The sequence below is a fragment of the Paramormyrops kingsleyae genome, chromosome 1 (genome assembly GCF_048594095.1).
Source record: "Paramormyrops kingsleyae isolate MSU_618 chromosome 1, PKINGS_0.4, whole genome shotgun sequence".
Taxonomy (NCBI): Eukaryota; Metazoa; Chordata; class Actinopteri; order Osteoglossiformes; family Mormyridae; genus Paramormyrops; species Paramormyrops kingsleyae.
This window is the reverse complement of record NC_132797.1, coordinates 61,230,383-61,291,330: the sequence shown is the minus strand read 5'-3', so window position 1 is coordinate 61,291,330 and position 60,948 is coordinate 61,230,383. Positions and strand designations below refer to the sequence as shown.

Sequence of the window (60,948 nt, the reverse complement as noted above, 5' to 3'; positions counted from 1 at the left end):
ATAGCGATCTTCACACCCCCCATGCAGGTAAAACAAAGAAAAGTGACACGGTTTACTTTTTGCCGATTTAATCTAGTTTTAAAAACTTTAAATACCTCCGACAACGGACGTTTTGGAAGGAAGACAGATTACAGATTTAGCCACCGTTTTTTCCATGATTCTACACGAACATTTCAGCAAGATATAAACTGAAATAGACGAGAAAGATAGACGCCGACGATGCCGTAGAACACAGGGGGGTAAAGCAAACAAAAAAAATTACTTATCTAGACTACATCATGCTAAGCTACTCTCACCTAAAGGATTATTAGGAACACCATACTAATACGGTGTTTGACCCCCTTTCGCCTTCAGAACTGCCTTAATTCTACGTGGCATTGATTCAACATGGTGCTGAAAGCATTCTTTAGAAATGTTGGCCCATATTGATAGGATAGCATCTTGCAGTTGATGGAGATTTGTGGGATACACATCCAGGGCACGAAGCTCCCGTTCCACCACATCCCAAAGATGCTCTATTGGGTTGAGATCTGGTGACTGTGGGGGCCATTTTAGTACAGTGAACTCATTGTCATGTTCAAGAAACCAATTTGAAATGATTCAAGCTTTGTGACATGGTGCATTATCCTGCTGGAAGTAGCCATCAGAGGATGGGTACATGGTGGTCATAAAGGGATGGACATGGTCAGAAACAATGCTCAGGTAGGCCGTGGCATTTAAACGATGCCCAATTGGCACTAAGGGGCCTAAAGTGTGCCAAGAAAACATCCCCCACACCATTACACCACCACCACCAGCCTGCACAGTGGTAACAAGGCATGATGGATCCATGTTCTCATTCTGTTTACGCCAAATTCTGACTCTACCATTTGAATGTCTCAACAGAAATCGAGACTCATCAGACCAGGCAACATTTTTCCAGTCTTCAACTGTCCAATTTTGGTGAGCTCGTGCAAATTGTAGCCTCTTTTTCCTATTTGTAGTGGAGATGAGTGGTACCCGGTGGGGTCTTCTGCTGTTGTAGCCCATCCGCCTCAAGGTTGTGCGTGTTGTGGCTTCACAAATGCTTTGCTGCATACCTCGGTTGTAATGAGTGGTTATTTCAGTCAAAGTTGCTCTTCTATCAGCTTGAATCAGTCGGCCCATTCTCCTCTGACCTCTAGCATCAACAAGGCATTTTTGCCCACAGGACTGCCGCATACTGGATGTTTTTCCCTTTGCACACCATTCTTTGTAAACCCTAGAAATGGTTGTGCGTGAAAATCCCAGTAAATGAGCAGATTGTGAAATAACCAGACCGGCCCGTCTGGCACCAACAACCATGCCACGCTCAAAATTGCTTAAATCACCTTTCTTTCCCATTCTGACATTCAGTTTGGAGTTCAGGAGATTGCCTTGACCAGGACCACACCCCTAAATGCATTGAAGCAACTGCCATGTGACTGGTTGATTAGATAATTGCATTAATGAGAAATTCAACAGGTGTTCCTAATAATCCTTTAGGTGAGTGTATGTGTAATTTCGCGGTGATATTGAAGTGTTTAATAATCACAGTTCATTTAATGCAGACTATTTGCTTTCACATTTGGGCTCACCTTTCTTGGGGGAAAAGTTTGTAAGCAGTTGCTTTCCCTAATTTGTTGGTTTTCCCCCGCCTCTTTTCTTTTTTGAAACCCGGATTTAGCTTTCTTTGGCATCCTCTTCCACCACGGATTTAGCTGTTTCATCAGAATGACTGCTAAATTAAATGTGCCTAGTTAAAAAGCCTGGTGAAGACTAAACCATTGCAAGGGGTGAGGGTGCTTGTCCTCAGGCACTGTAAGCTAGGACACAATTCAATCCGTCAACCGATTTATTTTCCCACAGAAATTACATTTACATTAGTTAGCAACATTTATTATGATCTTTGAATAATATTAATATATTTAAAGGAAAATAAAATTCCAGATTCCTTAGGGGCCCTCCCCCCACATGGAGCCCTGGTAACTCAGTCCCCTTTCCCCCCCCACTACAACGCCACTTACTCTCCTAATAACACTAGAACCGCCTTTTCCCACGCCAACGAACAAGCAAGAGCTACTTCGGTGTATGCAGCCCTTTTGTTGTTAGCTGCTGTTATTAACACTAATAACACTCAAAAAACCGTAATGTTCGTAACAGAGTGGCAGTTCTGTCCTGAAACCGTAAAACTGGAAATTTTTAAACGTCGTCTGCATTTTATAAAATGTTGAATACATAGAAGTCGTTTATTGATGATTTCATGTTGGTCAAAGTTTCCGCTTTTTAACAACTGTATACGGTTATTTTTTGTTTCAATTGTATGTGAAACAAAAAATGTACGTGTTCATGGTTGCAAACTCAGCCTCTCACGCAAGAAATCTTACGGCAAATCTATATTCTATTCTGAACTTAAAATTAGCTGCATCAAAAACGTTACGGCAGTTTGCAAACCCTACAGACTATTTACAAGGTAATAAAACTTGCATGTTAATGTGTGTGCAGAACAGAACAGAAAATCCCACTAAATGCAGCTGACCAAAATTGCCAACCCTGCATTTTATTTTAAATGAGAAGTAAAATGCAGTTTTCGACTGAAGTGCTAGCTTATCATTCCTTTGCTTTGTTACTCCGACAAATACAAAACGAACTAGAAACTGCAGGCAGTTACGAACGGGTCCAAAGCGTAGGATATGATCGGACTGGTAGGACAGTAGGGGAATAACGGCAGAGAACCGGCGGTCAGGGTAGTAGAAAGTCAGACAGAATTAGACTACCATAACAGGATGGAGGTTGAGCGTAGGTCTAATGGGATAGGAGATGCAGGACAGAGCAGGACTGGTTTCAGTGAGATGGTCTGAGCAGTAGGCAGAAATTCGGATGGAGATGCTTTTAGTGCAGGCGTAACAGGTCAGTCGATGTCGGAGAGCACGCTGTGCACATCAGGATACCTGAAATACCCACCTAAGCTGGCGACCCTCTGATTACAGGCACACAGGCTTAGCCCACTGAGTCACTCGCTGCTGTTGGTAAGATGGGTGAGATCGGTGGACACCTTCCTACCTGATCTGGTAACTCAGTTTAGCTCAATTAGCCTAGGTGGGTCTTAGACATATATGGATAGTGGATATAGCGCTCCCGTTTGACCGATCGACACGAAATTTGGAGGGTCTCTCTGTGGTACAGCTTTTCATCAGAGATAGATATTTGGAAATGATTGGCTGAAGCATGCCTGAGGTATTACTGTCTGATTGAAATGGACGTGGCACCAGTACAGTCAGGGTGTGGCTGGTGGCCATACCTTACCAAAAGTTTCATTTTGTTCTCTAAATCTTTAAAAGGACTGTCTCCTGATTTGAAGGACAACAGATTTATGTAGGTTTGAGGAAAATCCTAGGAGGTTAATGAAAAAAGCTGTTTTCAGACAAGTATAAATCATGCAAAGATGCAGAACCAAGTGCTATATGTTACTGGATTTGGCACGACATAGTGAATTTGACTGGCAATAAAATTTAAGTGTAGGACAAGTGGGACAGGAGATATCGACCAAAACGTTTTGTAGGGCGCAACGGCGCCCCCCTCTGACTGACTGGGATGGGTCGGAGGGGCTGAGTAGTGGGTAGCAATAGGCATCTTACTGCCAAATTTGGTCAGCCTAGGACTTACGGTTTAGGCTGGGCATTCAGTTTTAGGGAAGAAAAATAATTATAATTGAACCCTCTGGAGGAGTGCCTGAGCCTGTCTGAATGGCTGGTTTAATAATAATAGAAGCTTCATTGACCTTCATGGGGAAAGCGCCTTTACGTTTCTCCAGCTTGCTTTACAGAGAGTATGCCGTGCACATTGGGCTGCTTAGCTCAAATACCCACTGAAGCTGGGTTCGAACCAGCGACCCTCTGATTACAAGCACACAAGTTTAGCCCACTGAGCCACCCGTTGCTGTTGGTAAGAGGGGTAAGAACGGTGGACACCTTCCTACCTGATCTGGTAACTCATTTTAGCTGAATTGGCCTAGGTGGGTCTTAGACATATATTAACAGTGGCCGTAGCGCTCCCGTTTGACCGATCGACGCAAAATTTGGAGAGTCTCTCTGTGGTACAGCCGTACATTATTGAGAGAAATTTGGTAATGATTGGCTGAAGCATGCCTGAGATATAGCTGTCTGATTGAAATGGACGTGTCACCAGTACAGCCAGGGTGTGGCTGGTGGCCATAACTTACCAAAAGTTAAAAAAAAATTTTTTTAATTCTTTAAAAGGACTGTCTCCTTATTTCAATGACAGCAGATATATGTAGGTTATATGTAAATCCTAGGAGGTGAAAGAAATGACCTGTTTTCAGAGAAATATAAATCATGCAAAAACGCAAAAATGTAGAACCAAGTTTTATATGCAGTTGGATTCTTCAGGACATACTGAATTGGACTGGCAATAAATTTCAACTGTAGGCTTGGCTGTTCTGGAGAAATAGGCAAAAATGCTGATGGGGGCGCTACCGCATCCCCATTAGGCCTACTGAGGTATCCTTTACAAGGAGGGCTGAGGGTCAGAGGACAAATATGCCATCAAAATTTGGTTTGGATTGGTCATCGATAAGCCTGTCAAATGGCTGCTTGAATTTGATTGGCTGATTGCGGCCACTCTTTTAGGACTTATGATTGCCATTGTAGGTGACCGACCTCAGGCTTGGACCTAGAACATATGTGCCAAATTTTAGTTGGATTCGCCAAGGTAGTCAGGAGATATTGGCAGTTTTTAGTTGTAGCGCCCCCTATTGACGAAATGCGGCCCGCCTTGGACCATGTCCCCAGAATGGTGTTGGGAGTTAGGATTTCAAATTTGGTCGAGGTAGGCCAAGGCACGGCCAAGTTATAACAGTCAGACCAAAACGGGCCAAATTTGGGCATTGTTTGTGCGTTGCTAATGGATGTAGGATACACAAATGTCTGAATTTTTTTAATAATTCTTGATCAGCTTAGAGTTCTAATTCGATTGATACCTCATTTGTCTGATTTGGTAGGACAAGCTTGGCCTTTAAGGCTTAATTAGTATTTGCAAATTATGCAAAATTACCGAAAAATCTACCCAGGTGTAGTTTCATAGTCCAAATGGCAAGTTGGTAGGACATGCCTGTCTGTATCTGGGGAAAAAAGAATTTTGACTGTAGGACCAACGGGTCAGGAGATATCGACCAAAACACTTAGCTACAGCGCCCCCATCTGACTGACAGGGACGGGTCGGAGGGCCTGAGTAGTGGGTAGGAATTGACGTCTTGCTGCCTAATTTGGTAAGCCTAGGTCTTACGGTTTAGGCTGGTCATTCAGTTTTAGGGAAGAAAAAAAAAAAGGAGAAAATCCTAACAAAAACAATAAGGTTCCATAGCACTATGTGCTTTGGACCCTTAATGAATAAACATTATATTGTTCTGTCATAAAATACTACCTATCGAGACGTGCTATCGAGCCTTTCTGCGCATGTGCAGTTCCACCGTCTTGGGATTAGGGTTAGGTTTTAGGGGTTAGGCTTAAGGTAAGGGTTTTAGGGGTTTTGGGGGGTTAGGGCTATTGATTAGCACTACGGTAGCATTTTTCGACAAGGCAGCATATATCGACAGAACAATATGCGTCTCTTTCTGTATGTTTTCTAAATAACACCGCGTGCCCATACCCAACTGTAATAGCGATTAAAGCGATCTATTCTTTTAGTATTTATGTTAAAGCAAGACTTTTATTTTATTACTGTTGTGGGATTAATCTTTGGAAACACTTAAATTTAATAAGCATAGAAACATATGACATAAACACGACTGTATTGTGGGTTTTACGGCTTTTTTGGAGGTCACCGACTCCGCTGCTGTGAGAATTACTAACTGTCTCGTTGTTTTGATGGGTTAGCGGTATACTAATGCTATTGCCTATTAACAAAAACCAAAGGTATGATACGCTGAAGTATATTGCAGCTGGTGTTTAAAAGGAGCTCGCCGGTTCTATTGATGATAGGACCTTTCTGAAACAGTCTCGGACCATGAAATAGGAAGACAATTCACAAATAGCTCAGTAGCGAAATCAGTATTTTTCCGCACCGCGAATGTAACATTTTCCTTGGGTTTCACGTCTTTGCTGTTTGTGGGCCTATACGACTTCTTGGGCCACTTCTGATTGGTGAGCATGACTGGCATGCGAAAAGCACGGCGCTTGTGATTAGTGAGAATGACTGTCACACAGGGAGCACGGCATGAATTTGTAAAACTATTCTCACAGCAGTTCTTAACACTGGGTCCGACGTATAATGTATATCCTAAATCGCGATTTTTGCGACTTGCTAATCGCGTTGTTTCAAATTTGGATTTGAAATCAATAAATCGTCCAGCCCTAGTTCAAACCCCTTTTCCGAGCTGGCCCTGATTTCACAGTGTGATATTGGACAGGCTTCAGATAGCCACGATGAATGGTGCAATATGAAGCCCTGTGCAGTTACAGCAGTGTCCCATGACAATCCTTTTGGGACGCCAGGCTGATCCTTCTGCTTACAATTTGCACCCGGGGAGGCACCCTGACCTGCTGGTTAAACCTGGTTTGGTGATTGGTGTGGGGCTCTGGTGAAATCCCTCAGGAATCTGAAGTGGACACAGGCCAGGCAATGCCCTGTTATTTCTGCTTCTGCTGTGTGTAAACCCCCCCTGGATTGTATAAGTGTGGGATATTAGTGGGGGGAGTGGGGTGGTAGGACCAAGGATGGCTTCATTAAAACACCTGTCAGGGGAAAGTACCATCACATGGGTTTCTATTTACTTTGGGTGTGGCATGCAGCCATTTATATGGAGTTATGAAGGAACAACAGGCAGCACTGGGCCCTTGACACATTACGAGCTAATCTATTATTGATAACTCCTGCCACAGCAGCGTGAAACAAACTGTCAAACTTTTTTGGAAGCTGCAGGTGAGTTCCCATCAGGAGGAGCGTTACTATGGTGATGGGGTGGAAGTACCCTCTTGGAGACGCATGGGCTCTCTGTAGGATGCTGCCTCTCTAGATGATGGCTTCAGATCCCCATGTCAAACAGCCTGTATTATTCATGCCTATAAATCATTTAAGTTGCAAGTCCAGGGAGCTGCTTTTAAAAGCAAGGCTCCAGGCAACTAGACAGTAGAAATACAAAGATTGTGCCATAGCCAGAATGAGTTAACGCATTCGAATAATGAATAGGACAATCTGAGTTTGAATTTCAGCAATGGAAGCCTTGCAGCTGAAACATTTCCAGTCCAAATTCTGTACTGTTATACCCTTGTGGTACCTAAGCTTACTGTGCTTAGTTAATGATCTCTGCAGAGGGCCTGCTTTATGTTACACCTCATGGACTTTAAAAAATGTTTGCCCTTGGCAAGACCCGGCCATCATGAACAAGAATAAAGTGGAGAGTGTGCTCATCTTGCCACCTAGTGGACAAGAAAGTCTCATTCGATGTAGAAGAGAAATTGACAAAAAAACCTATTTTTATATAATGCGTCATTCCAAGCAGAAAAAATCGAAAATGCCTCTATTGTGCATCATAAAAAAATCATAAAAATCTGCATAATCCACATAGAATAGTGAGCTGTGGACGCTGGATGAGAGACGGGTAAATGGAAGGGATGCAGTCAGAGATGGGGGTAAATGGAGAAGACAAGGTCAGAGATGGGGGTAAATGGAGGGGATGCAGTCAGAGATTGGGGTAAATGGAGAGGACAAGGTCAGACAGATCATTGTCATCATTATTTTTCTGCTTTTTTTTTTTACGATCTCAGAACAAATCAAAGTGTATGATTTTTGTCCTCAGGCAGTGCCTCAATTTACAACATTTCCGCCAGTCATTATAAAAACTGCCAAATCATGAGCGTTGCTCTAGTGTAAAACTCTCCAAATTGCCATTCCGGGCTTTTCTTGTCATCTTCCGGTAGTGATATGCCACCAATGCCAGTGCCACGACGCCAGCGATGGAAAGGCCAAAGAGGATGTAAAGTGCCACCTCGGCATCAGGGGGTGACACCACCCTGCCCAGGAAGTTCACAGCTTGGTCCCCAGGCACCGAGGTGGCGGTGGTGGGCACAGGGGCGGTGGTAGTTTCTGCAGGGGAAGATCAGACAATCTGTGATGCGATGGCTCAACACTCAGAACTGATCAGGGACCGGCCCCTTCAGAAAAGAGATCTCTTTCTACATAAGTTATATGTATAGCAGGAAGGCTGTGAGCTGCCATTCATGGAGGAACACTGAAAATAAAAAGCCCTAAATGAGAAGGCAGAGACAGTCTACTGACCTAGTGTTTGGTCAGTAAATTTTGCTGGCACCATGCTAACATGCTAAGTTACACCGGGGTGCTGTTGTTCAAGATGACCACGCGGTTCCTGTACCTTCAGGCTCAGGAGACAGACACTCATGGGGCCCCTGTGCTGGATCAGGGAAGCCGTTACAGGAGATGATACTGGTGTAGTAGGCAGCAGATGCCTTGGGCACACGGGGCAGTGTGGGGTCTGAACGGTTCACGTAAAAGAGTCCGAACCGCTCTGCAAAACCTGTGGCCCACTCCAAGTTGTCCATCAGAGTCCAGGCTGTGAAGCCCTTGATATCAACGCCATCCAGAAGCTTTGCTGGATCAGAATCACAGTCACTGTTAGTGAGAGTAATTAAACTCCTTTTGTGTTTTCTGTTGTAACTGTCACTTGGAAGAGTTGGAAAACTAGAAACGGTACCCAAAGAAGGATCAGGACCGTAAGTGAACAGGTCTGAGCTACCAGACTAGAAATTGTTTTGGTACTGTAAAGTGACTGAGAAAATTCTGTAGTATCATACAGTACAGGTTATCAGATGCCATACCTTTCAGGGCCTGGTTGATATAATGCTTGTAGTAATTTATCCTGTGGGTATCGTTGAGATCTACTGGTCCTCGCTCAGAGATCCCATTCTCAGTGATATAAATTGGAGGATTTCCATACTCCTCCTTGATGAAGTTGAGAATCTTCCGGAAACCCGGTGGGGTCACCTTCAGCCAGGTAGAGCCTGAGTCAAGCCAGCTTCTATCTGCAATTGTCCCAGCTCCCCTAACATCAGAGGAATTTTTATTATTTATTGACTTCCAAGGACTTCTAAGCTGAAGTCCAAGGAAGGAAATTTGTGTACCTCAAGATGTATCAGGAAGTGCTTCAGTATAATGAAAAATGAGATAAGGAGAATAAAGTAGAAACCTACCTGTCTGCATCATAGTGCTGCAGATTGTGGTAGTCCACTTTGAAGGCCAGAACGGTGGTGTAGTGATTGAATCCAAAGTAATCATAGGTGCCTTTGATTCTCTCAATTTCATAGGGAGTAAATTCTGGAAGCCTAACCCCAAACATAATGACCTGTCCTTTATCCATGATTTAAATATTTGCCACAGTAAACTCACAGAAATACTGAACGCCTCCATTTTGTGCTACTTTCTCCCCGAGGAGTACCACTTTACAATAAGGCTGCTTTTTGAAACTTATAAATGGCAATAACTCCTTAAATAAAATTAAACAGTTATAACTTGTTTATAATTGTCTATGAATAATTTACAAAGTGTAACTTAATTAATAATGTGATTATTAACCATTCATAAACCCTTTATAAGAGTAGTCCTATTGTAAAGATGGTACCCCATTGTTATATAGTTTCAGATCTGACAGTGAAGGTCAATATGTACAGAACATGTTAATGCCACCATGATGTTTCTTTAGCAACCTCAGGTAATGGACTGGGAAATTCCTACCGAGATGTGGGAAGACCAGCAGCCAAACTCCTCTCTCTGATGATGGTCTTCATTACATCATTATAGTCTCCTCTGAACACAGGGTGAGCAAACCAGCCGATATAAAACTATAGCCAGGAAAAAGCAAGGAGACACCTTTCTAAATAAAACATCTGAATAAATAAATTGACTGTAAAACTGATGATGGCCACCATTTCTAATTTTTAACTAGAATGTGCCTAAGACCAATCCTATTTTGAATATATCGATGTCACATGGAGAGTAACAGCTACGAATATGAGTGTCCTGATGCTAAAATGAACAGAACCTAATCTAGGGGTGGGGAACCTAATCCATGGAGAGCCGGTGATTGCGGGTTTTGGGGATTTTATCATTTATCTGTTACTAAATGCTGTTAAACAAGGCTTGATAGGCTGAGCAGGAGATCACCGGCCCTTACCTGTAGAACTCGCCAGGCTGCATCGACGTCCTCCTGCTTGGCTGGGTTGCGGGGCTCAGCCCAGTCCGAGTTGATGGTGATGGAGATAATGCCACCCTGTGTTGCTCGATACTTGTTGTTGTACAGGTGCCAGGCCTCAGCGTGGGCTTTGAGCAGGTGGTGACCAACGATGTAGGGCAGAGTGCCTGGTTTGAAGCTGATCCCTGCCAAACAAGTTGAGTTTTCTTTATTATTACAGAACACTTGACCAATGCCTTGATGGTTCGATGATAAGCTAAGCTGAAGGAGAGCCCCATACCGGGGGCAGCTGTGCCGTAACCATGGCCAATATTTGCCACATTATACGGCTCATTGATGGTGATCCAGAACTTGACTTTGTCTCCCAAGCCGCTGAATATGACATCAGCATACTCCTTGAATCGTTGAACTATGGTAACATTCTCCCAGCCACCCTGGTCTTGCAGAGCCAGAGGTAGATCCCAGTGGTACAGTGTGACCTGGAGGGATGGAAAATTTGTTAATCAAGAAGAGAAACCCCTGCTATATGAGAACTAGATGTGACATATCCTGAGAAGATTCTGTGTGAGCAGGGTACCTAAACTGAATTGATCCAATGATAAAAGCTAAGTTGTTACGTCTGAAGGAGATCTGAGGTGCTTGGTATCATCTGAGGTTCTCCTCACCTGCGGCTGAATGTTGGCAGCTAACAGTGCATCTATTAAGCGGTGGTAATAATTCAAGCCATCTTCATTTATTTGCTTTGTGGTTCCATCAGGAAGAACTCTGGGCCAGGATATGGAGAAGCGGTAATGGGTCACTCGGAGCTTCTGGAGGGCAGCCACATCTTCTTTGATCTTGTTGTAGCTGTCGCAGGCAATATCCCCGTTTTCATCATTTCCCACTCTGAGTGGCGTGTGTGAAAACTTGTCCCAGATGCTCAAGCCCTTGCCATCGGCTCTCCACCCCCCTTCGATCTGTAGTTGGGTTGAGAATTTGCATAGGTTGGATAAGTGGCTTTTTAGGCATAACATAACCTATGATTAGGTCACATGATTACAGAATGTAGTTAAATGCAAAAGTATGGTCACCCCTGCCCAAAAATCAATTATATAAATGAAAAGTAGCAAACAACTGTTTTTCCACTTGTCCAATGATAAAGATTTTTTTTGCTAGGTACTTCACTAAATACTTCACTAGGCCTTAGTAGCCATTAAGATTGTTCATTAAGATCACCTGTTCACAACTGCAGAGCTTAATAAATTCCTTGCCACTTCAAACAATGGGGTTTAACTAGACAACCAAGGGCTCATCTAAGCAACTGAGTGAGGATCTGAAAATGAAGCCTACAAAGCAGGGGAAGGCTATAAAACATTGCAAAATGCTTCCAGCTCACAATTTCTACAATTCGTAATGTGGTGAAGAAATGGCAGTTATGGAGAACTGTGGAAGTCAAGGTATGATCTGGAAGACCAAGAAAACTTTCAGAGAGCACTGCACGTAGGCTGGCCAGAAAGGCAAAGGCAAACTCTCATACAACTGCAAAGGAGCTGCAGGAAAGTTTGGCTGACACACTTATTTGGCTGTCATAGTCCAATGTTCCACAGTAAAGTGCAGGGATGGTTCTGGGGGGGGCAGTGCCCCTGTGACAACATGCATGTAATTCCCTGTGACCCCTCTAAATATGTATGCTGTCTGAGATAAATGTATTACTACTGTTACTCTTATTATTTACATGTATATATGTGGGCTAAAATTTTGTGTGTTGTGAACAGGCGAAACACAAACATAAGCATATTTTCTGGAAATACTCTTAACGGGAATGCACCGAGTGGCCAAGTTGCTTCAACTGAAGAAAAGTGAAGTTAATGACAGAAAAAAAATTCAAGCTTGTGGAAGCAAGACATTCTAAACAAGAATTCAGAGTGAGTTACATATTTATAGAAACAGTCAAATGTAACTGCAAAGCATTGCATAAGTAACTTACATAATTTCAGAATTGTCTTTTGCTTCTTAATGCTGGCAATCTGGGAAGATATTAAGGTGAAATGCATCCGCCCCCCCCTAAAAGAACAATTGGCCCCAGTCTGCATCCCACCCCCCATTGAAATAGTCTACAATTGCCACTGGTGCAGTGGCAATATCTCAACATCTGAGGTACACCAAACTGCATTTAGGCAAGCCAGAAGCCTTTTGGAAACAAATGCTGTGGGCTTCTGAAGCAGAGATTGAACTATCTGACCACAATCACCAAAGAAGATGAAAATCCATCCATCATCATCTATTTGAAGGAAAGCAAGCTGAAGGTTTAGGAATGGCCTTCACAGTCCCCTAAATTCACCAATGAACAGAACATAAACATGCTGTGAATATCTCTGAAGAATATCTGAAAATTAGAAGTCATCTGGAAAGATGAGTGGGCAAAAATCCCCACAACAAGAGCTGAAAGTCTTTTAGCCTGATTCATAAGGCATTTAAAAGCTGGGATATCTGTCAATGGAGTGTCACTAAATAATGACTGTGTCCAAACTTTTGCACATGCCACAGTTACTATTTTATTTGTTCCTATGTTTTGCTGTTCATGGAATATAAAATAACTATGCACAACTTACAAGTACACACACCTAAAGGATTATTAGGAACACCATACTAATATGGTGTTTGACCCCCTTTCGCCTTCAGAACTGCCTTAATTCTACGTGGCATTGATTCAACAAGGTGCTGAAAGCATTCTTTAGAAATGTTGGCCCATATTGATAGGATAGCATCTTGCAGTTGATGGAGATTTGTGGGATGCACATCCAGGGCACGAAGCTCCCGTTCCACCACATCCCAAAGATGCTCTATTGGGTTGAGATCTGGTGACTGTGGGGGCCATTTTAGTACAGGGAACTCATTATCATGTTCAAGAAACCAATTTGAAATGATTCGAGCTTTGTGACATGGTGCATTATCCTGCTGGAAGTAGCCATCAGAGGATGGGTACATGGTGGTCATAAAGGGATGGACATGGTCAGAAACAATGCTCAGGTAGGCCATGGCATTTAAACGATACCCAATTGGCACTAAGGGGCCTAAAGAAAACATCCCCACACCATTACACCACCACCACCAGCCTGCACAGTGGTAACAAGGCATGATGGATCCATGTTCTCATTCTGTTTACGCCAAATTCTGACTCTACCATTTGAATGTCTCAACAGAAATCGAGACTCATCAGACCAGGCAACATTTTTCCAGTCTTCAACTGTCCAATTTTGGTGAGCTTGTGCAAATTGTAGCCTCTTTTTCCTATTTGTAGTGGAGATGAGTGGTACCCGGTGGGGTCTTCTGCTGTTGAAGCCCATCCGCCTCAAGGTTGTGCGTGTTGTGGCTTCACAAATGCTTTGCTGCATACCTCGGTTGTAACGAGTGGTTATTTCAGTCAAAGTTGCTCTTCTATCAGCTTGAATCAGTCGGCCCATTCTCCTCTGACCTCTAGCATCAACAAGGCATTTTTGCCCACAGGACTGCCGCATACTATACATTCACTGTATAAACTGAAAAATGTTTAAGATTTTGCTTTCCTTTGAATCATTGAACTAATATTTAGTTGTATAACCACTGTTTCTGAGGACTGCTGCACAGTGTTGCATGGAGTCGATCAACTTCTGGCACCTGTGAACAGGTATTCCAGCCCAGGATGATTGGGCTAGATTCCACAATTCTTTTGCATTTCTTGGTTTTGCCTCAGAAACAGCATTTTTGATGACATCCCACAAGAGTTCTATTTGATTAAAGTCCGGGGATTGGGCTGGCCACTTCAATCTTGTTGGTCTGGAACCAAGATGTTGCTCATTTACTGGTGTGTTTGGGGTCGTTATCTTGTTGAAACACCCATTTCAAGGGCATTTCCTCTTTGGCATAAGGCAATATGACCTCTTCAAGTATTCTGAGGTATTCAAACTGATCCATGATCCCTGGTATGCGATAAATAGGCCCGACGCTGTAGTATGAGAAACATCCCTATAACATGATGCTTGCGCCACCATGCTTCACTGTCTTCACAGTGTACTGTGGCTTGAATTCAGTGTTTGAGAGTCATTTGACGAACTGTCTGCGGCCACTAGACCCAAAAAGAACAATCTTGTTTTCATCAGTTCACAAAATGTTGCGCCATTTCTCTTTAGGCCAGTCAGTGTGTTCTTTGGCAGATTGTAACTTCTTCAGCGCATCTTTTTTTGGGGATTTTGCCGGGGCTTCTTGCCAATAGCTTGACTTTACACAGGCATCTTCTAATTGTACCAGTACTCACAGGTAACTTTAGAACTTCTTTGATCTTCCTGGAGCTGATCATTGGCTGAGTCTTTGCCATTTGATCCATTCGAATGGTAGTTTTTCGTTTTCTTCCACGTCTTTCAGGTTTTGGTTGCCATTTTAAAGCATTTGCGATCATTTTAGCTGAGCAGCCTATCATTTTCTGCATTTCTTTATGTTTTCCCCTCTCTAATCAACTTTTTAATCAAGGTACATTGTTCTTCTGAACAACGACTGAAGCGACCCATGTTACTCAGAATTTCAGAGATAAATTCATTATAACCAGCATGTAGAACATTTGCTGCCTTCCTTCCTTGTAATTGACACCTGTTTTTTCACAGAACGAATCACCTCACTAATTGACCTTTACACTGCTACTATTTTGAACACGCCCCTTTCAATTAATTATTCAATTACATAGAATGAGCAGCATGCATGTCATGACTGTTGCATCTGTTGGTTTCTATTACTTTACTACACCTACTAGTAAATTATTTGCCATGTAGAAATATAATTTCTACCAAAAACAGTGATTGATCAGGTTAGTGATGTCGGACTGCTATTATTTTGAACACAACTGTATGTATGCAACTGTAGCAAAATGAATCAAATGTGCCTTATAGTAGAAGTAAATTATTGCACTCCTCAAAGAATAAAGGACTTGCTGTCATTTCAACTATCCACCCACCCACCCACCCATATTCTATACCCACTTGTCATATGCAGGGTTGTGGGGGTCTGAAGCCTATCCCAGAAGCTTCAGGCTCAAGGCTGGAAATTATATAGGACAGAGTGCCAGCAAAGAAAGCCAAACTGTGAAGACATAGGCGGTCACCTGATATGATGCTGTGGATGTGCTCCAGGCAAAGCCTTTATCAAAATACCCGTACAGCAGCTCTTCTTCCTCAGTTTCAGGGAAGCCATTGTTCCTCACGATATCGTAGTAGTAGTGGGCTGAGCGCTTTGGAGTTCTGGGCCGCTGTGGGTGAGTAAAGTCCACATGGTGGAGACCAAAACCTACGCTGTAACCATTGAGCCATTCAAAAGAGTCCAGGAGAGACCATGCAGTGTATCCTTTCAGATTCACCCCATCCAGGTTGTGAGCTAAAGGACAAGAACATAAGATTAATTTCTCTCTCCTCCAAAGTTTAGCCCACCAATTTTTGTGATACTACCTAAAATCTTAGCAGGAAGGGCAACTCTGATCTAAAGTACTGCAGGTGCTTCTGGTGTGAACTGATTGTGCTATTCCTAGTGTGTTATGGAAGATATTATAGAAGTAGGTCTGTGTCTCCTGGAGCTGAGTGCTGAGCCATTTAGATACAAAATGACTGCAGGATTTCCTTCTGTTCCAAGTTATGAGTTTATTGCTTACCTTTCAAGGCCTCGTCGATGTATGTTTTATAGAAGAAGAACCTCTCTGTGTCATCAACAGTAGTCTTGGAATTTGTGGCCACACCATTTTCTGTTATAAAAATCTCTGGGTTTCCGTACTCCTCCTTAATCCAGTTCAGGAGCCGCCTAAGACCCCAAGCAACAGCTCTCAACTCTTTCATGCCTGTGCTAGGAGAGTTACTCATATCGGCTTTGCCTAAGTCTTGATCATACTCATAAGATTGTGGAGAGAGCCTGGTAGTTACATGGTGGACTACTACTGTAGTGTAGGAATTGATGCAGAACACATCAGCAGTACCCCGAATATAAGCCTTCTCTTCTTCTGTGAAAGCAGGCAGCCGGGACTTTGGCAAACCCTGCAGCTCACTCTTGTTGCCCACTATCCATTTCATGGCATCCGGATAGTCGCCATTCTTAAAAAGAGGATGCGCAAACCAGCCTAGTTGAAACTGTAGGGCACGGTCAGCAGCCTCCACTTCCCGAGCTATGTTGATGTCTTTTGGCTCCACCCACTCAGCATTGAGGCTGATGGATACCACGCCACCCTGGATTTTCCTGTACTTCTCATCGTATGTGTGGTAGGCTTTAGCATGTGCTTTTATCAGGTTGTGAGTGATCCTGTATGGGGCATAACCTGGGTCCTTGATGTTAGGGGGAAACATCCCAAGTCCATACCCAATCCATGCAATGACATAAGGTTCATTGAAGGTCATCCAGAATTTCACTCTGTCTCCAAAGGTGGCAAAGCAGAAATCACAGTACTCATTGAAGATGTCAATCATTGTGACATTATCCCAGCCCTTGATGTCCTGTAATGCTTGAGGAAGGTCCCAGTGGTGAAGTGTCACCATTGGAGTTATATTATACAGAAGCAGACTATTAATGAGTCTGTTGTAATAGTCTATACCTTTTTGGTTTAGAGAATTCTTTGTACCATCAGGAAAGATCCTGGGCCATGACAAGGAGAATCTGTAGGTCTTAACCCTCAGAGCTCTCAGCATATAGAGGTCTTCCTCCACCTTGTGGTAGCTGTCACATGCCACATCCCCATTGCCATTGTTCACGATGCTGCCAGGCTTGTGGGTAAATGTGTCCCACACACTTGGTCCTTTCCAATCTGCATCCCAGCCACCTTCCACTTGGTAGGCTGAGGATGACACACCCCACTGAAATCCTTCAGGAAAAGACCCATAGTGGTAGAGACTCCTCTGAAACTTGCTTTGGCGAGAAAAATTCTCCCAGACAGTCTTGGATTTCGAAGGAACCTCAGATGGTGGCAAGATACTTAGCCCCGCATCTTGGAGTTGGGGAGTATGATTTATTATGGGACTCTTCTCTGTCAAGCCTGAAAATCTATGGTTTTCAATGATCTGGGAGTAGAAGTAGGCTGATGCCTTCGGAGTTCTTGGCCTGTTGGGATCGGCAAAGTTAACGTAGTGCAAGCCAAACCTTTGACTGTAGCCATGTGGGCCCTCGAAGCCGTCCATTAGTGACTGCACCGTAAAGCCTTGTACATCCACTCCATCTAGTCGAATAGCTGTTTAAATTGACAAAAAGATATGGTGTTTAAATGGCCACTTTGTTTGTAATAAATCAGTATTCACATTCTATTTCCAGATTCTATATCCATTTAGAATTACAGTGAAGTTGTTTGGCTAATTTTAGCAGCAGACTGTGAAAACTGACCTTTCAAAGCTTCATTAATGTAACCCTTTAGAAAGGCCACTCGCTCAGTATCATTGTATAGCTCTCCACTCGCTGGGGTGGGCATCCCACTCCCAGTGATGTAGATGGGTATATTGCTAGAGGATGTGTACTCTACAGCTATGAAATTAAGCACCCGACGCAACCCCCAGGGGACGGAATAGATCCAGCTGGATGTGGTGGTAGGCCAGGCAGGGTCCACGTATTCCTGGAAGTCCCCCACACCTTGTGGACCAGGGATGCAGCCATGCTGTGTCACATTGACTAGCCGGGAGGTATAATGATTTAGCCCAAAGAAGTCAGCTGTCCCTCGGATCCTCTCCTTCTCGGTCTCAGTAAACATGGGGAGTATGGCTGGGGCAGTCAAGGGGCACTCCTGTTGCTTCTGCTCGACCTGACTCTTAAGTTTCGGTGGGTAATCACCATCCACAAAGATGGGGTGGGCAAACCAGCCGAGCATGAACTGCAAGTAAAGTTCCGATGCAGCTATGTCCTCAGGCTTGGTAGGGTCCTGGGGTTCTGCCCAGTCAGAGTTTAAGGCAATGCCGACCTTTCCTCCTTGGTCCTGACGATAGTTATCATTGTAAATGTGCCAGGCCTCAGCATGAGATTTCAGCATGTAGTGGGTGACCTTTCAGATGGAACATCAGACAGAGAACATCAGAGTCCAAAGACCCCCTTATATGATCACTGTTCTTCTACTCAACTTTAATTCTTAATTTGGCAATTAGTGATTTTTTCAATAAAGCAAATGCTGAAAGGTAACTCTGAATCCCCCTCCCCCCAGCCTCCAGCCTTTAATGAATAATGTTCAATGTATCATTGAATTTTCAATTGTAATAATATTGAGACAGACCTTGTAGGAGCCGGAGACTGGGTCTTTCAGCATGGGGGGATGTTCTCCTGTGCCGTATGCAGCATAGCTCACCACCCATGGACTACTGAAAGTGTTCCAGGTCTTCACACGATCTCCATATCTGGAGAAGCAGAAGTCAGCAAAATCTCTGAAGGCTTCGATAATGGATGCATTCAACCATCCTCCATAACCTTGCAACTCCTGGGGCAGGTCCCAGTGGTGCAGGGTAACTACTGGCTGAACCCCAGACTGGATTAGCGTGTCAATCAGCCTGTCATAATACTGGGCCCCTTTCTCGCTCAGGCTCCCCCGGAGGCCGGAGGGAAATATGCGAGCCCATGAGATGGAGAATTGGTAGGTGTTGACGAGGAGTCCCCTTAGGAGAAAGGCGTCATAATCTGCCTTGTGGTAGCTGTCACAGGCCACGTCTCCAGTCTGATTGCCAAAGGCATGTCCATCATGTGTGAAACGGTCCCAGATGGTCTCCCCTTTCCCGTGCTCGGTCCAGCCACCCTCCACCTTAAAGGCTTCACTTGAGGTGCCCCACTGAAACCCCTGTGGAAAGGACTCCAACAGATACTCGTCTCTCTCAGATGGGGTCTGGTTGGCAAACTTTTCCCAGACTTTTTGGTAGGAGGAAGAAAGGCCGGTGCTTCTTGTTTCAGCCAATTCACCTGTTTGGCTAGAGAGATCGATAGAGTAATTTGATGACTACAGAAACAAAGTGGTATTCAGTCACTAATAAAGAGAGAGTGAACCAACTGCACAGCCTTCATTTTGAGTTGCTGGCAATTGTACAATGAGCATCGCAACACAACTTCTAACAGGTTAGCATTAACAGCATTATTAACATGCATATTCTAGGGCAATGAACTTTACCCATCAAGTACCTTTTGGGCTTTTCATCAACACTTAGCTGGTCAAAGAGCTCAACGACATCACAGCCTAGTATCTGAAAGTCCAAGTTCTTCAGAGCTGCAGAATCACACACACACACAAACACACACACAATGTGATCAACACAGCAAATAGTTATCCTGAGGGGTTTTAGATTATCTTAATGGCTTTTATATTAGCTGCTAGTCCTAGCACTCATTTCTTATCCTAGTGTTTTTATAACATCTCTACATATCTGCGACATGGCCTTGACCATATTGCCCTTGCTATAGTTATATAGTTGTTATACTGTCACTTACATAAGGATAGATATGAAGGTGTAACCCAGACTAAAGCACTTCTGATTATTAAACTTTCCAATCCTTACTTTCTACTACAAAAAAATAATTGATCTGCATGACAATTTCCTATTGGTTGATGTTCATTTTTGACCTTCCTGAGCCAATGATACACTGGGATTAGGGAAGATGCTACCTTGGAGAATGCCAGTAAGGGGCTTAAGGTTTTGGCCTCTTTCTGATGGACAGTTCTGGATGTCCAGTTGGTAGATTAGAATGGGGAGATTGCTGATCTTCTGCAGAATAGATTGGGAGGAAGATTACTGCATGGCCAATAGTTAAGGATCTAGGCATCTCTTAACTAGGTGAAAGGTGCGTGGTGCCCTTTTGATCTGCACATAAACAACAAACTTATGACAAACTGTTGTGGTGGAAGAATGATCAACCAAAGTGGTAGGGGTTCCTGGGCAATGTGAGATACTGATTGGTCAGGAATGAGTAGCAGGTGTGGCTGACTGACTGGGGATGACAATCCTACCCTTTTGGGCTTTCAAAGTGCTATGGGTTCTGTCTCTTCTAAAAGGTAAACATATTATCTGGTTTCTTTGAGTGCAATATGTCCATTGCAAGAATGATTAATGAATTAAAACTGTAACAAGTTCACCAGCTGCACATAAGACTTAGTAGGGAAGCAGTAATGAGTTGGGGGGGGGGGGGGTTGGGCTCTATTCACTTTATCCTTGAGGAGTTCAAGGCTATGGGGTCACCTGAAGGTATCTTAGTCCTCCATCTAGAATCTGCGGTGAGCTGCAGTCAAAGCTAAGCTGCACAGACAGGAAGTCTGTGTCCACCTGATAAATGAGAGGAAGAGAGAGAGACAGACACACAGACAGACAGAGACAGAAAGAGAGGATTCACCTGAGCTGCAGACGATGAGCTTGTAAATCAAAGCTGTTGAGTGTTCTGTGCTCCATGACAGGATATATTACTTGTGTGCATAAGAGAATAATCCACAGAACTGAGAACATCTGTGTTTAGCATCCACCCCAGACCGAGATCTCTGAGGATACTGTGTACACATGGGGAGCACATGCGTACCCCCTATACAGAGCTGTAGCAGTCAGCAGCACCATACCACAAAACAAGGAGCATGCGTGTATATAGTAAATATGGTGTCATATAAAATGTGCACTTTGCACATATTACATGCAGGCATGTCCCTACCATTGTGGTGATATCACTGGGAAGGAGGTCTGGAACAGCTTCAGCATTAACAGCAAGGCCGATGCGCCCACCTGGAAGGCAAGAACCAGGCCAAGGTGTCAAGGGAGCAAATGCAGTGCAATGAAATGAAAAGAAGCTTTATTTCCCATTTCTACAGAACAAGTACAGGTAGGGTTGCCACCCATTCCACATAATATAGGATCATCCTGTATTGGAACATGAAAACATGAAATACTGCATCCCATATGTTCATAAACATTGTTTCATATTGACACTAACTCTTCAAAGAGCAGAGAGTAAAAACAAGTAAAATCAAACCAGTTGCATATGCAGAGTGAGTAAGTTTCTGTGGTGAGCTAATTTTACAGACCGACAAGCCCCAATACCAGATTTGAAGAAAGTGTGTGAGACATTGTGTATGTGTGCAATTGTGTGTGGTATGTGTGTGGAGGGGGCAGTTCTGGGCTCCTGTGCATTTGGCCCAAATTTTGAGTACCTTTCCAAGTGTGGACAGCATTTATCCATACGCTAAGGACACACCCAGAACCTGACATGCAATGAAGCAGTAACTGTCCCTTTATCAGGTGAATTAATCAAAGGAGATGCCCAGACACCCCAGGTCCAAAGGCTGAACACTCATATGCCAAGATAACTATGCTGGCTGGTGATCAAAATATTGCAAACAAATTTAACATTTGCAATTTTTAATGATTAAAATGTAGCTTTTGCAATAAAACAACAAATCACAGCTGATTGAGTTTCATTAAGATTTCCTTTAAGGATTGTTATGCATTATGACTGAGCAAATAGATGTCAGTCTGGTAAACTAATGCTAATATCCTGGGATGGACATAACTGGAACGCAAGTACACAAGTTTAAACTAGGGACTGGGGGGGCAGGGAGGTTAGTTAAGTATGTAACTGGGGGGAAACGGAAAGCCCCAAAAAATCAGATTATAAGTAGGCACTGTAATAGTCCTACCCTTTGTTGTCTGTATTTAAACGCCAGGAGTATTAGGAATAAAATTCATGATTTAGAGGCTCTTATCTCATTAGACTCTTATGATATTATAGCAATAACTGAAACGTGGTTGAGTGATAAGGATGGACAAGAATATAATATGGATGGTTACACATTGTTCCGTAAAGACCGTATAGGTAAGAAGGGAGGTGGTGTTGCAGTATATGTAAAGGAAAACTTGCAGGCAAGGGAGCTTACTGATATAAGTAAAAGTACGGAAGCTATATGGGTAAAATTAGATGCTACAAACTCAAATAGCCTAATTGTCGGTGTTTGTTACAGAGCACCCAATGTAGCTGCTGAGGAAAGCAGATTGTTATACAGTGATATTAGGATTATGAGCAATAAAAATGATGTGGTAGTTATGGGTGATTTTAATCTACCGGGGATGCAGTGGGACATTGTTGCTGGCTCTTCTGAAAATGAACTTGAGATGGTGGAATTAGTACAGGATTGTTTTTTTACTCAGTTTGTTAACACCCCTACCAAGGGAGATGCCATTCTTGATCTTGTTTTGTCTAATAACCAGGACAGGATTGGTAAATTAGACGTTTTAGAACCACTTGACAGTAGCGATCATAACATGGTTAAATTTGAGGTTAAGTTTAGTGCCCGAAGAGCAAAGTCCAAATCAAAAATATATAATGTTAGGAAAGCTAACTTCAATTGTATGAGATTAAAACTAGAAACTGTGAACTGGATGGAGTTTTTGGGAATTTTTTAAAAGTACATTATTGCAAGTGCAAGAGGACTTCATACCTGTTTCCAGCAAGAATAAATCTAGGAAATTGCAACCTAGGTGGTTTAATAGGGAAATAAAGTATAAAGTAAGGAGGAAAAGGGCTTTGTTCCAGAGATGGAAAATAACTGATGATGATATAATAAAGCAAGAGTATCTAAATCTACAGGCTGAATTAAAAAATGACATTAGACGAGCTAAAAGGAATGTCGAAAGGAAGATCGCATTGGAAGCTAAGGATGACGTTAAAAGTTTCTTCCAGTATTTTAACTCTAAAAGAGCTCTAAAAGCTGAAATTACTAATCTGCAGGATAGTAAGGGTCTTTTAATTGAAAACGACATTGACATAGTAAATGAGTTCAATGATAGTTTTGCACGGGTATTCACTGTTGAGGACACTAGTAACTTACCAGTTCTTATTACTAATCCAACATCGTCTATAACTAATATATATATAACTGAAGCTGATGTTTTGCAATGCCTAGCTAAGCTCAAAATAAATAAATCACAGGGCCCTGATGGCATCTTACCTATAGTGTTAAAAGAGATGAGGGATATTATTTGCCGACCCTTAACATTACTGTTTCAAAAATCCTTATCTGAAGGTGTGGTACCTTCTGATTGGAAGCATGCCAACATAACGCCCATTTTCAAAAAAGGGGATAGAAGTAATCTGTCAAACTATAGGCCAATCAGTCTAACTTGTATAACTGGTAAAGTTATGGAGGCTATAATCAAAGAGAAAATGGTAGATTACCTGGACTCAAATAACATTTTGAGGGATAGCCAGCATGGATTTAGGAGAGGTAGATCCTGTTTAACAAATCTGTTGGAGTTTTTTGAGGTAGCTACTCAGGAAGTTGATGATAAGAAGGCCTATGATGTCATCTACTTAGATTTCCAAAAGGCTTTTGATGTTGTTCCCCACAAGAGGCTCTCACTTAAACTCAAAGCGACAGGTTTTTTAGGAACTGTAGCGACCTGGATTGATAACTGGTTAACGGATAGGAAGCAGCGAGTAGTTATAAGAGGCTCAATGTCACAGTGGGCCTGCGTTCATAGTGGGGTACCGCAGGGTTCAATTTTAGGACCCCTTTTGTTCCTAATTTACATAAATGATATAGACACCAATATATACAGTAAACTGGTGAAATTTGCAGATGACACCAAGGTGGGTGGTGTAGCAGATACTGAACTAGCGGCTCAGCAGCTACAGCGGGATCTAAATTTAATTAGTGACTGGGCTGACACCTGGCAGATGAAATTTAACATAGACAAATGTAAGGTACTCCATGTAGGGAGCAGAAATATAAAGTACAGGTATTTTATGGGACCTACTGAAATAAAGGTAGTTGATTATGAGAAAGACCTTGGTGTGTATGTTGATGCGTCCATGTCTCATTCTCACCAGTGCGGGGAAGCAATAAAAAAGGCCAATAGGATGTTGGGGTATATCTCCAGGTGTGTGGAGTTTAAGTCAAGGGAGGTAATGCTAAGATTATACAATTCCTTGGTGAGACCTCACCTAGAATATTGTGTGCAGGTTTGGTCACCATATCTTAAAAAGGACATAGCGGCCTTAGAAAAGGTGCAGCGTAGGGCCACAAGAATGATTCCTGGTCTTAGAGGAATGTCATACGAGGAAAGGTTATTTGAGCTAAATCTGTTCAACCTCAAGCAAAGGAAACTGAGGGGGGACATGATCCAGGTCTATAAGATTCTAACAGGTTTGGATGCTGTTCAACCGAATAGTTACTTCAGCATTAGTTCAAATACAAGAACTCGTGGCCATAGGTGGAAATTAGCGGGAGAACATTTCAAACTGGATTTAAGGAAGCACTTCTTTACACAGCGTGTAGTCAGAGTATGGAATAGTCTTCCTGATAACGTAGTGCAAGCAGAATCCTTGGGTTCCTTTAAATCGGAGCTAGATAAGATTTTAACAACTCTGAGCTATTAGTTAAGTTCTCCCCAAGCGAGCTCGATGGGCCGAATGGCCTCCTCTCGTTTGTATAGTTCTTATGTTCTTATGTTCTTATATACTGTTAAAAACGATACGTGCAACAACCGATTTCTTATAAAAGCCTTGCATTTTAACCTTGCATTTTAACTTGTATACCACAAATGAAGTAGAGTTAGCATGTAAAGATTAAAATGAATATTTTGTTGTCATATCAGAGCAAATGCACATAAAATAAGTACACATTTAAACTGTTGCCACAATCTATTGTTGCACGTATCGTTTTCAGAGGTGAATACATACTTGCGTACCAGTTATGTCCATCCCTGCTAATATCAATATAATCACATCTAATGGGTGCTGCTATACCATAGGGATAACTTCTTTAATTAATTAATGTTTTCTCAATTTTAAAAATTATATCAGGATATGAATGAACTCATGACACTTCGAAATTATGGCAGAATTTTATCTGTTAACTGTCACAGGAAAATATCCAGAACAGTTTAAATCATACTGGATTTAAAAGAACCTCCTTTGGTGCACAGTGTATGTCCGTCAACTGGCTCTGGTACTTCTTACCTGGGTAGAGGTTGTGGTAGGCTTGATGCACGGCCCAGTGACGGATAAGGTCATCCTGAGAACCCCCGGCATAGCCTGACGTGACCCAGGTGTCAGCAAAGTCCCCAAACACGAAGAAGGTGAACTGGGCAAAGCGCTGGAAACCTCCAGCTTCATTGTGGTTGCCCTGGCCCGCCGTCCCTGTTTCGCTCAGCACCAACAGGGGTGTAAGGTTTGCTGCAGTCAGCCTCTGCAACAGCATTCGGTAGCACTGAACGGCATCCTGGCTGGCCTGCTCGGGGTCCTTCCTAGGCAGGAGAGCCGCCTGGACCAAAGGCACTTTAAAATGGGTCACACCTCTGGAATGCAGGTACTGGAAATACTCTGAAATTTCAAGAGGAAGGGGATGCTCACAGTTGAAGACATCCAAATCCTCTCCACAGCTTCTTGGCGACAAGGTCTGACCATTGGTCCTCCACCAGCTCGAGTCCTTGGTGAAGCCATTGGTCAGGGGACCAGCGAGCAGCATAAAATCCTCCCTCTCACTGCTCTGTCCCCACAGGGCTCCCTCATTGCTGTGGGCCTTGCTACAGAGTGCCAGGAGAAGTATCAGTCCACAGACCAGTTTCATCTTCACCGTATGGAGTCTGGGGCCAAAGCGCGCCCATTTAAGCCCTGCAGGCTGCTACGCTCACTTTGTCCAAAGTGCACTGGCTAATAGCTCCTGCATGCTGCAGCAGCCTGTGAGACTCTGAGCCTGTCAGCTTACCCTCACTGCAAATAGAGATAAAACCCAATCCTGCTTCCCCTGGTCATGGGCCACACACATGGTGTTTTCACACACGCCTCTAGGGGGCAGCTGGGTGGTTAGATTGCTCCGAAATGCACATCTGGCACTCTGAGGCTACTCAGTATACAGATGCTATTTAAATTACGTGTCTCTGAGAAGATTTCACTTTAGCTTGTACTGTTCATTTGCTGACATATTTCACAGTGAAAGCTTTCTATAAGGCTTTTCTGATTTGTTTGCAAGATGGGGTAAACATGCGTTTGAGTCTCATTCCCATATTTTTTACATTCTTGCTTTTAAAAAACCTTTAGCTCCATTACATTTTGCCATTGAATAAACATTAATCTTTATAAACAACAAACTATAAACTCATGGCCTTCAAACTGAATAAACAAGCCAGATAAGACATACTGTAACTGCTATAACCACGTAGGCTATCGCCAACAAACTCTGCATGGCTTCCTCCTGGTGGAGCATGATAAGGCACTTGCTATGGAATTTAAATGTACTTTTTCAACTCTGCCAATGGCAAATGGCTAAATGTTAACTAAAGTTACAGACCTTGAGTCCTGTGCCCTCTGCAACAATATCAGAATAGTTAGCCTACTGGAATCTATTGAGGACCCTCATCCCACAACTTTCTTTGCAGGATTGCTGGTGGATGTCATGGATGATAATGTTTTGCTCTCTCTATGGCTAAACCCAAACCTGGAGAGAGGCCAAGGGCTATTTTCATCCGAGTGCCCAGGAACCAGCAGATGGAAAAGAACATTCAGGAGACGCAAGCCAAGAGAGGTAAACTACAGTATTGAGGCTGCCCTGTCGGCATATATGAAGAATATGCTCCCGAGGTGATGGAACAATGCCACAAATACTGTGAAATCCTAGCAAAACTTTATAACCAGGGCCTGGGCGGCAAGTGGCTCAGTGATTAAATCTCTACGCATGTGATCTGAAGATTGCTAGTTTGAGCCCTGCCCTCAGCAGAACTGTCACATGTGCGTGGGTCCTTGAGTAAGGCCCTTAACCCCCCAACTCCAGGGGTGCTGCACGTTATCTGACCCTGTGCTGTGACCCCTTAGCTATGGAGTGCAAGGTGGGTCAGCAAAGGGAAGCATTCCAATGTACCTGTACTTGTGCAAATGGCAATTAAAACATTAAACTGGATTTGCTGTTTCATGCTAGGCTAACCATCACAACAATAGTAGGAGACAGGAAAAGATTTTCTTTGGTGGTAGATGCCAAAGCCAATATAGTGGCAGTGCATGCTGAGCCTTTTCCACCAGTGTAAGTTTACTACCTCACACTCAGCCTCCTTTATTTTATTTTTTTCTGTTACTTATTATTAGACAAATGATAATTACCCAAGGCTTGCTAGCCATTGGAACTAATCATAAACTATATTAGCTGTCACTGGAAGGCTAAACATTTTCGGTTTTCTTTCTGCCCGATTAGTTAAGTATACTTCAAAGTTCTTGCCTGGGCATGAAAGTGTTTATAGTTTATTTATAGGTCGTAAGTTTCTAACCATTGTCTTATCCACAGCTAATATGTTTCCAAATTCTAAGCCAATGTTTACATGTCTGCTTACTGCCAAATGCTGGTGTTTAATATATTCCTGCATAACAACCAATAGTGTATTATTAATGTTTATAATCACTGTGTCAATGCTCACAATCAATCAGAATTCACTCTGGTTGAACCTACACCCATGTGACAGAATTTTATGTTTTATTTGCATTATTGCCATTCAATTCACTACAGAGGTACTCATCTGCCTGTAGTATGTTTGAAGAAATGGTGATCCTCTGTTAACCTGTTCTTCTTCAGTTTACGGGTTTTTATGTATGGTTCTATTTTCTGTTGTTAATAATGGAAACAAAATGCTGGAAGACAAGGATAAAGTAGTGATTTCAAGGCATGATGCTTAAGTTGGGATTTCATAAAGGGTGTCATTCAGAGTACAGTCACAATTGGGATTATAGTTGTTAAGGCATGGCATAACGGAAGGATGATCCACAGTGCAGGTTGGTAACAAGAAGGAGTTTTCTTTTTTCAATAAACTAAACCAATACAAGAAACAAAGGGACCATGAAGGGTTAAAACCAAGGCTGGCTGAAAAAACAAGAACTAACTAGGGCTGGCTAAGAAACAATCGAGCCGGAAAGCAAAGCTCTCGATCTATTGGTCCATCTTCGTCCCTACCCTCACCCATGGTCATGAGCTATGGGTAATGACCGAAAGAATGAGATCAGGGATACAGGCGGATGAAATGAGATTTCTCTGCAGGGTGTCTGGGCTCTTCTTTAGAGATAGGGTGAGAAGTTCAGATATCCGGGAGAGTCTCAGAGTAGAACCACTGCTTCTCCACATCAAAAAGATCCAGTTGAGGTGGTTTGGACATCTGGTGCGGATGCCTCCTGAGCGGCTACCCGGAGAGGTTTTCCGTGCACGTCCTACAGAGAGGAGGCCCCAGGGCAGACCCAGGACGTGTTGGAGAGATTATATCTCTCAGTTGGCCTGGGAACGCTTCGGCATCCCCCCGAAAAGCTGGTAGAGATAGCTCAGGAGAGGGAGGTCTGGGTATCTATCCTGAAGTTGCTACCCCCGTGACCCGAACCCCGGATAAGCGGATGGTAATGGATGGATGGATGGATGGTTGGTTAAGGAATTCTGTCAGGGTCCTTGAGATTCAGACCTGTGATTAACAGAAAACATTCAGCATCTAATAACCTCTTTGCCTTTTCTACATGGCAGGCATGTATACAGAACAGTCATGTCTGGTTGCTTTCTTTGAAATGTACATTTTTTGTCCAATATATCTCATAATGTGGAAATAAGCTTGCATATGAGTGGACAGTTAGCTGCTACTATTACTGTGGTAACGATTGTTAGAAACTCTCACACTATCTGTCATCTTGATGTGTGTGTGGATGAGTAATTTTATGTACTGTAGAAACCAACCACACAAATGCATCCTATGTCAGACCTGTGGGGTACACTTTCCTCACATCTCATCATAATCCAAATAACCACTTACCTGCTTGCGGCTAATCTTATTGAACTTATGCACATAATTCTTAAATTTTTCTTGAGGTCCTGGCATTCATACAGAAAAGCAGCCATTCCAGTCACTCGGCTGTCCTATCCTGCCCTGAAATCTCAAGCCCTTGACATATAGTGTTGTATGATTCTCTGGACTTACTCATAACCTTAGATGCCTCTTTTTGTGCATTATACTGACTGGAAATGGTAATCGGTCGCTTTGTACCAAAGGTTTGTTTGAATATGGAAGAACTAAACACAAGTCATGACTGCATATGCATCTCCCAAAAAGGTATCTTGGTGTCATGGAAATATCTAGCATTGTACATTGTGCAGCCTTCAAACAGTACTTTGTTTAACATTGGGGATTTTTGCTTTAAGTGTTTTGATTTTTTTTTAAACTTTGAATGGTGGAGTACATTTGGCAAGGCATTCGGGATTCAGGATATTTTCATTTGGCATGTGTGATTCCAGTTGCTTTTTCTCACACAGGACTGAGCGGCTCACAACCCCTCCGGTGACGTGCGAGGATCCAAGCTGGATGCCTCATTAATTAGCCTGCTATCATCCGTCAGAGATAACGCACTCGCTGTTGGTAGTCCGGCTAGTGTCTGGGTAGAGGAGACATCCTGTGATAGATGTGTTTGCCCCTGCCTGTTTGTAGGTGAGGCGGTCTCAGCGTTCCTGATCCTGTCTGACCCGGCTGCTGTCGGTCGTCATGATGTTTCACTCATCACTCATGTCTCTCCAGAGATAGTTTACCCATCATTTAGCGTAGCAACAAGCCCTGACACACAGTATCAGTCTAAAATTTAGTGTAATAATATACCGAACTTGAATGTGCAGATACACAGGGGGCAGATGGCTTGGGCAGAAGCAATGTTAGGAACTATGGGGGCCCTAGGTAAAAAAAACTCCATGGGGCCCTCCAACTCACCACATGGTAAAATTTATTAACATTATTTAGCTTGAAGTCCAAATTAATAATATCAATAAAGAGAATTAAATAAGGTAGTCCCTCGGTTAAGAACATCTGACTTACAGACAACTCGTACTGACAAATAGACTGCTACAAATGCTTCATAATAATGAATAATAACACTACTTTGTGATGCTTGTGAAAACATTGCATGGCTTCAGTGGTTTGTCAGCTTGAGGTACAGTACAGTACCATATGTGTCAGGATCGCTGGCAAGCGAGCCGGAAGGCAGGAGATCGGAGCCGTAAATACGGACAAACGGGGTTTTATTAGGCGCGGGAAGGCTGACAAGAACAAACATCCAAACAATACAATGACGGATCTGGAGAAGACTGACTCAGACGAGGACTAAATACAAAAGACAAGCTAGACATAACAGGACTCAGGTGATCACAATCAGGGCGGAACACGAGGTAACGAGGTGGGCGTGGCACACATCAGGAGCGGACGGAGCGGATCATGACACACCGGGCGCGTCCGAGAGGAGGCGACGGACGGGACGAGACCGGGGAACAGGACCTGGAAAACAAAAGCAGAACATCAACGAGACACCGGAAACAGGACAGAGACACAGAACAGGAACAAGGACCAACAGAAAGACAGGACCTGACAAAGAACAGGAAACGCAGACAGGCAGACAGAGAAAGGAGACACAGAGGGGACAGAAAACGGAGGAACAACAGGGCGAGGAGTGAACACAGGAGACACCGAGGGACGAGGAGCAAAGACAGGAGGGACAAAGGGACCAGAAGGGAACGGAGGAGACACAGAGGGACGAGGAGCAGAAACAGACGGGACGGAGGGAAAGGGAGGAGGAGCCAGGGGAGCCCGAAGGAACCCAGGCGGGCGACGGGCAGCGGCCGGAGGGGCCACAGGCGAGAGGGAGGAGGGAGCAGGAGGGGACCACCCAGGGGCCAAGGGAACGGGACGAGGGAGTGACGGAGGGGACACGGAGGGAGCAGGAGGGAACACCGGTGCAGGCAGGCAGGAGGGGGAAGCCGCGGCAGGCGGAGGCGCAGCCGGAGCCGGGGAAGGCGCCGTCCGACGCCAAGCCGGAGCAGGGGGGCCCGGAGGCGGCCGTCACGGAGCCGGAGGCGGGGCCGAGGACCGGCACCGAGGAACCAGGGGGGGATCCGGAGGCGACCGCCGACCCCGAGCCGGAGGACCCGCAGGCAGCCACCGAGCCACAGCCAGGGGCCGAACGGGCGAGCCAGGGGGCAGGGCGGGCGGGACCCGGACCCGACGCCTGTGTCCCCGTCCCTTACGGGAAACTGACAGGCGGGGTCCTGGGGGGCGTCGGCCTCGCAGAGGCAAGGGTGAGGGAGTCATGAGGGAGGTTGGTGCTGGGCGGACAGAAGTCAGGGCCTCTAAAGAGGCAACAGGCGGGGCAGCCGGAGCCGCGGGCGTGGCCGCAGGCGGGGCAGCCAGAGTCGCGGGCAGGACAGCCAGAGCGGCGGCCTCAGGCGAGGCCGCGGGCAGAGCGGCGGCCTCAGGCGGGGCCGCGGGCAGAGCGGCGGCCTCAGACGGGGCCGCGGGCAGAGCGGCGGCCTCAGGCGGGGCCGCGGGCCTGGCCGTAGCAGCGGGCGGAGCCGCGGGCGCGGCCGGCTGGACCGGCGAGCAGGGCTGGGCCGGCTGGACCGGCTGGACTGGCGAGCAGGGCTGGGCCGGCTGGACCGGCGAGCAGGGCTGGGCCGGCTGGACAGGCGAGTGGTCAGCAAGGGGCGCTGCGGACGTGCAGGGCTGGCCGGACAGGACAGGCGAGACGGGCAGGACCGACGAGCAGGGCTGGCCGGACAGGACAGGCAAGACGGGCAGGACCGGTGAGCAGGGCTGGCCGGACAGGACAGGCGAGACGGGCAGGTCAGGCGAGACGGGCTTGGGCGTGCGGCCAGCTGGAGGTGCCGCAGGCAGAGCAGGCACCTCGGCGGGCATGGGTGCAGGCAGAGGCAGCGCCGGGACCTCAGACGCAGCCGCAGGCAGTTCAGGCGCCGGCAGTTCAGAAGCCGGCAGGACAGGCGAGACAGACAGTTCAGCAGGGGGCGCCTCTGCAGGCACCTCGGGCGTGTGGCAAGCAGAGGGCGCAGGCGAAGCCGAGACCTTGGGCAGAGCTGCTACAGGTATCCTCAGTTCCTGGCCAGCAGGGGGCGCCGCGGCGGGCGCCGCCATCACGCGGCCAGCAGGGTGCGCAACCGCGGCCACCTCAGGCAGAGCTGCAGGCAACGCGGCGGCCGCAGCAGCAGATGCAGCCGCTGTCTGGGCAGGCGGGTCAGGCAGGACAGGCGGGTCAGGCAGGACAGGCGAGACAGGCAGTTCAGGTGCCGGCAGGACGGGCGCCGCCGTCATGTGGCCAGCAGGGGGCGCAACCGCGGCCGCCGCGGGCAGTGCCGCAGGCAAAGCGGTGGCAGCTGCAGGGACTGCAGGCAGGTCAGGCAGGACAGGCGGGTCAGGCAGGACAGGCGGGTCAGGCTGTGCCGCGGGCAGAGCGGCGACAGCAGCGGCGGGCGGTGCCGCGGGCAGTGCGGCGGCAGCAGCAGGCAGCGCAGCCGCGGGCAGATCGGCGGAGGCAGCAGGCAGCGCAGCCGCGGGCAGATCGGCGGAGGCAGCAGGCAGCGCAGCCGCGGGCAGATCGGCGGAGGCAGCAGGCAGCGCAGCCGCGGGCAGATCGGCGGCGGCAGCAGCTGGTGCTGCAGGCACGTCCAGAGCAGGCAGGTCCGCGATAGGCGCCAGGATCGGCCTTTAAGGGCCTTGGGGATCCGGGGAATCGCATCCCAGACGGCCCTAATCCCCGCATATTCCAGGTGGTCATTCTGGAATATGGAGGCTGCTGGTGACGGCAGCTGCGCAGCTGTAGAGATCCCCGCTGACTTCTGTGTCGGGAGGGGTTCCTCCCGATATTCAGCGGGGTCTCCTCTAGTCCTTTCCCCTTGCGCCTCTTCTTTTTTCGCCGGCTTTGGCTGGGTGGTTGCGATGGGGAAGCTCCGGAGAGAGCGAGCGGTTGGAGCCGCTTCTCTGTCACCCCCTCTACCAGCTGCCGGAGATTGTCGCGCACGTCGCCGATGACGTGCGCGCCAGTGAGCGCGGTCATCTCCTGGAGGAGGGTCCCGCTTTTGTTGGCTAGGTCCCTTAGTTCAGGGTCCTCACGGACCTCTGGCAGGTTCAGCCAGTACAATACCTCGCTGAGCAGTTCAAGGCGTTGTTCCTCGATCCGCGGAGGTGAGTTGTAGAGATCCGTCATTCTGTCAGGATCGCTGGCAAGCGAGCCGGAAGGCAGGAGATCGGAGCCGTAAATACGGACAAACGGGGTTTTATTAGGCGCGGGAAGGCTGACAAGAACAAACATCCAAACAATACAATGACGGATCTGGGGAAGACTGACTCAGACGAGGACTAAATACAAAAGACAAGCTAGACATAACAGGACTCAGGTGATCACAATCAGGGCGGAACACGAGGTAACGAGGTGGGCGTGGCACACATCAGGAGCGGACGGAGCGGATCATGACAGATCTGTCAGGATCGCTGGCAAGCGAGCCGGAAGGCAGGAGATCAGAGCCGTAAATACGGACAAACGGGGTTTTATTAGGCGCGGGAAGGCTGACAAGAACAAACATCCAAACAATACAATGACGGATCTGGGGAAGACTGACTCAGACGAGGACTAAATACAAAAGACAAGCTAGACATAACAGGACTCAGGTGATCACAATCAGGGCGGAACACGAGGTAACGAGGTGGGCGTGGCACACATCAGGAGCGGACGGAGCGGATCATGACAATATGTAGTTACTTTTATCATTACTGTATTATTATTGTTATAATAGCATAGACCATGTCACCCTGCATGAACTGGAGAGACTAAGGCGGGCACCTGGTAGCTGGTCATAGCCAAAAAGGATAGCATAAATTTGCCCTCCTGTGGGCACACCACCTGCAAGGGGAGCCATGTGGGTGGGGTGGAATGTAGATCAGGTGCCAGTCAAAGGCAGGGGCCATGACGAATCAATAGTCGGCTACAAAAACTGGCTGTTGGCACAGGGAACATAACTTATCTGGTGACAAAGGAGCCTGAGCTGGTGCAGAAGGCGGAGAGATGCTGATTATATATAGTTGGGCAAACCTCAATACATGGCTTGGCCTCTGGAACCAAACTCCTGGAGTGGGGCTGGAGTTGCCCATCAGGAGTGGTGCCAAGTGTCACGTATCGGGAAGGACGGAAATGAAGGGGGGATAACCAAATCAATTTATATAAAACACAACAAGTAGAGCAAAAGGAAAAGGACCATGAGGGGTCAAAATGGGGTAGGGTGAATTGGGAGAGAAGACAGGGTGCAGGGTTAACTGGGGAGCACAGGCAGGCAGCAATATCACACACATAACAATACAATGACCAGACTGGGGAGCTCAGGACGAGGAAGCACTATATACACCATAGAGGAGGGAGCAGACGAGAGGCACCTAGGGATCATCCACACGAGGGCTGAAACGAGAGGCAGGGTTAAACGAAGAACAGGTGTGGCTCGTTAGCACCACACCACAAGGAACACAGGGGAAGAAGGCATGCGGGGTGTGACACCAGGCAGGGGTGGGTCTACTTATAGCCCCCTGGTTCAGTGCCAGTATGTTGGAGCACACCCCGGTGAATGAGAGGGTAGCCTCCGTTTGACTGTGATTTGAGGGATGGGCTCTGACTGTTGTCTGTGCTTATGTGCCGAACACCAGTCCAGAGTATCTAGCCTTCTTGGAGACCTTGTATGGGGTGTTGCAAGGTGCCACTTCTGCTTGTTCTGCTGGGGAACTTTAATGCTCATGTGGGTAATGACAGTGAAACCTGGAAGGGTGTGATTAGGAGGAATGGCCTACCTGATCTGAACTGTGCTAACCACAGTTTGTACATAAAGAACACCATGTCCAAACATCAGGGTGTTCATAAATACACTTGGCACCAGAGAACCCCAAGCTGCAGTTTGATGATCAATTTTCTAACGGTATCATCGGATCTGCTGCCGCATGTTTTGGACACTCGGGTGAAGAGAGAAGCTGAGCTCTCAATTGATGACCGCCTGGTGGTGAGTTTGATTTGATGCCGGATAGATCTGGTAGACCCAAACGCATAGTGAAGGTATACTGGGAGCATCTGGTGGAGGCCCCTGTCTGGGAGATCTTTAACTCACACCTCCGGCAGAACTTCTCCTGTTCCTTCACCTGTTGGTCGAACTTTGCATCCAGGAAGAACAATATGGACTCCGTCCTAGCTGTGGGACACTGGACCAACTCTTCACTCTCACAAGGATACTGGAGGATTCATGGGAGTTTGCCCAACCAGTCTACATGTGTTTTGTGGACTTGGAACAGGCATATGATTGTGTCCCTCAGGGAGTGCTTCAGGAGCATGGGGTACAGGGTCCGTTGTTGCATGCCGTCAAGTGTCTGTACAAATGGAATGACTTTTATGGACAGAATTTCAAGGCATAGCCAAGGGGAAGAGGGAGTCCGGCTTCAGGGGCCTCAGGATTGCATCTTGGTTTTTTGCAGATGTTGGGGTCCTGTTAGTGTCATTGGCTGGTGACCTGCAGCATGCACTGGGGTGGTTTGCAGCTGAGTGTGAAGCAGCTGGGATGAGGATCAGCACAATGGTTCTCAACCGGAAAAAGGTGGATTTCCCTTTCCTGGTGGGGGACAAGTTGCTGACTCAAGCAAACGAGTTTAAGTATATCTCAGGGTCTTATTCATGAGTGAGTAAAGAAAGGAGCAGAAGATTGGCAGATGGATTGGGGCAGTATCGGCAGTAATGTAGACACTGTACCTTTCTGCTGTGGTAAAGAGGGAGCTGAAGCAGAAGGTGATGCTTTTGATTTACCAGTCCATCCACATTGCTGCACTCATCTATGGTCATGAACTCTGGGTAGTGACCAAAACAATTAGATACGAATAAAAGTAGCAGAAATGTATTTCCTTCACAGGGTGTCTGGGCTTAATAATAATAATCACGTTATTAAATTGTCTTTACACCTCCCTCAACATGCCCTTTTGCAGAGTAAGTTGTCTGTGAAGGGCAGCCACCGATGGCAGCACCCAGGCAGCTGGGTGTAAAGGGCCTTGCCCAAGGACCCACAGACGTGCTGAGACTGGGTTTGAACCGGTGACATTGTGACTACCAGCACACTGGTTTAGCCCACTGAGCCACACACTGCACCCAAGGCTTAGCCTTAGAGAGACGATGAGAAGCTCAGACATTCAGGGGGCTCAAAGTAAAGGCGCTGCTCCTCTGCATCAAAATATGCCAGTTGAGGTGGTTTGGGCAACTATCTCGGATGCCTCCTGGACGCGTCCCTGGGTAGGTGTTTCAGGCATGTCCAACCAGGAGGAGGCCCTGGGGCAGACACAGAACATGCTGGAAAGATCTCTTGGCTGGCCTGGGATTGCCTTGGTATTCCTTTGGTAGAGCTGGAGGAGGTGGCTGGTGATAGGGAGGTCTAGGCGTCCATGCTTTGACTGCTACCCTCGCGACCTGATCCTGAATAAGCGGCAGATAATGGATGGATGGATTTTGTACTATTTTATTATTTTTCTGACTTACCTGCAGATTCAACTTAAAGGCAGACTTTCATGAATGAATCTCATTCGTAACCTGTGGACTGCCTGTGAATACACGTTCTTTATTTTCACTTCATTTTCACTGCAATGTACAATGTAATCAGCCTGTCCTGTAGCAACAACTCTGGATTTGGGTAAATTTAGAAGTCCCCGCATAGGGTGACATAGGGAATCTGTCCAGGGGTTTTGATCATATCATTCACTGCCTCTGTCCCTCTTGAAGCACAGTTAGCCTAATTTGTGTGTTTAATAAAGGGATGATATATGCACGTTTGCTAGCTCCTAAACAAATCTTGTTATGTCCCGTGGGCGTGGACCCAAATCATATCAGCACTTAAAACGGAGGGAGTTACCGTGTTTAATCGCTCAGGACGTCACAGTATTAAAAAAACGCACACACCCAAACACACAGATACACGTACCATAATTCAGCAGATTTGATGTGCATACAAAGCCGTATCTGTACTAAAAGATACAAAAATGAAGCTTTTCTTGATAAGTCAGATCTGAGATCACTTCATTTTCGGTAATCAAAAGTCTTTACATAGAACGTATTTTGGTTGTTTAAATGTGCATTTTTTTAAAGATTCAACGTCATCAGTTCAGTATAATATTACTACTACAAATATCTCGTTAATAAAATGAACGCTTATTTTCAGTTGAATATGAACAAATTTAACTTTGGCTTTTTATCGGTCATTCTGCGGAGATTTGGCAGAGCGCCGCATTTTCCCAAGCGGGACATTAAACAGTCATTAGTAACCGCATTATCTGATAATTTGTCATTTAGTTTCGTGCTAAATACAAACAGCGAAGCGCCGGTTCCTCGGCGCCGCTAAGGCGCAGACGCGGCGCCCCCGGCTGTATCCCCGACCTCTACTGCGTCCGCTGCATGGACAGATGTTTGATGGCCGTGGTACTGCTGGGACACACAGGAGATAGCGGACCTACAAGGAACAGGGTGGGTCGGAGGACCAGTCACGGGAGTCAGTCGCTGACCGGCACCAGAGCGGCAAGACGCGCGAGTTTCTAAGGTGAAGCCTTTACCTCACTTTACTATATTATATGCATAGTCTGGTGCTTCTTTATTTGGCACTAGATTAACAAAATGTGTCCATCAATCTGTCCATCCAGTTTTTACACCCGCGTGTCCTAAACAGGGTCGCGAGAGTCCGGAGCCTTTTCCAGAAAATACGGGCGCAAGGCAGGGAATAACGCAGGATGGATCAAACAAGATGTATAATTATTAAAACAGGTTACAAAAAACGTCTTAATTGCGCTATAACGGAATAAATGTTATAGATCTCTACGGTTGTTGTAGCTTTTTTTCATGGTGTGTCTGATGCACCGACCGAAAATGTTTAATACTGTTTAATATCTATTTTACGACGTAATATAGGCAACCGTATAAAATTTGTTCCAGTGAGCATCTTAGTATCATTACCAAATCTCATAATTTTACTAACGTGACATGTGAGAGAGTAAATGCACTCTAAAACCGAGTTCTTTCGTGCTGTAAATACCAATTAAGTGCGCACTAATGAAACGCCTTTGCCTTTATGAAGTAGATGTAGAGGTTGCTTTCCCGTTGTAAGCGCCAGATGCAGGACAGCTGGCCGTCAAGCACTTTTTTCCGTGGTATGGTGTGCTTGCTGCGAACGCAGGATGAAGCTCTTGGGTCGCTGGTGCCTTTTAATAGCTAAGAGCACAGTTAGGGCTGTCTGTGAACCAGTGTCCCACTGCTGTTATTATACACATCGGCTTAAAAAAGTCAAGTTAAGATGCTGGCCTGTTTTTTCCAGAAGTCTTCTGAGGTTAGTAATGTCATTGTGATAACTTGCCACCTTCTCCCCTGAAGGCAGCTCTCCCTTATCTGCCCCACCCACCCTGGCAGGTGGGTTTCGACCCTGACGCCCCCCCACCCCCCAGTCATGGGATCCGGTGCCTCAGTTCTGGATGAGGGCCACCTCATCTACAGCATGACCGTGCCCCTGTCCACTGCCATCATACTGGCCAATCTGCTCATCCTGCTGGGAATCGTATGTAACCGGCAGCTGCACAACACCCCCAACTACTTCTTCCTGAGCTTGCTGGTGGCTGACCTGTGCACAGGTGTGGCCCTGCCCTTCATCCCCTGGATGGGCCTCAACCGTGACCTGGGCTTTGATGCCTGCCTGCTAGTGCACATCTTCCCCAACTTCCTCTTCCTGTCCTTCCTGTCCAATCTGGTGATGGTGCATTATGAGCGCTACGTCTGCATCATCAGCCCGCTGCATTACAGCCGTTTCTGGGCACACCGTTGCTTCCCGCTAGCGCTGCTGGTCGTGTGGGTGCCCCCACTGCTTTATGCCTCGCTGCCTGCCTTCGGCTGGAACAACCGGCGTGACAGTGGGGGTGGAGGCGGCGTGGGCAATGCCAGTGTGGCTTTCAACGACACACCGGCCCACTGGAATGTCTCAGTGGAGGAGGAGGCAGTGTACTCGGCCGAGGAGAGCTGCTCCTATCGCGTCATCTTCCCCACAGACTTCATTTACCTGGAGGTGTACGGCCTGCTTGTGCCGGCTATCATCTCTGTGGCAGCTATGACAGCACGTGTGCTGATCATTGCACGCCGGCAGCTGCGCAGTATCTGTAAGCTGCACCGCGCAGCCGGCCAAGCCGCTGCCTCCGAGGCACAGCAACGGCTGAACTTGCGCTATGCTCGCTGCGTCACCGCCGTCTCCCTCACCTTCTTGGTGTGCTGGGTACCCTATATCGTGTATCTCCATGTGTCCGTGGCCTTGCTGCGCCGGGACGGGGGCCCGCCCGTGGGGCCCACCATCCACACCGTGTTGTCCTGCACTGGCATTGGCAGCATGGCTATCATCCCCGTGGTTCTGGGCTTGGGGAACCGGCAGTACACCGACCCGGTGCGTGAGCTCATCCGCAGGATGCGGGAGCGCTGGGCGGGGGGGTGCTGTAGCGGGGGCGCGCGGACAGGACGGGGCTGAGCCCCGTTGTCAGGGATTCGGACAGAAGCCTTATTGGACGGAAGCAACGGAAATGACGTGTCCCGGATTCACGGGAGCTCCTGGAGGAGATCCTGTCATCACTGGATTCACTGGAGTTCCCAGAGGAGGTGTCATTCCCGGATTCAGAGTGGAGACCCTGTGATTCCCAGATTCACTGGAGCTTCCAGAGGAGACCCTGTAATTCCATAACATCCATGGTTTAGTTTCTAAACTTTAACAGATGTTCATTGTAAAATAATCTCATATTTATGTTTTTGGGTATCTAATATAAAACACTGTGTTTTAGTTTTAATGACATATTCTCGGTAACTGACTGAAAAGCTGTTTTCATGTGGTACTCGGCTTGTTCTGTTTCTTCCTTTTATTGTTTTTCTATCATTTTTGTGAGAGTCTGGCATACTGTTTGTAAACATCTTGGCAGTGCACTGTGTTCCCAGCAGCTCCCACTGCTGGCTGCGATTGGAATGATCATCTGTGGGATCCCCTTGACCTGAGCTTAAACAGTCCCCATTAGTCAGACATGATTCCCATGTCACTTGTGTTCCCAGGGGCACTGATCCGTATCAGCATTGCAGTGTAAACAGGAATACAGATGAAGCCCTCTAGGATCTTTCTGAAAATGTCACATTTAATAGTCCTCAGCTCAGAACATCTGGCGTCTTGTACTTTTACAAGCCTCCAATGAGAAATACCTTCAGAAATTATAAATTATTTCCAGGGATTTTCCATTTTTCTGCAGTCTCTGGTATCTGTCTCCCACGGATTTAGCAGAAAAGAAATGGCAGTTTATCACAGCAATGAAGCCCTATGTGCACTAGGTCTATATGGTAGTGAAAGCTCCAAATGTCACTGTTAACCCCAGTATTTATTTATCAATCAGACACATTTCAGATCAGTCAGTTTTTGGCAGCACCTACCCAGACATCAGAGGTGTGCCAGGGTCTGCAAATTTCTGGAGAACATTGCTGCGTCTCTCACTGCCATAAGATCAGATGGATATCTTCACAGGTCTTCACTCATGATGTTGTGTGTGAGAAGCTGCCCCAGTAGATGTCAGCTCATTGCTTTTCTCTAAAGAAATCTTATGAAGTTGACGTGTGCATTTCCCCAGATGCTAGGCTTAATTATATGTAATAATTTTGAGGATTGACCATAACTTGCTGAATTATGAATTATTCAACACATGTGTTGCTCGACCATGACTGACTCGGAGAAAAAAAAATCATACAAAATATTGATTGATTGATTGATTGATGAAACCCTTTATTGCTGTTGCAATACACCATGTCACTAGTCACAAGTACCAGCGAAAAACTGGCCATCAACCCGACCATACATATACAAACATCACATTATAGGGGGTAGACAGGTCAGGAAGATGGGGGATATAGGAAGAACAGAGAAAACAGAATTACACGAGGAGAGAGGAGGAGAATAAAAAAACAGCCCCCAGACTGTACTCCAGTAGGGAGTACAATATAGGAATAGAAAAAAACACCTCAGCAACATAAGCACATAAGCACATAGTCACTACACCTTACAACATAAAAAGTCGTGACTTGCAACAGGGGAGGGAAATGGGGAGGTGGAGGTAGTCCAGCATAGACAAACAGCCATCCGGTCCTGCAGCCAGAGGCGCTGGTCACAGACCCGCCTGTTCACGCTGGGGGTATGAAGCGGCGAAGGCGTGGGATGGGGGGAGGGTGCGGTAAGTGCGTATCTGTACGTATGTATATGTGTGTGTGTATCCAGGTGTCCTTGGGATTGGGGGAGAGAAATGCAAGAGAGTCTCACTGCCTTGTTCTTCCGGGGGAGTTGTTAATTCAGCAGCGGCCTTGTCCGAGGCAATGCTGATTAGGGGGGAACCAAAAGCAGATAGGATAGGGTTGTTTGGGTTTTCGGGCGAGAAGCTGTAATTTCGCAGCTCCTCTAATGTCCACGCTCATCTTAATCAGCTTGTCAAGTTATGAAAAATTGTATAAAAATCTTTTTGGAGATCAAGTCAGGATAAAGCTGTTGTGTACTGAAAACACCGAGACCCTAAACAGTCATCTGCGCTTTTGCCCCCCCCTGCTGGAAGCAGCACCGTAGGCCGTGCTCTTTATGCACAGAGGTGGAAGTAAAAGCATCTGAATCTTCACTATGACTGACCCAAACAAACACAGAAAAACCAAACCAAATCATTGGTTCATGAGCGCCACCAGCATGATCCTCTGGGGAAAGTCTCCCTTGATATGTGCCGCAGATAGGAGCTCTGTGAAAATTACTGACTTGGACAGTTTGCATTTAGTTAATGGAGTCAGTGCTGCCTGATGTAAACAGCCTCAGTGTCACTCCTTAGGATGTGTTTTAAATACAAGGTATTCTTACAAAAATGTGTCGTGTACTTACATGCCATCCACAGATCCCTAATGGTTTAAATTCTCAGGTACCTTCAGCTCTTGTCTTACCTGACCAATGCTGCATCAAAGTTTGGCCATGTCAACCATGCTCAACTGTGACCAAAGACAAGCCAGGGCCTTTTTACACAGGGGCACAAAAGCTTTAAAGGGATGGTCCTAGTTTACACTGGACTTAAAGTGAAATGTGACAAATACACAACCATAGGATACAGCTGTGGTAACATTGTTCATACTTTCTGAGGTATCTTGTAGCAACCACATATCAGAATATAAGTTGTGACTTATATAAAAAGAGATAAACACATCACTTTCAGAGAATATATATTTATTTTGAAAGAGTGGAGCTATTCTGGAGTAACAATTAATTGAAACTTCACAACATAATCAGCAGCAAAAAAAAAAAAAAAAAAACTACAAAACAAATCCCATACCCCACACATCATCCCCCAAAAGCTAAAAACACCATTCAGAAACTACTTTCAAGGCAGAATTCTAATTAAAATACTCCAGAACATTCCAGCCAATAGTGACCACATAACACCGAGCAAAAGGGCAAAATCACTGAGCTGAGGTGGAGAACATGGGAAACGGGTGAAGGGAGATAAAACATGAAGTTCAGGATAATGAGTGAGGACAGAAACCAGCTAGAGACAGACACTGGCTAGGCACAGAAACCTCCTGGGGACAGAGACTGTCTATGGACAGTAGGGTGAGTCGTAGCCCAGTCTTGCTAATAGTAGTTCATGGGGCGGCGCTGTCTGAAGAGACAGAGAGAAGGAGAGAATCAGACAGGCACAAGGCATCTGCCAAATGGGGGCATGTTCCAAACAAACATCCACACAAATACCACTACATAACGTAATACAATCGGAAATGACCAGCATGGTGCCTCAGCGAGTGGTGCTGCTGCCTCATACCTCCTGCGTTGGGGCTTTTGAATCCTGCCTATGTGTCTGGAGTTTGACTAAACAGTGTCTGCAAGGTGCCTGTAAGCCTAATTGCATGCTGGAGGAAACCTGGAGGAAACCTGTATAACACGGACTGAAAGGTTGAATTTGAGCCCCTGCAATGCACTCTGCAATCAGTAATCATAATTGTGATCTCTGGGTTGTTACCTTATTCTCTGAATTGGCTTACCTGAACTCCTCTCCATCCAGAAGCTTCTTGTAGGTAGCGATCTCAATGTCCAGGGCCAGCTTGATATTCATCAGGTCCTGGTACTCGCGCACATGCCGTACCAAGTCTCGCTTGGCCTGGCTCAGCGCGTCCTGCAGGTTGGCAATCTCCTGCAGCGTCTCCTCATGGGCCTGCTGCCCCCTGCGCTTTGCTGCCTCGATGGCTGCATTCAGGTTGTCTCTCTGGGGGAGGAAAGGGGGTCAAACAGGAAAAAAATGGGGAGAGGAAAGCCCACATGTGTGCAGGGACAAGAGAGAGCAATGAACAGAGAAGACAAAGGGAGAGATGAGTATTAATGTCACGGAGGATGGTGGAGACAGAGTGCAGCCTCACTGGAGCAGACATGGGGTGAATAAGTGGTAATTCATTTTTGTACACCAGGTTTTGTGAGCTTAGTAGGGCTATCTAGGACTGGGTGATATAAACAATGTATCATGTTATCATCATATAAAATTTAAATAACATAATAAATCATCGATATGGAGCATAGCTTGATAGCATATATCAGCCTATCACATCACAGAAACGAACACAATTCCAACCAATCTTATGGTTTTCTCTTAAGAAACCTCCGCCCAACAAGCACACAAGAAGGATGGTTAAGTTGGCGGATCACACCACATGCTACTACAGTGGTACCTCAGAACTCAAACTTAATCCATTCAGAACTCAGGATCGAATCCTAAAATTTCGAGTTCTGATTGAATTTTCTCCATAAGATATAATGGAAAACCAATTAATTGATTCCCGGCCCCAGAAAATTACACCGAAATGCACTTAAACTTTTGAGTGATACTGCATGCACTCTGGTATAACACACAAAGTGAAGTACACTTATAATAATATGCCAGAAGAGGTCATTTACAATTTTTGTTTTAAGCACATTTACTCCCTGTCCAGTAGTGACATGATAGTTAATGCAGTGGGTAGGTCTAACTCTGAACACACACACACACACACACACACACACAACACATTTGTATTAATATCTTTGCGGGTACTCTTCATTCACTTCCATGGGGAAAACTTTAAATCCTAACATGACAACCTACCCATCCCTAACCTTAACCATAAGTAACTAAACAAAATACGAGACTTTCTGCATTTTTACTTTTGTGATTCGGGTCTTTGTGGGTACCATGAAAAATGGTCCCCACAATGTCAGAAAACAGGTTTTTATTACATTGTGGGGCGATTTGGTCCCCACAAAGCAATATAAACCTAATCCACACACACACGCACACACAAACACACACACCCTCCCTCCCTGGACGAACGTATCTATATTTCCTGCCCTTGACTGCAGGAGTGGTCTTTGCTGTCTGGCAAGGCAGATTCTGTGAAGGGGATGGTATGATGGGCCGAGCCGATAGCCTTTCCCTACTTTATTTAATCAATGTTTGGAGTTTATGTAGGTCACAGCGTGGGCAAAACTAGAAAACTCACATATCCAGACCATCCCTGACAGAAGATAAACACTGTCTGGGCACAAGTTACTATTTGTGAAGTAGTTTTTTTTTTTTTTTTTTTTTTCTTTAGCATTTAAACACAAAATGAACCGGATGAAACAAGAAGAGTATATACTGTACTAAACGCATGTAAGCACATTTATCAAGACAGTAATTTTTAAAGTAAGAAAATAAATGTATCCAAACAATGTGTCCTGCCTCGATCGGCCACTCCTTCCGTGTGCCACGCCCCCTCGTTAACCCCGCGTGGATCCCCCGTGTGATCAGCTGGCCATCTTTCTGGTTGTTGTCATTAGTCCTCTGCATTTAGTTCACGTTTCAGTTTGTTTCCCTAGTCTTTATCGGTTGTGGATTTTAAGTTTTTATAAGCTGTAAAGCTGAAAAAATGACCCTTTAAGGAGACAGAGTCTCTTAATTTTCAGAGCATAACATGTTGCACACTGTGTCTATTGCATGTATCCATTATTTTCAATTTCAGTTATACAAATTTAGTTCTGGGTTCTTTGTTAGTATTGCATTTCCATCATATAGCAGCTCATAGACATGTTTCAGTTTTTTATTAGAACCCGACAGTGGTGAGTCAAAAACAAAAATATTTTTAATGATATTCAAGTAATTTGCAGAGGGGTCAGCTGGAATAACATTAAATCATATCAAATTTAAGCATATGAAGTGGGTTGAACATTGGGTGAGTTTGGGCCCTGAGTTTCTGCAGGGGAAATGTGCCTTATGGTTACTAGGCAACATCCTTGTACTCATTTAGTCCTTCCTATTAAAAAGTCTCTGAGTATGGCTATTGCAAGGGTATTTTAAACTATCTGGACAATCGCAAAATGTGAACAAATTTATAGGTTTAAAATGTCAACAGAATATCAGCAAATTACACATTTATAAGTACACCATTTTCATGCATGGATTCTGTGATTCCATCCACATTTTCCGCATCAGAGAAATCATAGAGCCCTACATATTACCCAGTCCTTACAGCCTCTGTGTAGACTTTGTGAGAGAAGAAAGTGGTGCCCCATGAGGGTAGGGGTCCTACCTCTCACCTCTGGGAAAGCAACCCAGAGGATACAGGTTTGTTTAGCTCAGGGGGCTCCTTACCTTCTTCTTCAAGCTGTCCAGATCTGAATTGAGCTTCTGGACAAGACGGACCATATCACTGATCTCCTTCTTCAGATTTTGCATGTCCTGCTCATTCGTTTGTGCCTTGGTTGCCATGTCATTCAGCTGTAGGAAGAATCAGAGTATGAAAACTCTCGCACATGCTCTCAGAGAGGGAGAGAGAGAGAGGATCTGTAAGAGGATTGGATGAGAGGTTCCTGAGACAATGGGTGATCTGTAGTGATAGCACAAGAACTTACTAACCTTCTTCTTGTACCACTGCTCAGCCTCGACCCGACTGCGAGCTGTCATATCCTCATACTGGACCTTGATTTCTTGTACGATCGATTGCAAATCAAGACTCCGGTTGTTGTCTGGTTCCAGGACCACAGTGGCATTCTGGATTTTGGACTGGAGTTCCTTGATTTCCTGAGTTGGGTGGGAGAGGTAAGGTCAAAGAAACCCAGGAAAGCAATCAGGGGGACACTAGCTGCTCTTGGATGCCTGGAATTGATATGCACCTCTTGGTAGCCTCTATTCAGGAAGTCCAGCTCTTCTGTTAGCTCCGCCACCTTCTGCTCCAAGGAAGTCTTCTTAAGGTAACCCTCATCCAAATCCTGAAAAGCACAAATTAAGGGGGTTCTCTCTTTCTGAGATGTTTCAGAAACAGGAACATGTGACAGAACACCAGATAAGAGCTTTTCCAACCTTCTTGCAGACTACAAATTCATTCTCCAGGTCGGCCTTCTTCTGGATCTCATCTTCATACCTGTCAGACCCAAGAGTCCTGGGTTACAAACTGAAATCCACCATCATCACATGTGGAAGAAGGAGCAGACAGCTCACTGACACCATGCTGGCCTCTTTTTGTGTTCCCTCCCCTGGTCTGTGGAGTTGTTTTGAATATTGTCATCATTTAGGCCTATGCATTACGTAATAGAAGGAATCTCCACAGTGCACCTGGCAAAAAATAGTGTTTAAAGCTGTCCTGCGTGTTTTCATATCAGATTACAAAATCAGTCCCACCCCCTCACCCAGCCACACCCACTCAGTTACCAGGAAGCAGGTACACTCACTTCATCCGCTGCTGCCGCAACCCCTCCTGGCTTCTGTTCAAGTCCACTTGCAGCTTCCTCTGATTCTGAGCCAGGGAGTCTATCTGCTTGAGGAGCGAGAAACTCAGCTCATCCACAATCTCGTCCACCTTACCCGTGTAATGTTCCTGCTCCAGTAGCATCTTCAGCTTGGTGTTCAGCTTCTTGTTCTCCTGCTCCAGCTGGCGCACCTGAAACCAACAAAAAAAGTGATGTGTATTTTAATAAATCTCATTCAAAGATGAAATTATTCAACAAAATATATTTTGCACGTATATTTTATTCACGCTCACGTATGTGATGTGACCAAAATAAAGAAGACAAACAATACTACAATTCACCATAAGAGGGAGCGTTCGCTCTGAGGAACCTTGCGAATATACAGTTAAGACTGAAATACATTTTCACATTTTCTAAACATATCAATTTACACCTTCTTCAGAATGTAAAATACCAGCCGTGATAACTAGAGGTGAATTAGGCTAATCAAGACATAATGACATTTAGACTACTTAAGATACATAAAGTATTATAGATTCAATACTGAACACAAGTTTATGTTAAAAAATTAAAGATGACAGAAATTAAATATAAAACCGGCATTATAACTCGGCAAATGAAAACAGATTTACACGTTTTCAGTTGTCTCCCATTATGCTCTTGTGAGCAAGTAAAACCTTTTCAAACAGAAATGGTGTCTCTCAATGTAGCAGGTGATGTAGTGACAGTAAAACGATTGTGCGGCATTAAGATTTTTTTTTTAAATCATTAGTTTTAATTCTCTGAAAGAGCTCTGCCAGTAGGGCTAAAAAATATATCAAATTTTATCAACTGGGGCAATTATTGAAATTTATTGATTATAATTATTTGTATTACTATTTATTAATACTATTTTATTTAATACCTTTAATTCTCGTTTACCACATTTCTTTCACTCAGTATTTTCTTTCACACTGTTTCTCTAGGTAGTAGCTAATTCATTTAGTAAATAAATCTCTTGCTCATGGGAGTTTTATTTAAACAAAAACGTTATGTTATGAGGGCAGAAAGCAAAATGATTAGTTCAGAGAGACAACCAATCAGATCTTGGTCAGATGTCAGACCAACCAAGTAAAACTCTCAAGATCAGGACGGCATCAGGAAAGGTCATTGGGGCATCAGGGAAGATGCTAGATGAACCTCTCACGAGCGACTTACATTTTGCCCAGACTACCTTAAATTCGACAAGTTACCCCGATAAGCCAGTAACCCCGCTTCGTAGTACAGGCCACTGGCCAGGCACGGAGTGGGACTAATATTTATCCCGGGATTTTTATGTCCCGTTCCAGCCCATTTTGTCTGCATTCGGGGGGAACTTTGATAAATAATGCCATAGTTCAAGTCTTATTATATGAATTTAGGGTATTATTGACATTACTGATAAAAATAAATTTAATTGAATTAGAGTAAATCAAATTAAATAAGAAATCGCATATTAAACTGTTTAAGCAGGCTGACTTTCTCAGTCACGCCAGTGATCAGTAATAACAAAGGATTAGTTGTGGAACATCCGCAGCCGCGCACTGCGCTCAAGCAATAGGACACGCACGTGCCGCACATTTGCGTATTTTTTTATGCAAAGCATTCATGATCTGTCTGTTATGTGTGTGAGAAAACTAGCTGGTTAATATTCTAAAGCGTTGTTGTGGAATATTTTAAACATAAAATAATTTTGTTTCCGACAGGCTTAATTTTAAACCTGTCGAATAATTTTGTTTCTGACTGGTACAACAGCTAAGCGCCTCCCGGTTGGCCACTCCAGGCGTGGACTAGGCGTACGGTGAGCAGTTTGAGGATGAAGGATAATTTTGTCATTGTGCAACTGGTTTACCAGAAGTCTCCAAAATGACATAAATAACATACATACTTACATACGTACGTACGTCTATACAATACAACAACAAGCATATGTTTTACATTACTAGCCTGTTATAGTACTGTTGATGTAAGTAACCATATTACCATATGATGTATTTAATATACGAAAGTACTGCGCTGTAGTTTATTTAAAACCTCAAAGTGCAGTCATAGTAATTAAGGGATAACGTCCAGGGACATTAATAGCTGTACCTTGTTAATGCGGGCCACGAATCTGTCGTTGAGAGACACGATCTGCTGCTTCTCCTTGTTCTTCTGGTCATGGTCATCGTTGTCCGGGCCTCCGTTCAAGGTTGGGTTTGGCTGACTACTGTAGGCCATAATGGCTCAGGAACCTGGATTCCAGCTTGCAGCTTAAGACTTTGAGGGACAGGATGTAGCTGAAGCTGAAGGTAAAGTGGCAGTCACCTGCGTTTTAAAGGCAGCGCGGAACTCTGCCCTCATGAATTATTCAAAGAAACCATGCGATAGCGGGGTGTCACACACGCCGGGGCTTGCGTGAGCGCTGTAAACACACCCATCACAGGTGTATCGCTCAAGGCACCGTGATGATACCTTTAATAGCCGGAAAAAATATTTAATAAATAATGTTATTCTGCTAGCCCACATCTTTGCACATATTTTGATCTAGCTTAGTTCACTTATAGGCCTATGTGTACTAACCACTGGAATGAAATAAATGTAGCAATTAGCTATCATTTAATGCGTATAAATTCAAATTTTTATTTGTCACATACACAGTCATACACAGTACGATATGCATAGACGACTGCCCGTGACCTTAAATTAAAAGACTATTAATAGGAAATAAATATGAAAACGAAAATTTAATTGTAAATTTAGCTACGAGAGAATAAAATATCTGTACAATACAAAATATACAATATAAGAAAAATATAAGAAAAACCTAGCTGTTCAATATAGAAAATATAGAATTTATGGAATTTTTGCGTGGGAATGAAGTGAATATAAATAGAAATGTCCAGGAGCTGTGCAAATATGCCTGAAAGTTTCATATTTAAAGTGACTTATGTGCATCAGGGAAACAGAATAAAATAGAATAAATAACTAATGTCCACGAATGTGCAGGTGTGCAGTGACCACTAGTGTCAATGAATGTCCTGAATGTCTAGAGTCAGTGCAAGAAACATATGTGTGGATGTGCAAAATGGATCAGTACTATGTGGTGTACTGATTTAGAGATATACTTCCCACATTTGATTTATGTAATAATTAAATGAATACGAAAAACTGCCACGTACGGAGAAGACGATTATCTGCGAGCTCTCCGCGCATTAAGTCCTCTAGCTGCTGATGAGATCTTTCCATATTCATTCACACACTATATTTTATATAGTTACTCTTACTGAATTCATAAGCTTATCCTTGATTGTCTCACTTATTTATACGTCTACATGTTTATTTATTATATATTTCTTCTTTCATTATTTTATTGTGTCTTCGCGTTAAATAATATGATTCTAAAATGAAATTATTGTGTGGAACGAAGAGTAGCATGAACCCCGAAATCAGAACAAAATAATTTTATTGCCGATGTACAAAATTACAAAGAATTTGTGTTGGAGCTGGTCATGGCATGAAGACCTGACACTTAAAACTCACAAGCAAAACAAAAAGTACACACAAAAAAGAAATATAACAAAAATACAATATAATAATAAAATACAAATCAACTGCACGTAGTAAATAAACACATAGACATATAAGTGACGTCTGTACTAGATGTACGGTACAAGCAGCTTTGAGGTGTTTGAGGGTTTGTCGAGAAATTGGTTGGCATTAGTACTTATAGCCTGACAGGAGTATCCTAAGCCCAGCCCAAATCGGAACGGTATTCATGAAGCAACTATAAATGCAAATCCATAATCCTTCCTCCTCACATAGCCTACCTGTTCAGGTCATACTGTCGATTTCTGAATCCAAGCCACTACATACGTGCACCATCATGTCTTTTCCAGCGAAGAACACGAATGCCCCCCGAAACTTCTCCAGCGCCAGCGCCGCGGGAAACCCGCAGCAAAGGGGTATCGTATCCAGGGCCAGCAGCCTGTACGGGGACGCGGGTTCCAAGCCCGTAGCGGCCAGCGTACCTGTGCTTTCAAACGCGCGGCCGGAGATTCCCGGGAGTCCGAGACCTGATGACAAGGAAACCATGAAGGGTCTAAACAACCGTCTGGCTGAGTATCTGAACCAGGTCAAAGAGCTGGAGCAGTCCAACGGCAGACTGGAGGAGCAGATACAGGACGTGCTGAACCAGCGGGGAATCGCCAGCGCTCGCGACTGGGACACCCTCGAGCCTCGGCTGGGCGACCTCCGCAAGCAGGTTCATTAAATGGTTAATGAAAATGTGTGCTGTCCGTTGCTGATATCATATTGGGAACATGACCTGCTGCGTCATTACCACAACTCATACTTGGTGGCATTTATTTTAAGAAATACAAATTATAATTTTGAGCTTCTTAAAAGTATTGCTGGACATATAGTAGGCTATATAGTGACTGACAGCCGAAACAACATTATTTATAGACAGCGCGTAAGTGACAGAAAGCAGAAAGTTTAGTGCTTATTATTGTGCACTCTGGGGTTTCTTCTCAGGGTAACGGCGGCTTTTCGGTTGCAGGTCCGGGATCTGACCATGGGGAAGGCGCGACTCATGCTGGACCTGGACAACTCCCAGCTGGCCACCGAGGACTTCAAAGTCAAGTCAGGCTCTCCTTTCCGCCCACATGACCTACAGATTATTTTTTGTGCAAACACGCATATTTACCTGTTAACACTAAATAGGAATAACGGTATACTGACGCGTCGTGTGGAGTGCATCGAATGCACTCGGTGTTCCAAAAAACGTGCTTGAAATCAATATAACGTGAAAGCGAATGTAAATTCAAATTGACGAATTAAGCCAAGTCATTTCTAATATACTCGTACAAGCAGTGAAATTTCGATTTTTTTTTATTTAGTAGTATGTTCAGTGACAGTACACTGAAAATCCAGAGTATGTTCAAAATTCAGCGGAAATGCGGGAATAGAAGCACTACAGCACGAATATATGATCCTTATGTTATTAATGTTTTAGCAAAACACATCATATAAATATAAAATATCGCTATTCAAATGTATAATTTAAATATCGAGAACTATTTTAGTTAAATACAGCAGAAGGTCTTACAAACAGCTTTAAGTATAGCGCACGGGAAGTTTCCTCTCCCCTCCTTACACTCTTGCGCACCCCCTGCAGGTTCGATAGTGAAAATGCCCTGCGGCAGATAGTGGAGCTCGACGTCAACAACCTGCGCAAGATTATTGATGACACCAACTTGACTAACATGCAGCTGGAGAGCCAGGTTGAAGGACTGAATGAGGATCTGGTTTACCTGAAGAAGAAACATAAAGAGGTAAGACACCTAAAAGACCTGACCATCGTATTTATGGCTTACAGGGCCTCTCACCACTGTCACTGCCCCCTCCTGTCCCCCACTCCCAGGAAGTGGAGCAACTGTGCAAGAAGATCTCTGAGTCCACCATCAGTGTGGAGGTGGATAGCGCTGAGGTTCCTGACCTCAGCGAGATCATCGCCAAAGTCCGCAAGCAGTATGAGAAGACTGCTCAGAGGAACCTAGAGGACACCAATGCCTGGTACAAGAACAAGGCAAGCCACTGTCCAGCCTCCTTATCAGCACCTTCTGCATGGTTTCGCCTGTCCAACTTTGTGGGCCAGTCCTATTGACTGCCCTGTGCACTCTCAGAAATAAGGATAAAAATTTGTACCTTTGCTGTGGTTGTACCCTCAAGGGGCTGCCAATTGTACCCATAGCTGTAGGTAATTTCTGTACCTTTAAAAGTACAATTATAAGGGTACAGCTCCAGTAACAAGCAAAGGTACAAACTTTTGCCCATTTATTCTGAGACGGTGACTGCGGACTGAGATTGTGGACGGTGTGTTGATGCCCACTGTTCTGTATGGCTGATGTCATACTGCCTGGCAGAGCCAATGGCATTTTGCAATGGAGAAGGCACTTAGGTCCCCCAAAATGGTGGCTCCAGCTCTGTTCCTTGATCAGATTCAGATTTCACCTAGTAACTAAGCACTTTCCCTATGGGTGCAGCAGCAGAGCTCCTGCTGTGGCACTGAGATGATATAGCCCCCCAACCCAAGCCTTTTCTCTTCCTAGTTTGATACTGTGAAAGCCGAGGAGGCCCACAACACGGATGCACTGCAGGAGGGCAGGACCGAGTTGAATGAGCTTCTGAAGCAGAAGCGGATGGTGGAGATTGAGCTGCAGACGACAGGCAATGCGGTACGGGCCTGGGACCTTGGCACCCCGATATGGGAGCATCACGCTGGGAACCTTGGCATTGTCACATGGGGGCATAGCGCTGTCCCACTGCACATCAGCAGAAACTTACTGCAGTAGGCCTCCATCTGAGATTTAGAACGAGTCATTAACCAGCACACCACTTGCGCTCCCCATCTCATTGCAGAACCGCTCTCTGGAGAACATGCTGAATGACATTGAAGCCAACATTGCGCAAGACCTTTCCGGCCTCAACCAGGTCATCATCCAGCTGGAGGAGGAGCTGAAAAAAGTTCGCACCCAGGCTGAGTGTCAGGCGCAGGATTACGAGGTCCTGCTCAATACAAAGACCAAGCTGGAGGCTGAGATCAGCCAATATGAGCAGCTCCTACAGGAGGTCGACAGTGAGTTTGAGAGGTGGGCTCCTGTTTACACCCCCTCACCTGTTTGGCTGAAATGACAGGCCATGTTGCTGGTCAGTCTGAAGCTGGTGTCTGTAACTAACAGTTCCCCCCAAGCACACCTTTTACTGTCTTTCTCTGTTCCTCTCCCCACAGCCTAGAGCATGCGCTGCAGCCAGGTAAGCCCCCCCCCATCCAAGCTCTCAGAGCCAATTACATCACTCATGCCCCCCCTCCCCACCCCCACCCCAAGGTGCTCTCAGCACGCTCTCTTCTAATATTTTCATGATTTTTCCTTGTGAAGGACAAAAGGATGAGCAGAAGGTGCCTGGTGGAGAGGTGAAGGTGGATACCCCACAACCACCCCCAAAAGAGGGGGCAGATGGGCCCAGTGTGTGAGCTCACGGCCCCCAGCCAGATCCAGAGTGTGCTCCTTTTTAAGTCTTTTCAAGCTTTTTTGATTTTTTTTTGTCACACACACAAATATATGCTGTACTCATGTGTAGTAAAATGCTTTTTCTGCCTGCTTCCTGTATTCCTGGTGTAATTTGGGTGAAAATGGTCAATAAACAGCTTTGAGTCCACATGTGTGCCTGTCTCCTCCCCTCTCATCATGTAACCTTACACAGTTCCTCTGTCTGCTGTCCACTGCCTCTGTCAGTTTGCGCTATCCAATAGCACCCTCTGTGGTGTCAGTTATAACAGTGGGTCAGGGGTCTGTGCTTTTGTTCTGGGTTCAAGTTTGTAGGTTCAAATCAACTGCTCTAGGAGTGCTGCACACTGGCACTGGCTGTCCCTGCAGTCTGACCCCAGACTTGCTGGCACCTTTACAAATCTGTGTCTGTATCTTAATAAGATGTGAAGTATCCAGATGTGCCTGAACTTGTATTTGTAGAAATGGCAAATAAATAAAGCATCTCAGTACCAAGAGCTCATAAAAGACTGTCTTGTGTACAAATGCAAGTTTCAAGTTTTATTTGTTACATTATCAGTCTGTGTTGTGAAATGCTTTTCCACCTGCTTTCTGGATTGTGCTCGAAATAGTACAAAAACATAATATGCAAGATTCAAATAATTATAAACATAAAAAAGTAAAAAATAGAGAGCAAGGATATCAGTGGTTGTAAAAAGAAGTGCGATGTAAGTGTGGGATGTATGACATAAGTAAACAGGCGTGTTCATGCTGCCTTGAAGCTAAGGCTCAATGTATCCAGAAGCATAAAAAACAGGATGCAAAGCAGGGTGACTGGCTCACATATTTAACAGGAACCTGTTGAGTCAACAAGCCTGAATCAAACTGATTCTATCTGTGTGGCTCCTTAAGTACAAAGTTGTGTGTTGCCCTTTGTAAACAAGAACTGGGGGAAGGGGGGGCACCCCCTCAACTCCTGCAGCACGAAGCACCACATAAAAATACTAAGAATAGGAAATAAAATTGATATCAATGTCAAATTACTTGAGATAAAAAAAATTAGTTAATCGGTTACAGGTTACTTAATTTTTTTTTAATATTCTCTCCGCATTGATACTGATGATGATACAGAGAGAAGGATTAGTGTTAGCAAACATTGCAAAACTGCTAAACAGCTCCAATGGCAATGCATTCAGGTCACTGCAACTTTTTCCACCCATGTGTTACTTGACTTGATCTGAAGTGGTACTTTGTCCAAAAAGTTTGATCATTCAGATATCTTGTATCTTTTACAAATTAATCACAGTAACTCACTGGGGCACACTGTTGCCTCAAGCGTTGGAGGTCTGATTCCATCTACTCTGACATGGAAGTTGATTGGATGGATGAACTGTTATGAAATGAGAAGACAACACACAGAGATGTGGGCTTGTTGATTTGTATCGAAACACCAATCATCTGGTTAAGCAATTGCAATCCGACACAAGAATGCTTGTGTCGAGAAGCAAGGAAGAAAAACAGTGGGCTAACATGCTAATTTGCATACTTGAACTCACCTGTGCAAACAGAAATAGCCCAGAGGAGCAGAGCCGGATCTATCTTTTCAGGGGTCCTAGGCAAAGCTTTACTTGGGAGACCCCACTTCCAAGAAAATTGATGATCATTGCACTTCCTTCCATAACGCAGGTAATTCAGGGGCCCTAGGCAACTGCCAATAGCTAGAGCCGGCTTGCACATAAACCTTTTAATTTGATGCATATGTTTTTTTCATTTAATTTCTGTTTTTCATGAGTCTGTCTGAGCCCCCATGTGCTGATCAAACCCTAGGCAGCTGCCGTGTCTCAACCTACCCTGAGGGGCAGATACAGCAGGGCGACACGAAACATTAGACACTTTGGGCTGCTGCACCCTCTGGAAGACGCTATGGAAGCCGAGATATCAAACTGCCAGAGAAAGATATTTGCAAGGGCCTCCTGGTCTTACATGACCACTCACAAGAATGCGCTGCTTTCATATCAGAGCTAATAGGTTTATTTCATAAATATAACACAGTTTAATGGAGCAGGTATACATATATATACACTGCTCAAAAAAATTAAAGGAACACTTTTTTATCAGAGTATAGCATTGAGTCAGTTTAATTTCTGGGATATTGATCTAGTCCGTTAAGTAGCAGTGGGGGTTGTTAATCTGTTTCAGCTGCTTTGGTGTTAAAGAAGTTAACAACAGGTGCACTAGAGTGGCAACAATGAGACGACCCCCAAAACAGGAGTGGTTTAACAGGTGGAGGCCACTGACATTTTTCTCTCCTCATCTTTTCTGACAGTTTGTTTTCACTAGTTTTGCATTTGGCTACAGTCAGTGTCACTACTGGTAGCATGAGGTGATACCTGGACCCTACAGAGGTTGCACAGGGAGTCCAACTCCTCCAGGATGGTGCATCAATATGTGCCATTGCCAGAAGGTTTACTGTGTCTCTCAGCCCAGTCTCAAGGCCATGGAGGACATTCCAGGAGATAGGCAGTTACTCTAGGAGAGATGGACAGGGCCGTAGAAGGTCCTTAACCCATAAGTAGGACCAGTATCTGCTTCTTTGTGCAAGGAGGAACAGAAAGAGCACTGCCAGAGCCCTACAGAATGACCTCCAGCAGGCCACTGGTGTGCATGTCTCTGAGCAAACAATCAGAAACAGACTTCATGAGGGTGGTCTGAGGGCCCAATGTCCTCTAGTGGGCCCTGTGTTCACTGCCCAGGACCGTGGAGCTCGATGGGCATTTGCCATAGAATACCAGAATTGGCAGGTCCACCATTGGCACCCTGTGCTTTTCATAGATGAGAGCAGGTTCACCCTGAGCACATGTGACAGAAGTGAAAGGGTCTGGAGAAGCTGCGGAGAACATTATGCTGCCTGTGACATTGTTCAGCAAGACCGTTTTGGTGGTGGGTCAGTGATGGTCTGGGGTGGCATATCCATGGAGGGACACACAGACCTCTGCAGGCTAGACAACGACACCTTGACTGCCATTAGGTATCAGGATGAAATCCTTGGACCCATTGTCAGACCCTACGCTGGTGCAGTGGGTCCTGGGTTCCTCCTGGTGCACAACAATACCCGGCCTCATGTGGCGAGAGTATGCAGGCAGTTCCTGGAGGATGAAGGAATGGATACCGTTGACTGGCCCCCATGCTCGCCTGACCTAAATCCAATGGAACACCTCTGAGACATAATGTTTCAGTCCATCCGACGCCACCAGGTTGCACCTCAGACTGTCCAGGAGCTCAGTGATGCCCTGGTTCAGATCTGGGAGGAGATCCTCCAGGACACCATCCGTTGTCTCATTAGGAGCATGCCCCGACATTATCAGGCATGCCTAAAAGCACGTGGGGGCCATAAAAACTATTGAGTACGATTTTGAGTTGCTGCAATGAAATTTCGGCAAAATGGACCAGCCTATCGCATCATTTTTTCACTTTGATTTTTGGGGTGTCTTTGAATTCAGCCCTCTGTAGGTTTATCATTTTCATTTCCATCAAACAATGTGGCATCCTTTCGTTCCTAACACATTACCCAGTCCATATCAGTATAGATATACAGCATGATTTTTTCCCCCATTGAGATCTGGTGTGTTTTCAAAGCGTTCCTTTAATTTTTTTGAGCAGTATATATATATATATATATATATATACAGTATATTACATTTAACATATTTAGATTTATCTGAAATCTCCAGTAAATCATCTAGAATGAGGGTGCTTTTGGACTGTTGAGTTAAAATTGTTGAGTTTATTTAGCAGACTTTGCTGTTTGGTGTAAGGTACCAGTGAGGCAAATAACACATTGCAAACATTCATGCTATCAAGGAGTCAACTAGGGATAAGTGCGGCTAAGATGAACTTCGAGTGAATGACCAGGTACTTGCCAAGTGTAGGTATGTACCTGATAGCTCCCTGTTGGACGGGATTAACCAGTTTTTTTGCCAGTTTGATGTGGCATGCAATAAGCCACAAAAGACCACAGCAGAAGGTAGAAGCATTCAATGTAGAGCAGCGGTACCTGAAGGCCGATTCATACTTCTATGCCTGCGGACATTTGCATACGCAGATGACACCATTGACGTTAATGCACTTTATTTGGGGCCTAACCCTGCAGCACCAAGATTTTACATGCATGTAGGTACCTACCACATTTTTTTTTTCACTTAAATCGTGATATTCTTGCGCAATATGTGTATGTAATAACAATAATAATGATAATAATAATGACAACAACAACAACAACAACAACAAGGATTATTCACCACAAATAAGACATCAAAAACTACTGGCCCTTGAAATGTTGATCATTCATTATTATATCTGGCCTGTTTTCAATCGTTTCATTTTCCACTGAATAAAAATATCATTCCACTAATCTGCACCAGCAAGCTTGACAAGTTTCACCACTTTTTCTGAAAAAAAAGAATCATATGACTCACATTTCCTTATTGTGCTGCACTGTAACTTGCATTGCTATATTCAAACCTGTATTGAATGAATTTAAAAGGATAGGTTGGTAAAATCAATAGATTTGAATACGTAGTACTGATTACTTAAGTATTATAACCAGACATTTTTTACATGAGTAATATTTTACTAGAACATTTATTTCAGTAGCATTTTGGTGTGATATCTATACTTTTACATATGAAAATTGATGCACTCAAGTATCAAAATTGAGTACATTTTGTACCATTGTTCCTCTCTTGCATTCTGCACATGTTCCAATCTGCAAATTTTATGCAGACTTGATCACAAAAGTACGAACAGTTCCTTGTCCGTTACACATGCTGATCATACAGTCTACATGCAAAGAAGTATGAACCAGTTTTAACACAGTTAACCTGAGGGCTAGAAGATCTTCTATCAAGTGGGCAATCTAGATATTATTTAAGCTGAACTATAAATGAGAGAGAGTAACATCAGAGCAGGCTTATAGGCAATATATGATATATGAGGGATTTGATTCCAGGGCACATAAAATGAGTGAAAAAATCAGAAGAAATATCTCTGGTTGCATTTTGTGACAGTTTCCTGCATTGTACCTCTAGCCTCTGAACCCCCTATGACCCTGGTATCCAAATGGATGGATGAATTAACAAAATTTCTGTTCTGCTGCTCTGGGGGGGGAGGAGGGGGGGGGTGCTCAGCAGATTCTCCTCAAGGGTGCCAGAAGACCCAGGGCTGGCCCTGTGTAACATTAATAAATGGCTAAACAGTATCTGCAATAGGTGGGATGCGAGGTAGCAGAATACAGATGTTGCATAGCTTTCTTCTCTGTGAAAATCAAAAGATCCATCCATGAACCACAATCAACACAGAATTATTTGAGAACTCTGGTTTAGAGTGAACTCGATTGGCTTCTCAGCCGGTCTCAGCTCATGAACTGACAAATGTCCTGACAGACATCTTGAACACCTCGCTCAGACAAGCATTTATTCCTGAGTGCTTCAAAACTGCCATAATCATTCCAATGCCTAAGAAAACATCTGCTTCAGCAGTACATGACTATCGTACTGTAGCCCTCCCTTCTGTCATAATGATGTGTTTTGGACTGTGGGATCCATGGTTGCAGACTGCCCCAAATGGTCTACAGAGAAGGCCCTACACCCATACTGACACACATGCACAAGATTTAAGCATGCTCTAATGTAGGAATGCTTTTTGTCGATTTTGAGGCCAACAATCTGCTGCTTAATGACAACAAAGTGAAGGAAATGATTGTGAACTTCAGAAGGACTCGGGAGGAGAATAACCTTCTATATACTAGTGGCTCTGCTGTGAGTAGGACACAAAACATAACATTTTTGGGTATACATCTTGCTGAGCGTCTCTCCTGAGACCAGCATGTATCCTTCCCGACTAAGAAGGCCCAGCAGCAAACTTGCTTCCTTTGGTGCTTGAGACAGGAGAGACACCCATCACCAGTGGCACCATTAAGAGGGTCCTTACAAACTGCACCCTGGCCTGGGTTGGACCCTGTGGCGCCTCAGAACACCAGTGATTCCAGCAAGTTATCAAAACAGCAAAACAACTGGACATTTACCATAGCCACTGTATCCAGAGAGCCACTGGCATGATCAAAAATCCATCACAACCCCCTCACAGTCTCTTTGCCCCACTGCCTTCTGGTAAGAGCAAGGACAGTGAGGCTTAAGAACCAGCTTTATTTAACTGTGTTATTTAATCTAATGTCTCTATGTTCATGCCTAGATTTTACTGTCATATGTCTTAATTGGTCATATTTTATGTGTTATATATTTGTATTCTATTTATTGCTGATTTGCACTAGGGCCACTGAGGAGCACTGTGTCATCTGGGTACTATAATAACACCGCAAGCATTTCACCACAATGTGTTCGTCACAAAGCTGAGACAACACTAGGGATACTTTAACTTTTGCTACAGTAACTCCTGCTTGAATAGACAAACCCAATTACTGCAGAAAGAAGATCCATCCAGGGCCAGAAGTTCAATCAGACCTGTCCACTACAGATCACCCATTGGTTGTGGATTGAGACCATAATGCAGGCAGTACAGTAAGTCCACTATGAGTGGGCTACCTCTCAGACTCCACTTCCTATGATGCCTTCTGCAAACAGGGAGCCAATTTGGAAATGATAGCAGAGCAGAAATCATAGCATGGGTGGGCTGGCACAAAATCAGGTGCGCCAGCCCCATGACAATTCATTGGCGACTGTCAGGGTTGGTGCCATCTGACCATGCCTTTTGTTTCTTCCCAATTGGCCAGCAGGCGTAGCTGGTCATTCTGATTTCCACCTCCCTGTCTTATAGCCGTTCACTCCTAGTGTGGTCTCCCTGCTCCCCAGACTGCTGCATAATTCAGGTTGAGCATGCAGCTCAGAGGCTGTTATCCCTCCGGTCATGAGTTTGAGGCTGGTCAGTGGCTAGCCTCATCTGTTTATTTCGAATTATTGGTTCACTTGTTCACTTCTGGTGCTGTTTGTATTTTGGTTCCATGTTAATTATCCTTGTGTAGTAATTCCCTGTGTGTGGTTAGTGTTTCCTAGTTTCAGTGTTAGTAGAATTCCTTGGTTCTTTGCTTGTTA

At 44.9% G+C, this 60,948-nt stretch overlaps 4 protein-coding genes across 5 annotated transcripts; 2 read left to right on the top strand and 2 right to left on the bottom strand.

Moving 5' to 3' along the window:
- Positions 1-6,934: 6,934 nt before the first annotated feature.
- LOC111842887 (lactase/phlorizin hydrolase) lies at positions 6,935-25,867 on the bottom strand. The gene is made up of 17 exons (XM_023809964.2): positions 25,151-25,867; positions 20,849-20,919; positions 20,392-20,475; positions 19,821-19,920; positions 19,340-19,424; positions 18,450-19,131; positions 17,576-18,224; positions 15,870-17,426; positions 15,330-15,598; positions 10,885-11,175; positions 10,500-10,698; positions 10,202-10,404; positions 9,763-9,869; positions 9,222-9,353; positions 8,850-9,073; positions 8,387-8,623; positions 6,935-8,100 (listed from the first exon to the last, which is right to left on the bottom strand). The coding sequence occupies exons 1-17, from the start codon at positions 25,758-25,760 to the stop codon at positions 7,865-7,867; spliced, it is 5,736 nt and encodes a 1,911-aa protein (XP_023665732.2). The 5' UTR covers positions 25,761-25,867; the 3' UTR covers positions 6,935-7,864.
- Positions 25,868-37,419: 11,552 nt separating this feature from the next.
- LOC111842868 (G-protein coupled bile acid receptor 1-like) lies at positions 37,420-41,866 on the top strand. Of its 2 annotated transcripts, none has more exons than XM_023809913.2 (2): positions 37,420-37,571; positions 38,432-41,866. In XM_023809913.2, exon 2 carries the CDS (start codon positions 38,469-38,471, stop codon positions 39,525-39,527), a length of 1,059 nt encoding a protein of 352 aa, XP_023665681.1. In that variant the 5' UTR covers positions 37,420-37,571; positions 38,432-38,468; the 3' UTR covers positions 39,528-41,866. The 2 variants fall into 2 exon arrangements, with proteins under 2 accessions (XP_023665681.1, XP_023665680.1); XM_023809912.2 differs by having other exon boundaries at positions 38,396-41,866.
- A 429-nt stretch (positions 41,867-42,295) lies between these two features.
- Positions 42,296-49,543, bottom strand: LOC111842869 (keratin, type II cytoskeletal 8-like). The gene is made up of 8 exons (XM_023809914.2): positions 48,906-49,543; positions 46,779-46,987; positions 46,411-46,471; positions 46,224-46,319; positions 45,967-46,131; positions 45,703-45,828; positions 43,088-43,308; positions 42,296-42,708 (listed from the first exon to the last, which is right to left on the bottom strand). The coding sequence occupies exons 1-8, from the start codon at positions 49,032-49,034 to the stop codon at positions 42,681-42,683; spliced, it is 1,035 nt and encodes a 344-aa protein (XP_023665682.2). The 5' UTR covers positions 49,035-49,543; the 3' UTR covers positions 42,296-42,680.
- An 868-nt stretch (positions 49,544-50,411) lies between these two features.
- LOC111842867 (keratin, type I cytoskeletal 18-like) lies at positions 50,412-54,020 on the top strand. The gene is made up of 8 exons (XM_023809911.2): positions 50,412-51,057; positions 51,355-51,437; positions 51,973-52,129; positions 52,219-52,383; positions 52,907-53,032; positions 53,217-53,446; positions 53,587-53,609; positions 53,735-54,020. The coding sequence occupies exons 1-8, from the start codon at positions 50,587-50,589 to the stop codon at positions 53,827-53,829; spliced, it is 1,350 nt and encodes a 449-aa protein (XP_023665679.1). The 5' UTR covers positions 50,412-50,586; the 3' UTR covers positions 53,830-54,020.
- The last annotated feature ends 6,928 nt before the right edge of the window (positions 54,021-60,948 follow it).

Excerpts from the sequence above, each read along its gene's own strand:
- LOC111842887 (XM_023809964.2), bottom strand. The coding sequence starts at position 25,760 with ATGAAACTGGTCTGTGGACTGATACTTCTCCTGGCACTCTGTAGCAAG. Across the intron at positions 19,132-19,339 it reads GTTGATGAAAAGCCCAAAAG|CCAAACAGGTGAATTGGCTG; the intron begins GTACTTGATGGG and ends CGATCTCTCTAG. Across the intron at positions 15,599-15,869 it reads CATCGACGAGGCCTTGAAAG|CTCACAACCTGGATGGGGTG; the intron begins GTAAGCAATAAA and ends CTTGTCCTTTAG.
- LOC111842868 (XM_023809913.2), top strand. The coding sequence starts at position 38,469 with ATGGGATCCGGTGCCTCAGTTCTGGATGAGGGCCACCTCATCTACAGC.
- LOC111842869 (XM_023809914.2), bottom strand. The coding sequence starts at position 49,034 with ATGGCCTACAGTAGTCAGCCAAACCCAACCTTGAACGGAGGCCCGGAC. Across the intron at positions 46,132-46,223 it reads TGAATAGAGGCTACCAAGAG|GAAATCAAGGAACTCCAGTC; the intron begins GTGCATATCAAT and ends CACCCAACTCAG. Across the intron at positions 42,709-43,087 it reads CTGGATGGAGAGGAGTTCAG|ACAGCGCCGCCCCATGAACT; the intron begins GTAAGCCAATTC and ends CTGTCTCTTCAG.
- LOC111842867 (XM_023809911.2), top strand. The coding sequence starts at position 50,587 with ATGCAAATCCATAATCCTTCCTCCTCACATAGCCTACCTGTTCAGGTC. Across the intron at positions 51,438-51,972 it reads ACCGAGGACTTCAAAGTCAA|GTTCGATAGTGAAAATGCCC; the intron begins GTCAGGCTCTCC and ends CACCCCCTGCAG. Across the intron at positions 53,033-53,216 it reads TGCAGACGACAGGCAATGCG|AACCGCTCTCTGGAGAACAT; the intron begins GTACGGGCCTGG and ends ATCTCATTGCAG.